The sequence below is a fragment of the Ictalurus furcatus genome, chromosome 16, assembly GCF_023375685.1.
Source record: "Ictalurus furcatus strain D&B chromosome 16, Billie_1.0, whole genome shotgun sequence".
In the NCBI taxonomy this organism is placed as follows: Eukaryota; Metazoa; Chordata; class Actinopteri; order Siluriformes; family Ictaluridae; genus Ictalurus; species Ictalurus furcatus.
This window is the reverse complement of record NC_071270.1, coordinates 8,652,457-8,724,545: the sequence shown is the minus strand read 5'-3', so window position 1 is coordinate 8,724,545 and position 72,089 is coordinate 8,652,457. Positions and strand designations below refer to the sequence as shown.

The 72,089-nt window shown below is 37.7% G+C and overlaps 2 long non-coding RNA genes across 3 annotated transcripts; both read right to left on the bottom strand.

Annotated features, from left to right (window-relative positions):
* Positions 1-15,738: 15,738 nt before the first annotated feature.
* LOC128620434 (uncharacterized) lies at positions 15,739-19,702 on the bottom strand. 2 transcript variants are annotated; one of them, XR_008388143.1, is made up of 2 exons: positions 18,547-19,702; positions 15,739-18,247 (listed from the first exon to the last, which is right to left on the bottom strand). It is a non-coding gene; the product is annotated as an uncharacterized LOC128620434 (long non-coding RNA). The 2 variants fall into 2 exon arrangements; XR_008388144.1 differs by having other exon boundaries at positions 19,034-19,702.
* A 1,852-nt stretch (positions 19,703-21,554) lies between these two features.
* Positions 21,555-65,813, bottom strand: LOC128620432 (uncharacterized). The gene is made up of 5 exons (XR_008388141.1): positions 65,685-65,813; positions 65,092-65,486; positions 44,477-44,608; positions 35,095-35,211; positions 21,555-22,281 (listed from the first exon to the last, which is right to left on the bottom strand). It is a non-coding gene; the product is annotated as an uncharacterized LOC128620432 (long non-coding RNA).
* Between the last annotated feature and the right edge of the window lie 6,276 nt (positions 65,814-72,089).

The window sequence follows — 72,089 nt, the reverse complement described above, 5'->3', positions numbered from 1 at the left end:
TGAGAATGTGAGTCCAGAAAGCTGTTTCTGGTGATTAGGCAAAAGCGATAGAGAGTACAGTTAATCGAATGTCTAGACCTCAGCCCCATATACTTTATTTTTCAGTTCCACATTTTGAGATCATTCGTTAGTACCACTAGGATTTAGGCAATTTAGATTAGTGTATGCCAGAAATCGCCTCAGAGTAGAGGAATTCTTTCCTTTCCCAACAAGGAAAGCAATTCAAGAAGGGGGAAACATCTATCTCTGCCACCTGAGGTTTTATGGACAGTTTTGTGGACATTAGGCTAGAAATCACTTTGGTGAATTGGGCATATAAGAGTATAAAAGAAGTGCATTCATAATGGAACATATTCCTTCAGCTATAGAAGCACATTAAACTGAGAACTGCAGTATTGCATGCATGCAGAATTAAATTGATTACTGCAAGAGACAAAGGGAATCAGCAACCATTTTTGGAAAGAAAGATTTTATGAGGATAGTTTGGGAAGAAATATGTATTTAGTGCAGTTAACGAGATATTAAATTTGAGAGAAGTAGAAGAAGTTTGGCTGTATGGTAATTGGCAGAGACTGATGGAGAGTAGCTGGATAGTTAGCATTTTGGAGAAAGTACTAGACAAGTTTTGTCACCCTGAGCCTTTACACTTTTGTGGAACTTCTATTGCTCTGCAGGTTGAGCCATATCTGAGAGTAGGGGAAGAAAGGGGTTTCAAAAGAGGAAAAGGAGAGACTGGAAATATTACAAATAACCCTGAAATAGGAAAAAGGCATCCTTTGGATGAGGCAAAGAAAAAATAAACTGCTTACGGCCTTATGTACATTGAGAAGGGATATCGGGAAGAAACTGGAAAGCATCCATCCTAGGTGACACTTACACACCTAGGTGAACTAGCAGAGTCAAATCATTTGCATTGGGTAGTAATACCAGTATGTCATGGCAAGGTTGACATACACTTCCCAGCAAACAGCACGGCCAACTGACATGGCCACCGAGAAGTACAACAACCAGACTCACATTCGCGCTTACCTGATTACTGATTACACACACCTGGACTCAATCACCTTCACAGCAACCTCACAATATATAAGGACATTCAGTTGTCTGTCTTGTACCAGTCTATACCAAGCTGTTGGTCCATTCTTTGTTTCTCTGGTTTTGACTTAATTTTGTTGTTCATGTTTTTGATCTCATCTGCCATTGTTTACTCTGTTTGCACATCACCTAACCATTGCCTGTTCACTGACCACATTTTTTGGGTTACATCTTTGTACTGTTTGCCTGGAATATTAAAGTCTTTTAGTACCTGAACTTGCATCTGCAGCTGCTTTGTGACACTGTGGGAGTATTGGCAGATATTTACCTAGATTTGAGAGTGCAACAAAGGTTTGAAAAAATGATAGAGGAGTAAAGGGAAAACAGTTAAATAATCCAGAGCTTGAAGTCTCAGTGGTATTATGAAGAGTTACCTGGTAACAGCCAAAAGAACTTGAACACTGCTTGAGCCAAATAGTGTAGAAGGACTAATGCTAGAAAGAATCTTAGTGACTTTTATTCCTGACTGTGTCAACTAACCATCCCCTAGAAGATTTGGAGTAGAAAGTCCTAGAATACAATACAAGGACCAATCATGGCATCCACACCTGTAGAACTGTTGGGGTCTAAATACCCACTATGCAAGGAGTATATAGTTAAGATCTCAAGGAAATGGCAAAAAAACCTAAATACATGAAAACAAAGTGGCCAAAAGAAGGGACATTTGATGTGCCATTGTGCGAAGAGATGAAAACACTGATAAAGAAAACAAGACTAAAGATAAAAGTAAACTGAGAAGGAATTAGCAGAATCAGCAAAATGTATGGCGGTACAGAAATCACTTGAAAAGTTAGAAACAGTGGAAAAACATATAGGGGAAGCAGAAAAATTCATTAAGGCATCAGAAAACAGTAAGTAGGAGACTGAAAGAAAGACAGCATTGGCCACAGGGGGTAGAGCACAAGAAAATTGTGCAAGGAGAGCTGTATCTTGAAAACCCTGAAGAAGAAGACAACTCCATCATGTGAACTACTCAGACCAAGTGACCCAACTCCATTACCAGCATGGTCAAGGGGAGAGGGAGGGAGACTCAGAACCAGAAAAAAAGCCTAAAAAGACCCAGATAAAGTGGCAAAAGTACTCCCTATTTCAGTCGAGGGTGCACAGGCCCAGTATGTGTCTTGGGCCACACAGGATCTCGATGGGCTGATCTCTCGCGTCCTGACTTCCTTGATTCCTCTCTAAACTCCATGATCCCAGCCCCCTCATGGATATGAGGGGGCTGGGATCATGGAGTTTAGAGAAGAATCAATGGGCAAACTACTTGTGGTGGGCCCTCCTGACCAAGGTTCTCGGAGGAGCTATGATGGCTGAGATCCTCACAGCAGCCTATATGGGAAGGGCTGCACATACTCCACAAGCACTAAGAAATGACTACCCATCCTGAGTGAGCCCCAGATCTCTCAAGGGAGAACAATTGGTGGAAACAGAGAACCCCACTGCTTATGTTCAAAGACAATTAAAAAGATGGAAACAGGAAACAGAAAAGGAGAAGGAGATCCACGAAGGAGATTCTGCAATGACCACATTGTTCAGAAAAGCAATAGTGGATGCTATGCAACAAGCTGTAAAGAACAAGGAGTTTTGTAAGCATGTGACTCACACTGTTGAACAGTACAGAAAAAATTACACCATGAAGTAGACATTGGAGCTGCTTATACATGTGTAATATATACATTTTGCCTCTCACCTCCCCATGTCTGGTAAGTTTGCGAAGACAGTAGGATTCTCAGGATAAACGCAGCTAGGGTTAGGGTTATGACTGCTCCAGTTTGTCGACAAACCAAAAACAAGTGTAAAAAATACCTAATTTATTATTAGAACAAACTCCTATCAACCTGTTAGGGACAGACACACTAAAATGCATCTTCAAATTTGGTGTTCTCTGGAGAGTATAGATATAGATCACAGAGGACTTAAAATGCAAATGATAATGTCAGAACCAAAAGCAAGTGTGTATTGGTTAGGAAAATTAGAAACTGATGCAGATAAAAGCATTAGCAAATGGGGAAAGTTCATTGAGGCACAGCTCCCTGTGGTGCAGAGAAAGCAGCACATTGCTTACTATAGCACCAGATTAGACAGTGTAGCACAGGGCTAGCCTCTGTGCTAGGAACAGGGACTTACTGTCCTACATTATGCATATGAAAATGCATCCACTCCGACTATGGGCTTCCCAATATTTATTTACACTCATCATAAGGTTGTGGAGCTATTAGACTAAGGAGGATTTGTCCTGACTCAGGCTAGGTGCCTAGCTTATTCTACTCTGTTGAATTACCCTGACATCACTATCAAGTGTTGTACTATGGTAAATCCGGCTGACACGATTCCACTGGAATGTAAAGGGCAAGCACATGACTGGGTAGCAGACTCATTAGCTTTCACTCGTCTTTGACCTGATTTGGAACCAAGTCCTCACCTATTTCAGAAGGAGATGTTGACTACTTTATGCAGGGTACACAGTAGTGACTAAACAATGTGCCCATGTATAATGTATATATGACACACACCATTGTGACCATCAATGCTCTGCCCAATTAGCTGAATTAAAAGCTCTCACTACAGCATGTCAGTTGGCTAACGGTCAGATTGCCAATGTATACACTGACTCTGCTTAGGCCCATGGTGTACGTCACCTATTTGGAGCCGCTTGGAAACAAAAAGGCTTTAGAAAGAGTGATGGGATGCCCATCCAACATGCTGAGCAAATAGTTAAATCTCAGATTAGTCCATGTCAGATTAGTTCTGATAATGGCTCGGTATTTGTACAATGATCAGTGAAAACAGTATTGCAACAACTGAGAATACAGAGAATGGGATGTGTTCATCACCCTGAAAAACAAGGAATGGTAGAAAGAGTGAATGGTACTCTTGAGGCTAAGCTTAACGGCGGATGTGGCTCAGGTGGTAGAACGGTGGTAGAGCAGGTTGTCCACTAATCGTAGGGTTGGCGGTTCGATTCCCGGCCCACATGGCTCCACATACCGAAGTGTCCTTGGGCAAGACACTGAACCCCAAGTTGCTCCCAATGGCAAGTTAGCGCCTTGCATGGCAGCTCTGCTACCATTGGTGTGTGAGTGTGAATGGGTGAATGAGACACAGTGTAGAGTGCTTTGGATAAAAGCGCTATACAAGTGCCCCATTTACCATTAAGAAGATTTGTGCTGATACCAAACTTAACTGGTAGATGCTGTACCACTTGCTCTAATTAAGTTATTGCATGCATGCTAACAGAATTACGCATGCATCACTGCATGAAATGCTTATGGGTCAACCCATGCCTATGCCATGCCCGAGAGGTCCTTATGAAAGGCCAGTTCTGGAGCAATTGCAAATGGAGCGAAGAGCATATGCGACAACTAACTAAAATACATGAAGCCATCTATCCACAGGAACAGTATAGGGGACTGAGATAAGAGGCAGAAGCTCCCTGTCCAGTGGTTCCTGGAGAAGAGGTGCGTAAGGGTGTTCAGGAGAAAGTGGAATAAACCTAGAAGAGAAGGGCTAATTAAAGTGGTAAGAGTTTCAGCAGTGCAGGTGGAAGGGGCCAGGGTCAGCTGTCTAGGGTCAGGGAGGCAGTAAGAAGGAAACTTAGGAGCAAAAAGAATTAATAAAAAAAAAAGCCCTTAAGGCAACCAAGACCTCTCCTCTCCTGTCCTGTCCCATCCCAGCAAAACAAAACAGAAACAAACAAAAAAAAAATCAAATCAGACTTTAACACTTAATATTTATTTGGTAAACTCAAATACAAAAAGGAAAGCTTCAAAAAGACTTCAAGAAGGGACTAGTCCAAAATAACAAGACACAAAAGTTCTGACTTTAAGGGAGAGTACTTTCTAAACTTTCAAGAAAATTAGATGAACAACAAAATTCTTCCCTTCCTCCCTCTCTAACCAAACACAAGAGAAAACATGGACAGGAACAAAAGTGGCATCCACCTCCCTACTGCTTCCAAAATAAAAATTAGATCATAAACAGTTTCCTAAAGTGTCAGTGAACTTAACTAATAAATCTACTTTAACCAACAATATGTTGTACACTAACAGCAAGAAACATACCAACAGCACACTTGCTAGCATCTGGAACCGGCACACACAGCCTGGAGACCCCAAAAAAAAAAAAAAAAAAAAAAAAAAAAAAAAAAAAGGCCCCTTCAAACTCACTTTCCTCTTCAGCTTTATCCACCAACTCTCCCTCCAGCAGCCAATCAGAACAAGCCAGCAGTTGATAGTAACTAGAGTCAGCTGGCCTCCATGAAGCTTTGCATTGAGGAGAGAGAGCAAAGCACAAAAACTGAACATAAGTAGTAAAAGAAAATAAAAATAATTACGCCCTGGGACATAACACCTCCATCACCAAATTTACAACCTGTGCCTTGTAAATACTTAGTTTCTTTCATACATACAGTAACACATCAATCACCATCAGTGTCACAGGTTCTAGAGCAGGGGTATCCAATCTTATCTGGAAAGGGTCAGTGTGGGTGCAGGTTTTCATTCCAACCAAGAAGAAGCCACACCTGAGTCTATTGAAAGAAAAGAGCAACTGATTAAACAGGTGGAATCAGGTGTGGCTTCTGCTTGGTTGGAATGAAAACCTGCACCCACACTGGCCCATCCCGGATAAGATTGGACACCCCTGCTCTAGAGAGTGTGTCTGCACCCATATTCTCAGAGCCTTTCTTATGTTGAATGTTCACATTATATTCTTGCAGACAACGTGACCAGCGCATCAAACACTGATTTAAATTGTACATGCGAGAGAGAAAAATGAGATGGTTATGGTCAGTATAAACTGAAAGAGGAATCCAACTACCTCCCACATAAACTTCAAAATGTTTGAGCGCCATCACTAGTGCCTCCTTCTCAATGGTACTGTAGTTTTGTTGGCTTTTAGAGAACTTCTTAGAGAAGTAACAGACTGGATGTTCAACTCCAGCACTGTCCTCCTGCAGCAGAACTCTACCAGCTCCCACAACACTTGCATTTACTTGTAATTTAAATGGAAAAGAAAAGTTAGGTGCTGACAGGACCGGAGCATTTGCAGAGAACTCCAAACTCATTTCTTCATAGTACTAAGCAGGTCAGTAAGGGGAGACACTAACATTGCAAAGTTTTTAAAAAGCCACAATAGTACCCTGCCATTCCCAAAAACTGGCGTAACTTACGCTTGGGACTAGGAGTAGGAAATTCAATAATAGCAGGTACCTTAGCTGTAACAGGCTTTACGCAAACATGACCCACATTTTTCCAAGGTAAGTTACCATAGCTTTAGCAACTCACACTTGGCTAAATTAAAGGCTAGCTGAGCATCACTCATCCTGGTAAACAGACTCCCCAAGATACGGATGTGGTCTTCCCAGTCACTTGAATACACCACAGTGTCATCCAAGTAAGCTTCACAATTATGTAATCTTGACAAAATTTTCTGCATGAGCTTTTGTAATGTTGCTGGAGCATTTCGCATCCAAAGGGCCATACAATTGTATTGCAGGAAGTTGTCTGGGGTTACGAATGCAGATCTCACATGCACATGATTTAACAGGAACTGCCAATACTCCTTTAATAGGTCTAATTTAGTGACAAACTTTTATAGCACCAATTCTATCCATGCAATCTTCCATACGCAGTAATTTTACAATATCCTCATGATGATTCTTTGGTAAATAGGACAAATGTGAATCTAGGTTACCCAATATAGCTGAATTTTTCAAACACACACCAGGGGTTTGAGGTTCAGCTAGCATCAACCCATCATCAGGAATGTAGGCAGGAACAAAGGGTTTAAACAGTGATGCAGAAGGAAGAGAGGGTTTAGTTACCTCACATGCAACATAGTGCTTTAACCTAATAATATGACATACTCTCTTCTTATATCTGCGATCGGGGGGTACCCACAACATCTGTGTCACTAAGCTTCCATTGAAGGACATAAGGCCCAGAAAACTTAGCCTGAAGAGCTGAGACAGGAACAGGAAGTAACACAAGAACAGACTCACCTGTCTGAAAACTGCGCTGTACTGCTCTTTTGTCAAGGTAAGTTTTCATTGTAGACTGTGCCGTGGCTAGGTGACTTCTTGCTAATTTTCAAGCTTTGTGCAGATGCTCGCGAAAAGAACTGACATAGTCTAGAACAGAGACAGATGCACTACCCTTACCTACTAACTGCTCCTTTAACATCTTCAAGGGGCCTCGAAAGGTGTGAGCAAACACAAGCTCAGCAGGACTAAATCCTAGTGACTCTTGAATAGACTACCTCACAGCAAACATGAGCAATGGTAAACCATCCACCCAGTCTTTTCCAGTCTATACAGAAGGTACGGAGCATAGACTTTAGGGTTTGATAAAAGCATTCTAATGCTCCCTGTGACTCGGGATGGTATGCACTAGACATGTGATGCATTATCCCCAACTATTTCAACATCTGCCCAAACACCTTTGAAATGAAGTTCGACCACTGATTGGTTTGAATTCCTATGGGCAAGCCAAATGTTGTGCAAAATCTTACAACTTCAGCACTACCTGTGCTTTCAACATAAGCAATGGTACAGCTTCGGGGTAACAGGTTGCAGTACACATTATTGTTAAAATATACTGGTGCCCATGTTTTGACTTACACAATCAATTATCAGCTTCTCAAATGGCTCTCCTATGATAGCAATTGGATGAAGAGGAGCTTTTGGATCGGTTTGATTTGGTTTACCTGCATGCTGGAAGGTATCACACGATCAGTAGAAACTAGACATTGTAGATTTTACTCCAGGCCAGTAGTAATGTTTAGTGATACGCTGAAAGGTTTTTGTAACACCAAGGTGTCCAGAAGGAACATTTTCATGTGCCAATTTTAAAACCTGGGAATGATAATTGGAAGGTAGAATGATCTGATATACTGCTTGCCAATCATCTCCTTCTGAAGATTTCGGTTCCCACTTGCACATCAGTACCCCATCATCCCAAAAGTATCCTACCCTTGCCCTTAAGAGATAGCAATGGTCAACTGCAGTGCTGATGCCATTCACGAGTGTAGGGTCTGACTTCTGCGCAGCAGCCAGATGTTCCTTACCCACCATCGAAGGAAGTTCAACTGTGAGCAGGGAGTCATGACCAGGCATTATTTCAGTCTCAATAGATAACTTACACTCTGGTTAAACTGGTAGGTCAGTCAGGAAAGAATCAGTGAGATCAACATCTTGAAACTTTGTTCACTGGGAACAAGTAACTGCACATGCTGGAAAAGCTGAGGGAAACTTCACAGAAAGATCAGATGATTTGCACTCAAGTGGCTTACTTACAATACAGCTTCATACTGGTTCACTAGGCCAGAGACAAGTGGTGAAAATGGAGCACACAATGACATTACAAAGAACAGGACATCCCTCCAGGTCAAGGCAAAAACTTACCATGGAGGCTGCCCTGATATCAATGGCAACATTAAAGGATCTGCAGGAATATCTGACAAGTACTGATTACTCTGTGCATGTGACAACAGTCTCTTGTATTCTTCACGTCTGAGCTATGAGGTAGGCTAGACGGAAGCCCTTTCTCACAAAAACAGCCAAGCCCAACTAAATCACCCCAAACCAGGGTTATTATGCAGTTTTAAAAATGTTTCTAGTTTTTATTATTATTTCATTTAGTATTTTGGTTTTCAATTTCAGTTTAGTTTCAGTTATTTTTAATGGTGCATAAATAGTTTTGACTTAGATTTTATCTTTCAGAAATCATTACTTTTACTTTTAGTATTGTTTTAGTTTTTAATATCATGGTAATCACACTAAAAAATATCTCAAATTGGGCTCTGTTTTTTCCACCTATTAACATTCCTACCTACCTATTTTTCCTACCTATTAACAAAAATGAACTTTGTTACAGGTGCAGTGCATTAAATCATTTCCCTCTGCTTATCTATCTTTCTATCTATCTATCCATCCATCGATTCATCTATTTGTCTAATCTATCTATCATCCACAAGCATTTATGATCAAATGATTGTTTCATTAAAACAAATTACACGTGGCATAATAACAGTCCAAATGAATGCAAACTGTAACTGATTAAAACTTATACACAACATTTATTATGACATTTTAACACAGTGTGAAAGTGATGCCAAGTGTGAACAACCTAGCTAACATAACAAGGTTGTTTCGCTAACTTGTTATATTGGCAGTTATGAATAAATTGCAATCAATTAGCTAACTAGCTACATGTCTGTAGTGTCATTAGCTAGATTACACCATATTATCTTACCTCCTCCTGAGTATGTTTTATTTCTTTTTACTGTCCCTCTCTGACCAGCAATGCAAAATAGTCTGCTGGGCAGTGCTTCTTGTCATATCACAGCAAACCAGCGACTACATTTCCCATCCTAGACTGCGGCCTACAAACATGGCCACCATGGACCGCAATTCCCAGAACACTCACCTTCATTCTAATCACGCACACCTGCATCCAATTCACAACACAATCACTACCACAGTTTAAAAGGACCTTCTTTGCATTCACTCTTTGCAAAGTATATGCTAAGTTACATTTTGTTTCTGTTGTGACAAGCCTACTGCATGTAACCGCAAGCCTACTGCATGTAACCGCAAGCCTACTGCATGTAACCGCAAGCCTACTGCATGTAACCGCAAGCCTACTGCATGTAACCGCAAGCCTACTGCATGTAACCGCAAGCCTACTAACACGTAACCGCAAGCCTACTAACACTGCAGACTAGTATTACTGCTTTCAATGTGGGGAGAATGGGCAATTCTCATCTAAATGTAAAAACCCTGAAAATTTGAGTAAAGTTATACAGGAGTTAAACCAATCCCTTAGAAAGGCAAAAGGTAGAGGTAGACCTCTGGGGACGTCAGTTCTGGTATAGCTGAATGTTCCGTGAAGAGGAGTGCTGTAGAACTGCAAGGAACCAGGCAGCTTCCCAAAGGACTTATAGGCCCAACTTCTGTGGTACAGTTAAGGCTTAATGGACATTCACGTGAAGCCCTGCTGGACCGAGGCTTACAGGTGACAGTAATTTTTTAAGATTGGTACAGATGGTATCTGTCTGATCTCTCAATCCATCCTGTTACTGGGTTAGCCATTTGGGGATTAAGTGAATCTAGTTACCCCTATTTAGGCTATGTGATGTTAGATCTGGAGTTTCCAGAAAAGGTCAACAGAACTCAAGATACAATTTCACTTTTAGCCCTAATCTGCCTGGGACAGTGCAGCCCAGAGCAGACCCCTGTTATCTTGGGCACTAATGCTAATCTGTTAAAATGGCTAGAGCAGCTGTGTATGGACTGGTCAGGGGTGGACACTGCCCAGACCTTGGGCATAACTGTTGAGGCTACCAAGGATCTGTTGCTAAATACCACCAAACTTACCTCTGAGTGCACAGAAGATGGTGTGGGTAGAGTGATATGTTGAGGCCCGGGTTCTTGGAGTTTACCTGCTGGAGGAGAATGTTGTGCCATCCGTAAGGTAAAATGAACTAAACCAGTTAAAAACGAGGTTCTGATGGTGGAGGGTTCGCCATCTGTGACTCTGCCAGTAAGGGTGTTACTGCAACCAGTGGTAGTTCCAAGTACTGGGGTTGAACCCCAATTCTGAAAAAGTTGGAAGAGTATGGAAAATGCAAAAAAACAAACAAACAAAAAGAGTCATTTGAACTTCAATTCACCCTGTACTGTATTGAAAACACATTATTTGATGTTTTACTTTGTGAATTTAATTTATTGTTGAAAATATACACTCATTTCAAATCTGATGACTGCAACACACTCCAAAAAAGGTGGGGACTGTTTACCACTGTGTAACATCGCCGTTTCTTTTAATAAAACTTAGTAAGTGTTTAAGCACTGAAGACACCAGTTGGTTAAGTTTAGCAAGCGGACTTTTCCCCCATTCATCCATTATGCATTTCTTCAGCTGTGCAACAGTACAGAGCCTTCATTGCCTTATATTGCGCTTCATAATGTGCCACACATTCTCAGTCGGAGACAGGTCAGGACTGCAGGCAGGTCTTGCTAGAACCCGCACTCTCTGTTTATGCAACCATGAACTTGTAATCCAGACAGAATGTGGTTTGGCGTTGTCCTGCTCTGTAAATGTGTACATATAATTCTGCATTAATGGTGCCCACAAAGATGTGCAAGTTACACATGCCATGGGCACTGACACGCCCACATACCATGACAGATGCTGGCTTTTGGACCTGACGCTGATAACAGCTCGGATAGTCCTTTTCCTTTTTGGCCCGGAGAACACGATGGCAGTTTTGTTCAAAAACTATTTGAAATGTTGACTCATCGGACCACAAAACACTAAACTGAGCTAACCACTAAACTAAACTGGTCTAATGTCCATCTCAGATGAGACCTAGCCCAGAGAAGTTGATGGCGCTTCTGGACAGTGTTGATGTATGGCTTCTGCTTTGCATTGTAAAGCCTTAACTTGCATCTGTGGATGCAGCAGTGAATGGTGTTGAATGACAAAGGTTTACCAAAGTATTCCCGAGCCCATGTTAGGAAATCCATTACAGATTCATGATGGGTTTTTAAGTCAGTGATGTCTGAGTGAATGGAGAGCACACACATTCAGTAGTGGTTTTTGGCCTTGCCCTTTCGCACCAAGATTTGACCGGATTCCTTGAATCTTTTAATTATATTGTGCATGGTAGAAGGTGAAGTGCCCAAAATCATATTGATTTGTCTTTGGGGAATGTTGTTCTGAAAGTGTTGGATTATTCACTGACTCATCTGTTGGCAGATTGGCGAACCTCAACCCATTCTTGCGCTTGAATCACTAGGCCTTTTTTGGAGGCTCCTTATATACTATGATTAGATGATTGCCTCACCTGTTTCACATTTCAACTTGTCACATCGCTACTAGTCCTAAATTGCCCCTGTCCCAACTTTTTTGGAATGTGTTGCATGCATCAATTTCAAAATAAACGTTTATCTTCAAAAAACTATGCAGTTGATTAGGTAAACGATAAAATACCTTGTCTTTATACGTTTTTTTGTTTAAATACAAGTCAGAGTACATTTACAAATCACTCCTCTGTGTTTTTATTTGCATTTACCATACTGTCCCAACTTTCTCAGAATTGAGGTTGTAAACCATTTCCCAGTGTTGTTACACAATGAATCTAAGAGAAGCAACAGTCCTGAGGGAACAGTTGTGGGACATTTATATCCCACAGATCCAGTAAGCCCAATAGTTAAAGCTGAGACTGTCACAAAGCAGTTTGACCCCAACCTCTTTAACTCTGGGGACTCTCCCATTCCAGAGAGTTGTAAGGACAGGCTTCGCCAGAAGTTGTTTCCATGAATGATCGAGAAGGTTAGTTCTGGCAGACGTTGATGATGTTCGGAGACATTTACAAGAGCTCCTGAAAGCTGAGATTATAAAAGAATCCAGAAGTCTGTATGCTTCTCCCATACTGATAGCTCCCGGGAAAAATGAGAGTTTTTGAATGTACATTGATTATTGCATGTTGAACAGTCATACAATTCCAATCAATACACTACCCCATGTATTGATGACGCCTTAGACTATTTATCTGGTAAGTTCTAGAACTTAGGAGCGGCTACTATCAAAATTGCAATGGCCCTGGAAGATAAGGAGAAAAACGATTTTATATGTCCCTTAGGATTCTATCAGTTTGAAAGGATGCCTCAGGGCATTACTGGAACTCTGGTAACGTTCCAAAGACTGATGGAAAAAGCCGTGGGGGATATGAACCTTCTTCAGGTCCTAGTTTACACTAATGATCTCATCGTCTTTGGAAAGTCATTGTAAGATCATGAAAACAGGCACATTAGGGTTTTAGACAGGTTGGAGGAAGTTGGTCTAAAAATTTCACTGAATAAATGCAAATTTTGTCAAGCTAAAGTGAAATATGTAGGGCATGTTGTGTCTGCTGAGGGTATTGCAACTGATTGATCCAAACAAGGTTAAGGCTTTTACCACCTGGTCTCAGCCTGTAGACCTTAAATCATTGAAATCCTTTCTAGGATTCTGCTCGTATTACTATAAATTGATTAATTGCTGATTATGCGAGAATTGTTAAACCCCTTACAGAGCTCACCAAGGGTTATGTCCCAATGCAGCGCTATAGGAAATTTGACCAAAAGAAATCCAATACTTACCTTGTCTTGCACTGAAGCGCTCCACCAGATAATTCAGTGTCTGACTACTGCGCCTGTGCTGGCCTTCACTGATCCAATTAAGCCATATGTTTCTGTATTCCACTGCATTCCAGCATAAGAACCATATCCCATCTGTGAAACATGCTGGTGGTAGTATCATGGTTTGGGCCTGTTTTGCTGCATCTGGCCCAGAACCACTTGCCATCATTGATGGAACAATGAATGAAGGAAAATGTCAGGACATCTGTCCATCTCAAGAGAAAATGGGGCATGCAGCAAGACAATGATCCTAAGCACACAAGTCGTTCTACCAAAGAATGGTTAAAGAAGAATAAAGTTTACTAAATGTTTTGGAATGGCCAAGTCAAAGTCCTGACCTTAATTCAATAAGAATGTTGTGGAAAGTCCTGAAGCAAGCAGTTAATTTGAGGAAACCTACCAACATCCCAGAGCCAAATCTGTTCTGTACTGAAAATTGGGCAAAAATTCCTCCAAGCCAATGTGCAGGACTGATAAACACAATGGGGTGCACAATGGGGTCACACCAGATACTGAAAGCAAAGGCTCACATATTGTTGCCACTCACAGATATGTAATATTCGATCATTTTCTGCAATAAATAAATGACCAAGTATAATATTTTTTGTCTCATTTGTTTAATTGGGTTCTCTTTATCTACTTTTAGGACTTGTTTGAAAATCTTAAGATTATATTTATACATAAATATAGAAAATTGTTAAGGGTTCACAAACTTTTAAGCACCACTGTAAGTTCTAAATCTAAGGAAAACAAATGTGCAAAATGTGCATGTACCTTGTAATGTGCTCTAGAGATCAGCTTTTGTTCCAAGGAACTTGGCCCGTCCTGAGCTGAAATGTTGAGGTTTCTGTGAACAGCTGTATAACCAAAATTTGTTGTTTGCCTTGACACAACACATCAAGATGGCCATCGTAGTTAAATGTAACTGAGGTAATCACTCAGTCGAGCAACCTGCATTGGACCACTTGAGATGGAATGACCCAAATCCAAATGTCTTCAATATATAGCAAAAACAAAAGAATTGACCTTGCCTTTCCAATACTTTCAGAGGTGACTGTATAATATTAAAGCCTTATTAAAATTTGAACAAGAGATTTGCATAATAGTTTCAGTGAAACTTTCAGACAGAATTCCTATTTTTATTCCTTGGCCGCACAGTGGCTTAGTGGTTAGCACGTTCGCCTCACGCCACCAGGGTCGGGGTTTGATTCCTGGGGTTTGATTCTGTGTGTGCGGAGTTTACATGTTCGCCCTGTGCTGCGGGGGTTTCCTCCCCCAGTCCAAAGACATGCATGGTAGGCTGACTGGCGTGTCTAAAGTGTCCATAGTGTATGAACGTGTGTGTGATTGTGTGCCCTGCAATGGACTGGCACCCTGTCCAGGGTGTACCCTGCCTCGTGCCCGATGCTGCCTGGGATAGGCTCCAGGTTCCCCGTGACCCTGAAAAGGAGTAAGCGGTTGAAGATGGATGGAAAATACCACCCCATATTAAATGTTGGTGGGGCCATTTGAAGGACCATCCAGTGTATGTATATGTGAGAGTATGTAAAATTCTTTTGCATTTTAAAAACAATGTTATGCTGTATTAAGGCAAGTTTGGGGGTGAGATTGAGAAATTAATAGTTTTGCCCATGATTAATGTACAACTGTTGCTATACTACATTTACATTTACATCTATTCATTTAGCAGACGCTTTTTCTCTTTTCTAACTTTTCTCAGTTTACCTTTAAAAATTTATTGTTTGCATAATTCTGATCATTAGAAAGTAGTATAGAATAGCCCACTGAAGGAGACAATTTAGTCATATAGCCATAAATAGAATACATTTCCCTTGTGAATTTGAAAAGGTAATATTAATCAATAACTGACAGTTTAAAACAGTCTGGCAGATACATCATTGCTTCAGAAACCAAACTACGTACGTAACAACTATGTACCAAACTACCAAACTGGAATAGTTTCCAGGATATAAGTTGCAAAGGATATGACATGCTCTGTTTATGAATGACTTATTGCATACACGTTACACCTCTCCAGCCCCATTTACTATATTGGACTCTGTAAGAAGCAAAGTCATTTTCACAAGTGCATACACATATGACAATAAAAACTCTATATAAATAAAAATAAAGGTGCACAAATGGCTCAAGAAAAAAACACACTAAGGTGAAATGAGTACAGACATGGGGTATGTGAGTAGAGGTACTATTCACTATATCTTGCATGAAGTCTTAACTGAATTAAATATAATAAGATGCGTTCAATAACTTTCTTATTGCAGTCTTTGACCATAAAGCTGTCTTTTCAACTATTTCTAGATGAAATAGATAAGTATGTCTGTGTAAAGGGGTCTTTTGAGAGAGATGACACACAGATATAATGATATATAGATATCTCAGACATTTGGTATAGGGTGATCAATCATGCCACAGCAAGAAACAAAGAGCCAGACTAAGCATTAATGCAACCTTGTTTATTTTTGTTAATATACACTTATATAATCATACAAATAGGCATACAAAAAACAAAATTTACCAAGAAATAAAAAATAGAATGTTCAGAACTAGGAAGCAATTCAAAAAAGTTCTCTTCATCACAAATCTGAGATTAAAAAGGAAAAAAGGTGCACTCTTAGGTTCTTCAGGCATTCTTTAAGGGATCTTAGACTCCTAAAAGGGTGTAAAGGGTTCCCTCAGAGGGACATACTATAAGCATTCCCTCAGAGGGACATCTATGCCAGTGTAGTCACTTTAAGCAAAAAAAGAATGAAGAAATTATTGCAGACCCAGAGACAAATTAACACTGATCCATAAAAGCAATAAACAGAGAGGGGAGGGATAAGCAGTCCAAACAGCAAAACTGTCATAACATTGTATGTTGCAATAAAGTGTGTTTTGGATTTGTAAAAAACATAGGTAGTTGAAGGAAAGCTCCAGACACACACAAGCACACACACACACACACACACACACACTCTCTCACTCTCTCTCTCTCTCTCTCTCTCTCTCTCTCTCTCACTTCAAAAGGGAAAAGTATAGTACATAAATGTATGAACAGAAATGTAGAGAATTACATGTACTGGTTATTTACAAACACATTTATAAAACTGTACTACCTCATCCGATAGTTTAAAGGGAAAAGTTTAGCTCAAATCACTGAACCATGGCAAACTATTTAAAAGCAAGACAAGAAATAACAATAAAACAAACTTGAAGATAACAAATGAGGTGTATTTTTGGATGAAAAAGCCCAAAATGTCAGACAGCCTACAGACTGTTGTCGCCATGCATTAAAACAGCCAACACCAGTCTGATAAGCTATCTGACACACTGGGAGAGATGGATGGAAATGCCTGATCCACACATGAAGAATAAAATGGAAAGGAAAGAAAAGAACGCTTACCATAGACAAAGAGGAATGGTAGGAGGTGGTTGTTGGAGGCCATATTCTGTTATTTTGTAACCAAATATGTCCTGTTATAGCAGTTCAAAATGTGCTTCCCATTCACTGACGAGCATGTCTGCTAGCTGAACATGCTTAGCCTCTTGCTTGTATCCCCCTTTCTCTCTCTTCTTCATATCCTTCCTGCCAGCAGTACAGTGCACTGAGTTCAGCCCAGGGTTCAGCTAAGGTAACAGCAAAGAAACCCCACACTGTTCCATTTTTTTTTTATATGCCTGAAGCTTCCAGGCTAGCATACCAGGGCAGTGTTACAAAAAAGCACAGATGAGGGAGAAAACATTTCACAAGCAGTTCTAAAAAAATTACAAAATGAAAAAAGAGGCAAAGAATCTTTTGTATAATCAAGGAACAAAAAATAAATTACATCATCATATTGCATTAATTAATATTGGGTCTTGGCACCCATAATACCTTATTATGAGTGCCAAGACCAGGCATAAAAGAACACAAAAATCTTTAACATTGTTTAGAAAATTCTGAATGAATTGCATTACCTAAAGAAAAACATAAAAAAGTAGTCAGAATATCAGATAAATTATTAGCCAGTCTCATTAACATAAGCAGTGAGAGCCCATCAATAATCAGTATTCTGCTTCCAATATAAGCACGGTTCTGATCAAGGAGTATTTTAGAGAAGATCTCCGTAAGATATACAACATACACTTAAATTTGAAACCCTCAATATCACAAAACAGTAGTCACAATGTCAGACATACTATCAGCCAGTCTCATTAATATAAAGAGTGACAGCCCAACAACAGTCAGTATTCTGCTGCCAATATAAGCACAGTTGTGATCTCAGTCAGATAAAACATACACAAAAACTCCTCAAGAATAGTGAACCTCCTTCCACTCATCCACAATCTCTGAAAAATTCATGTTCATATGATTGCACATATTACCAGGATTGTGAAGCCCTGGTCTGACTAATAAATTGTTTCTCAGTTTATGGAAATTAAACAGTAACTACTGGAAACTACAGTATGATTCACTGATATTTATTACAGTTTCAGTGTTCAGCACCAACACTATTTCATAACCCAAATGTAAATGATGACTTATTTATTGAGATATATGTATGATTTATTTTGAATAAAATATATCTAGATGTCATAATCTGAAGGCCTCAATGGTCAATAAGTTCCTGCACTTTTAAATAAAGCTGTTCTGCCAAAACACAATGCTGCAACCTTACATCTCTCCAGCCCCATTTACTATATTAAACTCTGTAAGAAGCCAATTACTTTTCACAGGTACAAAGGAGAACAAAGAGACTCAAAAATTCTTTTTTTTTTTTTAAATTTGAGAAATACAGACAGGCTCAGGTAGTATGTGAGTGAAACAGCCTGGTGAAAATTTCGTTCTCACTCTTTTGACACACAACTACACCCACACAAAGTTTTTAATTTTACCCCCTGAATATTTCTCTGCCACTCATTCACACACACACACACACACAAGATGGTCACCACCTTCTGAAACACCCAGGAGAGCGAATTTTCATCCTGCACAATGGAGAGAGAACACACACACACACACACACACACACACACACACACACACACACACACACACACACAAACAATCCTTAAGGAACAGACTAATTTAAAATCTCATTTAATGTTCAATATTTTCACCATCCCCTTTTCCTTCTAGATGCATCTGATGCAAGCTGGTATTTCTTATTACCAGTTAAATAGCTTTTTGCTCCAAAGCTTTTCAAACCAGGAGGATTAAGTTACAAGAAAGAAATCGATTCAGGTGAAGAAAAAAAAAAAACAGAAGTAGTCAAAAGCAGGCCAACCTAGATGAGCAGTGAGGTAAAAGGTGTAATGCCTTTGTTTCCACAGCTTCTACAGAGTTGTGAGAGATTGTTAGTGGCAGGAATTGGGAGTAGAATTCCCCCACCCTCTCAGCCCCTGGGGGCCCCTCCTGTCTCGATCAGCCTGCATCGAGTTCAACAGGGTTCGCTTGCTAAGGGGAAGGGGGATGGAGGGTGGGGGTTGTGAGTGACGTGGGGGAGTGTACACTTCAGTCATAGCAGCTCCACCTGCTGAGCATGACTCAGCATCCCTCAGGAGCCAGACCCTGAACAGGCCACAGTCACCACTCCATTTTAACCCTAGACACACAATGAACTCTGCCACACCACACTCTTCCACCATGAATGACAGCACCAACCCAACGCAACACTACAATTAGCTAATTAATTATGCATGTACAATGCATTAGCAAACAGTGATAGAAGAAGAAAGGTAGAACAGATAGAGAAAAAAAGTTGTGATACTCACTACCGGTGTTGCTCCAACACCTCAAGGTTCGTCTTCTGGAGAGAGGCAACAAACTGCGTAACAGAGCTTAAGAAGACAAGAAAGGGGGGAAGTAGGTCACCAATTTTACTCACCCACGCTAAAGGTTACCTTCTTCTATCTCTACTTCTCCCAGAAGGAGGGCTAAGCAATATAAAACCTTTACCCCAGATAGAACACTGTTACCAGATTTAAAAAAACAAAACAAACAAACAAAACAACAAAACAATGAAGAAAAATAATAACAAGAGAGAATCACAAAAATACATATAAATGATCTAAAAATTGAGGTCCTTAAGAAATGATAACACAAAGAAACATCCACACTGCCCTGGAGTGTCCCTTAGCTGTGAAGAAGGAAGAAATGAATGATTTCTGAGAACTCTCACATTTATCACCGACAGTTCCTGTAAGAACTGGTTTCAGCCAATTAATGGGGAAGTGAGTCGTAGCTGTGTCATCACTGGCTGAATAAGAGGATAGAGTCCTGCCCACTTATAGGGAAGAGGAGGAGTCTCAGGAGAGACAGCCCATATTAGGAAAACCATTTTACAAGATTTAGACACCAGCTACCACCCTTCTTTTCTCCCCTCACCCCCAAAGACACGTGCATTTAAATACATTCACACACAAGAGGAAAAAAAGGATGATTGCCATGGTATGACATGGCCCCTCACTAGTAAGTCAATAGTAAGCAATCAATCAAATCTCACAAATTCATATTAATGGTTACAATTATGTAAAATATTTACACTGGACTAACATGCATAAGTTTTATTCATTTGGGTCATTTGTTTTGTGGTTGTACAGATATTTTTTTTTATAAAGACAAAGAATCCTTTACACATTTTCCTGCATACATTAAGTATGTAAGTACCTTAAGTACATGCATAGACAATGAATGAGATCATGCTGGCTATTTTTTTTTTATTTTTTATCAATAACCTAACATGCGGTTTTAAACACTACTAATATGGTTAAACAGTGAAAGCCTGACAAGCTTTAAATGGACAGTGTGAGAAATGTGAATAAAATATCTTGTTTCATAATGATTAATAGCTGGAAGAACAATGATCAAAAACATTGACTTGGTTTCTTTGAAGAAAGTATATAAAGAAGTTAACATTTATACTCCACAAACTTGCTGTTACCCTGTTCAGGGTAAAAAATAAATAAATAAATAAAACAGGGAGAAAGACTCAGACGAAGAATTTGTATCTTTGGTTTGGAAAAATAGCGTATTTGATATGAGCAACAGTGAATCAGCGGCCAAATAATTGAGCCTTTACACTGGGAAAAACTCAGACCAACCATCAGATACATGCGTCCATCAACCGAAGTTTATTGTCATGTTTTGTCCATAAAACAAATACCATTTCAGTGCCCCCCTCCATTTTATGGAACTGGAAAAAATAGACATTTTGAAGAAGAAAAAGCAAGCTGTGTCTGTGATATATTTCATATTCATTCTCTGTCCACATATTTACATTAAGATAAGAGAGTAGAAATGTAGGTGTTGTAGGATGTCTTGGGAAAAGCCTTCATATCTTAACAGTTTGTATAGCGAGGGACAATAAAAGTGAGTATGTGAAAAATTTCCAAATATACTATGGAACCTGGTATCTTGTAAAAATGTAATATAAACATAGGCCTATATGCCTATGTTGAGACAATTATAGAATTAAAGCTTTACGGAATTAAACAAAAATTCTTTTATTTTTTTTACTCTGTGAATTCAATTTTTTTTTCCAAAATATTTTTATTGAGAAAGAAAACATACTTCCTGTCACATAGGAACAATACCATTCTCATTTTTCGTTATACTTACATACACACACACACACACACACACACACACACACATACATACATACATACAAACAATGTGTAGAAAAGAAAAGCAAAATCAAAGAGTACAATCAAACATTAAACAAAATTTTAACAACTTTGTAAAACTTTAAAGATTTACCAATGTGGCTTTAACAGTATAGAGGCATTGTTTTATTCTCACTATGCCAAAGAGTATTGATGTTATTGAATGCATAGTGATTTCTCTTTTTAACATGTTATAAAGAAGTGTGAGTGTCAAACACTAGTTTCAAGTAATTTCAAAACCTTAGTTTAACTTGAAAAAAATCATCCCCTCTGTATCATATTCATATTTTAACACATTCATGCTGACTTCAATTATTATAATTCATATGGGATAAATCAAATGCAAAAACTGGCTTAAAATATACAATTAGTGAATTAATGAAAATTAGTAGTCTCTGCAGATCTTAAATTTTCATTTATTAAATAATCAAATACATTTTACATCTCTCTGTGATAAACAAATAATTTAAAGTATTACTAAAATTGAATTAAAGAAAGAATAATACACACACACACACACACACACACACACACACACATACATACATACATACATACATACATACATACATACATACATACATACATATATATATATATATATATATATATATATATATATATATATATATATATATATATATATCTTTCTTTAATTCTTTCTTCTAGGCTGTTCTGCTTACATAGTCCATGGCTTCATTCACAGAAAAGTATACACTATGTGCCTTACACATTCTTTATCTTATACATCTCTCAATCAACCTATATACATGTCTTATAGATCTGTATTACCCACTGCACATCTTATTTGCTACATCCCCCACATAGAATGTGTGTGCCAATATGTCCTGAGGTATAACATAGTGTATAAGGCCATTATTGTGTGAGATGAATATAAACATCTCTGAGAAAAATCGTGTAAGGCCAATTTCTCTTATTTTCCTTTGTTGATGATCTCAGTGTTGGAGATGAACTCAGTAATGTGTGAGGTGATTCAAACTGATGATATAAGATGATAAATGCGGACAAATGCTCATCCTACTGACTGTCTGAAAATATGTGACAGGCGAAGCTATGCCATCCTATTGCCTGAGCTGACACAGCAACCCATGAAGTCTGAGCAAGGACCCTCTACAAGCTGAGCTTGGAAACAACAACAACAACATTAAAGTGGAACAACAATGTCAAAGGAGTACAATTGCAATTGCAAAATATCAAAACAAAAATACATTTCATGCTATCCATACATTTTACATAGACATGCAGTTTGAATAGGTATAAGACTGATTGACGCCATCAGGACCTGGCTGGCTAGAAGATAAAATGTTGTAGATCAACTATGCAGAACACATCACCTATCAGTCAAAACAAAATAATTGCTGTTATTTTTCAACACCACACCAACACATCAGCATTTCGACAAATTTTAAAAAAGAGTACTCTAGTCAAAGGTGATCTTAATGGTGTATAGTATGTAACTGATTAGCAGCTTTAGGTGTTCCTCTGCTTCCATTAAGCTCACCAAGCTCACCATTACATACGCACAGAGAGAGAGAGAGAGAGAGAGAGAGAGAGAGAGAGAGAGAGAGAGAGCGAGCAGGAACATAGCATGTGAAAAATGACCTGAGGAAAAAAACTAAACAAGGGAGGAAAGAACAACAAAGGAGAAAAATAAGTATGAGCTCATTCCTATGTTTGATAAGTCTGCCCCATCACACACAGGGAGAAATCTGCACTAATTATGGCAGACTGATGCTGCCTTTAGACGACATGGACAAGCAGAGACACGCACACGCACGCACACACACACACACACACACACACACACACAAAGTCAATGAAAAACTTTGCTTAGCCATTAATAAAAGCATACAGCCAAAGGTTCATATTTCAGAAACAGTGGGAAAAGAAGAAAGTAGCAAGAGGCAAAAATTTGGCTGTACAAACACCATGACTGCTACTAGGTTCTTTGGTTACTATATTCTGTTTTAAACTTGTTGTAAGTGTTGTATTTCCTGTAGTGATTAAAAGTAGGGTAGTCTGATGTTTCTTTTGTTCCTACTACTACTACTACTACTACTACTACCAACAACAACAACAATTGCATGTGGTAGCAAATTGAATGGTTTTATTGGTTACATTCATTTCAAGAGTAAATTTTGGTACCAAATGTTTTAAAATGAAAACATGAAACATAAAAAGAATTATTTCCAAATGCATCTTAGCATATACAACTGCATAAGCACCTGCTTTGCCCTTAGCATGTGACACTTTGCATTATATACTGACCTCAAAGAACACGAGACAAAAAAACAAAACAAAACAAAAAAAAACAGCATTAAGATCTAGTCTACCTTTACAAATCACATAAATATACTCTTTTTTCATAACATATTTAATAGCCAATTTCCTAAGGCCACAAATTGATATGTAACTGTGGAAAACATGATGGCTATATAGTAGCTTTGTTGTAGACTGATGCATCATAAGAATACATGCCTCTGTCTAAAATTTTGATAAGCCTCAGCCAAAGGCCATGGACAAAACATGGCAATAGTTCCCACTTTTCCCACCGAAAAAGGGCTCTGACAAATGCTTTCTATTAAAACAAGTCATCGGGATGTGTCTTTTCTGTCTTCTGGTTCTGTTACCCCCCACCCCCATCCTTTTTTTTTTTTTTTTTTTTCCAGAAAATGTCTTCTGTATGCTGACTTTGTCCTAGTATTGCTATAATACAGTGTATCCTTAAATGTCACCCTCTGGACAGTACAAGCCTGTATAATAGAAATGTGGGTGCATACATTTATTGTCTGCAGTTGCTGTGCCTTTCAGTTGCTACACTGTACTGTGCATGTCTTACTCACATATAAAGAAATGCTGTAAAGCAAAGATGCCTTCAAAAATAATGAAATTATACATTTTCTGCAATTAAAAAATGTATTATAAAAAGCAGTAAGCAGCACTAAAATAAACAAAGTCAATATTTGGTATGACACCCCAATATTTGGCATGATCAGCCAAATATTGGGATGCACTTCATGCATTTTTACAAGAATAATGTCTGGTAAGTTTTTCTAAACATCTTGAAGAACCTGCCGTAGTCCTTATGTAGATTTTGGATGTCACACTTGCTACTGTTTTTGCCGGTAATCCCTGACAACCAGCATTATTTTTTGGTCTGAAAAGTTGTCTTTTTACATAATATATTACTTTCTTTTAGTAATATTTACATTTCCCCCCTAAAATGTATATTGTTTTGTAAAGTAACGTTTGGAAATTAATTATTTTATGACTCAAATGATAAAATAAACATCTAAGACAAAATTTATACAAAAAATTAGGGTGTCTAAGACTTTTGCACTGTAGCTACTGTAGTACTATAGATTCAGACTGCCATCTCAGCCCATGCAATGAGACAATCAATTCAAGCTTGCCACATGATTGCAAATGAATAAATGGGAGTAAGAATGAAATTGACAGGTACCTAGAGTTCTGAGGTAAGTACCTGGGAATCTTTGTCAGTATGACCAGTGCTATACAAATACATGAACACATTCAAACATATACAAACTAGGGCCCTGATATATTGGATATTAAACTTTGATGAACGTCACACTGATTAAGCACTGATAATATCTTGTTTAATTTTCTATAGAAATTAAAAGTATAAAAGTATAAATAAATGTTGTTTTATTTAATTTCAAACATGTACACAGTTTACCTGTAAGGTGTTTTTGAATTCAGATTTGGACTCACAATCTATTTCTGATCAGAAAAAACCTTCAGTTGTTCCAGGCATCCAACTGTTGTTTCAATGCTATGAGAGTTCATGTTACTTATATTTGCATGTGGCTTGTTTTTATTTTAATATATATATATTTTTAAATTTACAATCCACTACTTCCTCTATTGTTCATTTGCACTTAAAGATTTTCATTTGTTTAATTTTTCACCAGCTTCATATATAATTAATAATTATTGTATTTATTTATATAATATCTATTATAATAATTATTGGCTATCATAACTGTTAGCTGCTTAAAACTGGTACACACACAAATAAATCAAATCAAAGCTGTAAAAATACTGTGTTTTTATTTTAGGTTATTATGAGAGGACATTTGGTTCTTTTTGGTCCTTACCAACAGCTATATAAATGCACACACACACACACACACACACACACACACATACATACATACATACATACACACACACACACACACACACACATACATACATACATACACATACATACATACATACATACATACATACATACATATATATATATATATATATATATATATATATATATATATATATATTTCTAGAAAATAGAAAAATAAAAGTAAAATGTTTTAAATTAAATAATTCAGGTTCACATTGTATGGATTTGACAATTGAACCTCCACCATTATTCAGTGCACATAACTTGTATTTTGTTATATTTTTATCTGACCAGGATCAAGAGGTTATTAAAGATGAACAAATGAATTAAGGAGAAAGAGAAATAATTTTATTGATATTAATCTTTATCCTGAAATATTATATTCTTTCTTTGTCCAATCCCTTTAATAAACTAGGGGTTCACTTGGATTTTACCGCCATTAATGTTTCTTTACTAGGCTATTGATGACTTTTTTCTTTTTTATTTCACATTTTATTTATAGGGTGCACGGTGTGCAGAGTTTGCATGTTCTCCCCATGCTGTGGGGGTTTCCTCTGGGTACTCCAGTTTCCTCCCCATTGTACCTCCCGAGCCTACCATACATGCATGACTGGCATGTCCAAACTGTCCGTAGTGTATGAATGGGTGTGTGAATGTGTATGTGAGTGTGCCCTGCGATATATTGGCACCCTGTGTACCCTGCCTTGTGCCCCATGCTCCCTGGGATAGGTTCCTCACAACCCAGTAGGATAAGCAGTATAGAAAACGGATGGATGGATTTTATTTAAGTTTCAAATGGATTCCTCTATTCTGACTTTCCTGGCACTGTAGGACCATACAAAATTAATTACAATATCAGAATATGTACCAGAACACTAGACAATTTATTGATTGATTAGACGCTGTAAACACCATTCAAAGCAAATTAATGCAACTAAAATGAATGCAATTTTTTTTTTTTTTGATCTTTCACAAAACGTTTTTCTAAAATATTTTAAAACAGTTTGTCTCAGTTTTACTTTTGTCAAATAAAGAGCAAATTTCTTTTTGAAGTACAAACTGCATATAGGCTTCGTTCATAGCTGAATGATAAATATAGAATTTTAAACTCCCAGTTTGTGCTCAAATGGCTGTATATAAACTCCAGTGTTTTTAATTATTGCACTACGTTTGTACCACAGAAATTAACAGTCCTTCTCTGAAGGTACATTGGCAGACCTCATTTAGAGCTTTAAATTTCTCTTAAAGGTCTCAATTAATTAACTAGTTTCAATTAATTAATTTATTAACTAATATACATTCACTGACCACTGATATGGTCTACACAAAATAGGTAAATAAATATATGAACATAAAATTTTATGTAATTATTATAAAAGTTATGTACAGTATTTCTACTTCTCATTTCATAATATGAAATCGATCACAAAAAGGAAAACAGACAATGAAAATAAGGCTTAGTAATGTCACAGGTGCAATGCTGAAATGAGACTCTAATCAGTGGTCTGGTCAATGGGAATGGGGATAGGTGTCTCATGACTGGTGATCATGCATGTCATTGGCTGGGAATCACAGGAATTGGAGTAAGTTTCTAATATAGGAGTGTATAATGTTGTATATAATTAATAACTTATAGAATAATTCTATCTTTTTGAATGAGGCACTAAAATGAGCTAATTGGTATTGGGCATCCCAATTACAATTGCATTCAACAGATCAGAGTTTGAATCAACAAATCTTCCAATTAATACTTTTTTATGACTTTTTTTATGTTTATGTATGTATTTTCTAAACACCAATAATTGTGTAACTTGCATTTTTAATTGCATGTATGACAAACCTGATTGGTGCTCCTTGGGTTATTGATTCATGTTGTTTATGACTGCGATTCACTCCTGTCTTGTTCAACACATCACGTGAGCCACTGAGTTACAGTGAGGCTCATTCTTGATCATTTGGCCAAATCGCTCTAGTGCCCTACTAATATTGGCACCCTAAGTAACTATGAGCAAAGAAGGCTCTCTTGTTTAATAAATAATAAAAAATTCACAAAAATACTCTGCACTCATGGATATCAAACAATTGCAAACAAAACACAGGTTTATAATTTTATTTAACAGGTTTACACTTATATTTAACAACTAACATTTCTATCTATCTATCTATATATCTCTATCTATCTATCTATCTATCTATCTATCTATCTATCTATCTATCTATCTATCTATATATATATATATATATATATATATATATATATATATATATATATATGTGTGTGTGTGTGTGTGTGTGTGTGTGTGTGTGTGTGTGTGTGTTAGTTGTTAAATATAAGTGTGCAATAATTATTGGCACCCTTTTAGTCAAAACTTTGCCAAGATAACAGCTCTGAATCTTCTCTTATAATGCCTTATAATGAATTTCATGTCAGGGGAATGGGATGGTTACTAATTATATATATATATATATATTTCTTTAATTCTTTCTTCTAGGCTGTTCTTCTTCTTACATAGTCCATGGCTTCATTCTATGTCTGTAGAGGCCAGTGTGTCAGAGGCCTCATTTGTTTTTGTTTTTTGACAATTTGATCTTACAAAGGTTTACTCCGTAGCGTTCAAAAAGATGAAATTAACTAGAAAAAAAAACTAAAAAAAGGGAAGACGTCAACATTTTGTAATAAGAATGAAAAGAATGAAACAAAATCCATTATAATTGATGAAAGAAAAGAAATTAAATGAAATAAATGTTTCAAAAAAGTTCTACTGTTTGGGTCCTTACTGACATTTGAATAAGCAATATATATTTTTAGGTTTGCACCTATATCATTAAACCTGTTTTTCAATCTGAGGATAAACATCTCTCATGTAGTGAGGTCTGAATAGTTTACCACGGAAGTGCATCATAGTTGCAAGATTCACAAAATGGAGGGCAATAAAACCCAAAATGGCTACCTCTAATAATGACAGACCAGTTAAGAATGAACAGTTTTGTTTTTCATGTTCTTTCTGCATGTTATATAAATATTATTCTTCAGATAAAGAACTTGTCTGAGTAAATATATAAATATATTATATATAAATAAGCAAATATAGTTCCAACAAATGCAATATATCTATGAAGACACATGTTGCATATTCATGTACATATTGTATGCTTACATGTAAAAAAAAACTATATATATATATAAATACATACACATATATGTATGTGTGTATACGTATACACACACACACACACACACACACACACACACACACACACATATATATATATATATATATATATATATATATATATATATATATATATATATGTATATGTGTGTGTGTGTGTGTGTGGATAGATGGATTTTAAATATCGGCTGTGGATCTCAAAAAATCAGAAAAGTGTAAAAAAAAAAAAAATGTCAACAGGTTATTCCTGCCAGGTCAAGTAATGGGTCTGGGATTTGAAATACAGCAAAGAACACTCACAAATATGGTAAAACAATTTTTATGTAATTATTTGATTTTATTATTATTATTTGAATTTGAGGTGTAATATATTGGTTACAAAATTGCTACATTATGGAAACTGTATTACATGGTTTCACTCAGAAAATTTGAAGCAAAACTTTAACCTGAAAAGAAAGAAAGTTGACTGCTTTAAATTAACTGATAAACTTCTAACTAACAGGTAAATACATTCTGTGACTTACAACTAACGGCATGAATTTAACAAGAAGGACTTACAGATAAGTAACAAGTTTTTTTGCTGTTTTTTTAAAATCCATTTTTGTGGACAAATTTTTGTTCAGCTGTGGTGGCAAAGTTCAAAAGTGGAAGAAAGAAAGAAAGAAAGAAAGAAATGCAAGAAAAAATATGGTTATTGCCATTATTATAATTTTTTAAATAACACAAAAAAAATTATTTACAATTTTTTTGCTTAATAACAATTTAGCAAAAAATGGATAATAACATAATATAGTCCAAATAAAATAAAAATCCATATTTTAAATAAAACCTTTTTGCAAAATATTTGCAATATTTAATAACAGTTGTACGTGTGTAAAAAAAATAACAAAATGCTTATCGTTTTTATTTACTATAAAATTTTATTTTTATAATCTGAATGCTGTTTATAATCAAGCACAGTTTTGAGAAGAAGCATTGTTTTTATTATTAGTGTACAATAAATTACAAATATAAATCCTCTTTATGCTCTGTTTTGTTATCAATTTCATCAACCATTTTTAAAAATAAGTATATAGTGTTACAAAGTCTTACAGCAAAAAGATTTCAGTTTTGTATTAATTTCAATGCTGCATATGAACACTGAACATTGAGGAAGGCTATGACATGCACACAATTGTATAAAATAACATTATTTTATAAGGTTTAGGTTTATTAAAAACAGATTATACAAAGAACAAAATCATTGAATGCTACATCAGCACATTGTCTCAAGTTTTACTTCTGTGATCAAACAACCAAATCATTATATATAAAATCATGATATGTATTTTTTACTATGATGAAAATCATTTTGGCTAATTTTTGCACAATTTTTATGTATAATTTATTATGCTGCATGGTTAGTTATCAAGCTCTTGTCTAATTTAATCAGAAAAAGAGAGTTAAAATGCTATCCCAATAAGAGAGGTTTTCATCATATCATAAAACACTAATTGTAAAAAATTATAAGAAAACTAAATCTTGATCTATTTTTAGGCACATGTATCATCCAACCCTGGCCTTTTGTAAATGTTTTAAAACAAAAAGGTTATTTTTCAAAACCAAGATAAATATGGAAGATGGAAGCCTGTCCTAAAAATGCTGAATATTAGCTGGAGCCCAAATTAATCAGCTAAAACAAAATGAGTTTTTGGTGTTTAGTGAGATCCAAATCATGCTGTGTCCCATGTTATCATTTATTCACTTTTAATTGCTCTCTGTTATAGAAGGGCTGGTTTTTCAAGATCTTTGTTTCGTTTTGTTTTTTGATGACTCTTTTTCTGTAAGTGTATTTTTTTCAAGCTTATTAAGCAGATTAAATTTTCTAAAAAACAACAACTGACTAATATACATTCGGAAAGCACTGAATAGCATAAATAAACTTAAACAATTAACTTTTACTTCAGAGGTGCATTAACATTTTTGCATTCCTTTGGCTGGTGGGTGAAATGCAAGACTAGGGAGGTAATTCCAGGAGGTAAGTCAGAAATGCTTTTGAAATAATATATTTTAATATACACACTATACATACTAAAAACCCTATCATTACTAAACTCACAATATACTCTTTCATTTTAATAAAAGTGGAGAGATCATGCCATTTTAATATGAGGGTAATTCAGGGACAACAAGATTTACATCTACACGTACAATATAATTTATATGTAAACAATATATTATTCTGCATGTTCTGCACTGTATATGCTTGTTTAGATGATATAGCCATAAAAAATTATATGCAATTTTTTTTATTATAATACAGTGTTTAATTATTTATAGATGATAAATCAAGAAAATGACAAAGAAAATTTCACACTATAAAACCCCATTGAAATAGGCTTTTTGTGCAGTAACTTCTTGAATACTGAATAATTATTAGAGATGCAACGATGTATTGGCCGATAAAAGCTATTTGTCACACTATCGGCCATCCGATGATCAGGGCCGATTATATCCTGTCAATAAAAAGAGGGTGGGAAAACACATCGATTTCGTGCTGTATGTAAAGATGATGTCTCTTGTGTGGAATGACGACAAAACTGCAGTTTGTAAGTTCTGTAATCTCGGCACTGCTAAAATTTTACACCGGAAGTGAGCAGTAGTGAAGCGGGAGTTTCGGCATCGCGTCTAATTACACCCCACCCCCCCACGCTGAATTAAAGGGCCAGTACACTGTTGAAAGATTGAAATGAAGCTGAGTTGACAAAAAAGTATATATTGCACAGAAAAATATTTTTGTAGAGTAGTATATTTCATATCCAGTTAATGTTAATATATAAAAAGGTTTATATTATATATTACCAGTTTGATGTTCAATGATGAAGTAGAAATGCTTTTGTTTGTGGTGAGTGAATATGAGCCTAACAGGAGGTTTTTTAGAATTCAGTCAAGGTTAATATGAATTAATAACATTCAATAAGTTAAGAAATCTTACTTTAATCTTCAGAATTTAGTTAATGTGTTAATGTTAATTAGAGTAATGTGTTTTCTGTTTATGAGACCAGTTACTGTGAAACAACTTGTTGAAATGGAGAGAAAAAGTTTTTATTTGCATTTCTTTTAGAATTCTTTTAAATTATTATTAATTTATAAGAAGGCATAAAAGGCAGAACTATCGGTATCGGCCAATATCACTCTGAATAATTGGTTACTGGTATCGGATGAGAAATTTAGTATTGGTACATCTCTAATATTTATGAAAACATAAAATACTAATACTAAAATAATAATTATTTTAAAATACTTTAATATTACTGTATAAATAACTTTCAAAAATCTTTTTCAAGTGCATCGTTATAAAAAATTGTTGATAGGTGGCTAAGCAAATTCCATGAGCTTCATCTTTAATTATATGCTTTGCTTTTGTGCTTTGAAGGACCTAAAAGTGCATTGAAATTTGAGTGGTCCCTTCTTTTGGTTGTGGGAGGGGATATGACCAAATCAAACCTAATATGGGCATTAAATTCAAGTGATGTTGGAAAGGTAGATGTAGGAGATATAGCGCTATTATGACTGGACACTTGAAAATTCAGAAGCAATTTTGTCCAATCACCAAGCCTGTGCTTACATATAGTAGCTGCATCCATTCTATTGTACTTTTATTCACCCTAGTTCTTGATCTAAAACACTGATAGACATCCCTAATAAGGCTTCAGTTACAAGAAATGTCTATTGTTTAAACCACTGATCAGGCAACAAACACACACAGTGCAAAAACCCTATAAAAGACCTACAGTAAGCACCCACTCTCATTGCAAATGAATTACGCCACATGAGTAAGCTGCCATAAGAAATTTCTGAGTAATGTCGAGACTAAATAACAACATTCAAGTCCAGTCACAAGTCTCACAGTCTCAACCTTTACAAACACTGCATGTATAATTTTTTTTTTATCTTACAGTAATGTTTTTTTTTCTTTTCTTTTTTTCCTTTACACGCATTCTTGGTATAATGTTTGGTATTTTGGTAATTAAATTGTAGGTGAATGCTTTTGTAATAATTATTTTATTTGGCATTTGTCAAAATAGGCATGAAAAATTATTGTTCCATTTTATGTCCACCATCACCCACCCCACCATCCCCTGGGGCAGCAATTATGTTTGGATATCTTGTCAAAAGCATAGCAATATTTAAAACGATCTGAATCAAACTTAGCCTTTGCTACAAGTTTGGAGCAAATAATTTTTCTTTCTTTTCATCTCATCTCTATATGTTTGTGCTGTTTATTATCTCAAGTATGGCATTTCTTAATGTTTACTGTTTAAACAACATATGCAATTGAGATATATTTTTATTCCTATTAAAAACTATCCCTTGCGCTATAAAAGTTGTCACCTCGAAGTATGTACTTACTTGAAAAAAAGCTGTTGTACTCAGCTCTGTAGAAGAGTGACTGTGCAACAGGCTGAGTATAGACTCAAACACTGTGTTTAACATATTTAATTCTGAATTAAACAGATGCATGCTCTAGTGCCCCCACAACACATACACACACACACACACACACACACACACACACATTTTTTTTTATTTCTCTCTTTACCCCTCCCCTCTCTCAGTGCTTCTCGCCTACCCTTTTTTACAGTGTGTCACAGGAAGTTAAGTGATTATGGGTACCTGACATAATCCAACCCAAAGACCGTTCCAAAGAAAGGAGCACAACATTAAAATCTATTGCAAGGAGGAAAGGGGAGGGGTCATGCGTGCCCTGGAGTCCACGTTGACAAATTCTTTAACAAGCTGTGGTTAAAGGGAAGCTGGTCTGACTCACCCCCTCCTTTCAAGCAATTTACTGGAAACATGGGGGAAGGCAGCAGGAGGGGGGCCTTTCAGAGAAGTCATGTGATGAACAGGGGCAGGGCTAACCACAGAATTGGGAGGAGGAGTGGAGCAGGGGCCAGGGGGAGGTGCACGTGCACACACACACACACACACACACACACACACACACACACATGCGCACACACACACACGCACACACACACACAACCCAGCACAGACGCCATTCAGTCCAGTTCCAGATTTACTTGCCTGGGAGTTGGCTACCGAAAATTCACAGAGCCACTAATCCTTTTTGTGTCGAGGTCATGGGCAGGTTAACCCTTTAATTGCTGGATTCACAATATTTAGCCTTTTTTGTTCTGATATTAAAAATCAGGGAAAAAACAATGCTTTAGGATAAAAATTTTGCTTTAGGAGCTATAGAATACCAAAATACAATAAAATGTCTCCATTTGAAACAGGAAAAAACAGAGTTAAACGGAGTGGTTATGTATGTAACAATTGTTCTACAACTGAGTGGAACTAGTGGATTACTCCACTTAGTTAATAATACTGCTGAGGACCCGTAGCAAAGTCACTTGTGTGCCACTTGTGGCCTAAGACCATGAACCCAAGTGGGTGTGAACAGCGCTGTTTCCTAAAAACTAGTGAAGGAAACTAGTGAAATGTTAAAACTTCCTTATATTGACAATGACAATCACAATGTCCTGTCTGGCATCCACTCAAAGTACATAAGCATATCATATAATTGTATATAATTGTACAGATCATGCAGTGATTGTATTTAGCATGTTTCCTCACACCACCTTGAAATGAATTCCTGGCTACTCCACTTCCCTGGAGGTAGCCCTAGAGTTGGTTGAATGGAATTTAATGGAAGATGGCATCACTTCAGCTGTGTTCAAAAATACTTATGGAATTACTTCATTTTCCCAATGTGCTAACTGGTCTTTAGACAATGGAGGCCCTTCATGGTGCTACCTAAATGAGTCAAACAGCTTTTTTAGTCACCTATTAGTCACCTTTGAAGCAGTCACTTCCACATAAAACTTGAGAGTCCTCAACACACACAAGGTCCCCAAAGGAGATACTGTGTGATGACTGATTGTGCATGTAATTCTCATCTGACCATCCTGATGGCCAGCAAACAAAAGCTGATTTAGTGAATGCCACTTTATAGCTGTATTTTCATTTGTTTCATGGGGCAAGTTGCACAAACTTCGCATCAAGTTCACTGTGAACAAAGAGGTAGCAGACCACTTCCTCATTTCATTTTAAATGCATCTTAGTCCTAATATACAGTCCCCTACTAAAGTATGGGAATGGCAAGGCCAGTTCTTTTGTTTTTCCTATACACTGAAGACATTTCGTTTTTTAGGTCAAAAGGTGAATATGAGACTGACAGATCAGAATTTCAGCTTTCATTTCCTGAAATTTACAACTACATAACTTATTTATTTGTTAACTTATTTTTAAAGTTATCAAAAATATTGGAACATATTGGATAAGTGTTTCTTGTTGCCCAGGTGTGCCCTGTTTAAGATTGTTTGTTTAAAAAATGAATATCTCCAAATGTATACTATTTGTTTGAACCCTGGGTTTCACCTGCAAATATTGCATTTTTTGTTAAAAAGGATAAACCAACATTAAGACCAGAGAGAATTGGTCAATGTAACCACAGTTCAGAAGGAATTATTCTATGTGAACACAAACCTGCTATTATGAGCCCAGAATTATTCCTGAATACGGACTTAAGTATTCAGAAGTGTGAAAATGCCCAAAGTCTGCCTGAAGAAGACTTTCTGCTTATTTGTGTGTGTAAACTATTGTGCTCTCTTTGTAGTAATAAATATGTATATGATATGTAAAATGAGAGGTATTGCGAGATGGCTGAACAAATAAGAAAGAACATGAAATACAAAAGAAGATAGGAATATAGCACTAACCTGGTGAGGAAAAGTGAAGGATATCAGAAAGAAAAAAATATATATACCTTTACACACCTGTTCCAGCATCTGCTCAAATTCCTCATAACCTTTATCGTCCTCCTCCTCCTCATCATCCAAACGGCCCAGGCTACAAAGTTTGGGGAGAGCTCTCCCTACAGTGCTGGCTGCCCCCTGCAAACACACACACACACACACACACACACACACACACACACACACACACACACACCGGGAAAAACACAGTTTGGTTGTAATACAGCACTCAGTCTTTTTGAGTAAGAGACTGCCAACATCTTGATTTGGCTATCATATTCCACTTTTCCTTGCAAAAATGCTCCAGATCTATCAAATTGTAAAGGGCTGTCCTGTGAACAACCCTTTTCAAGTCATTCCACAGGTTTTTGATGGGATTTAGATCTGGGCCATTCTAAAACTTTGATTTTCTTCTTCTGAAGCCATTCCTTTGTTGACTTGGATTTGTTCTTTGAAAATAGACTGGTATCTAGAACTATCCATGATTCCATCTATCTTGACTACAGACCCAATCACAGCTGAAGGGAAGCAGCCCCACCGCGTGATGCTAGCCACCACCATTTCCATTGTGGGTATGGTGTTCTTTAAATAATTATAAACTGTCTTATTTTTGCCCCAAACATACAGTCATAGGAAAAAAAAATACACCTTCTTTCAATTCTATGTTTTTATTTATTAGGGCTTAAATAACAATAGTGTGGTGCTCACCAATTGTGTGTAACTTCCATAAACAAACAAATAACCTCAGGTGACATAAAAAATACAACAGAGTTCAATATGTAGTCATTTTCCCCCCAAAAGTAAACTAACATTCAGAAACCAAGTGGGAAAATATAAGTACATCTAATTCAGTGTCATGTAGAACTACCTTTAGCACCAATAACTTGAAGTAAACATTTTCTGTAGGAGTTTTTTTAGTCTTCAGTCATCTTAGAGAAATTTTGCCACTCAATATTGCTTCAGTTTGTTGATGTTTGAGGGCATTTGCTTATGTAAAGCACTCTTAAGATCCCACCACAACATATCAATGGGGTTGAGGTGTGGACTTTGAATTAGCCATTCCAACACCTTGATTTTTACTTCTTTAGCCATAGATGGAATGTCAATTGTGGTGTGCTTGTTTTTTGCATTGTCCTGTTGCATGACCCAATTTCGACTCAGCTTAAAATGCAGGACAGATGGCCTCACATTTGTCCCAAGAATATTTTGGTATAAAGTGGAGCTCATCATTGTCTCAATGACTGCAAGTGCAGAACAAACCTAAATAATCACCCCTCTACCATCATGCATGACTGTTGCCCCCCCCCCCGGTTTTAAATTTTTTTGTAGAAGTTGGTGAGGACCACTTAATTATACAGGTCCTGGTAATAAACACATAGAATTGAAGGAGGGTGTACTTTATTTTTCCTATGACTGTATCTTGCCCAATAGGTTTTATCTCATCAGACCATAGCACATTTTGCCACATGGTTTAGGGTGATTCAGGTGGCTTAAATGTTTTTTTCTGTGAGAAAGGGCTTCTGTATAGTCACCCTTCCCCATAGCCCATACATGTGAAGAGATTGTGGTCACATGCAGGGAGTGACCACTCTAGTTAAGACAGGGAATCATGGAAAGTTCTAAATACCTGTTTTGGCACAAAACCTGCAAGCCTCTGTTACATGGCTGAAAATTAAGAATAATGTCACCTTCCAGCACAATAACAACCAAAAACACAAATCCAGGTTAAGTGGACAAAAGGGGCACCACAATGACAATACTAAGAACAGGATATTCCACCAAAATTGGCAAAAAGACAAGAAGAAAACTTATCAGGGAGGCTGCCAAGGGACCTACGACATCATTAAAGTAGCTGAAGGAATATCTGGCAAGTTGCAGATTTCTTGTCCCTTTGTGAATTTTGGAGGGATGTTCTGTTCTTGGTAATGTCACTGTGGTACCCCATTTTCTCCACTTGTTGATGATGGCCTTCACAGTGTTTCACAGTACATCTAAAATTTTGGAAATTCTTATACCCTTCTTCTGATCAATAACTTTTGACAATGAGGTTCCATACATGCTTTGTAAGTTCTTTGAGGACCATGGATTCAGCAGCCAGAAGAAACCAAGATGATGTCAAGAAAATCCAACAGATACAGCTGATCTTTATTTGGGGTAATCACAATCACTTAATTGATGACAGGTATATGATCATTACTTTTGAACATGAGTTTGAATAGGATTGGTTAATTATGAGCATAGTCATGTGCCCCATAATAAAAAGATGTGCACACTTGTGCAACAATTGTAAGTTTTTTTTAAATAAGCAATTTCTATGTTTTGCACTTTAATTTTGTAAAGGTGGAAAACTATCAAGGCATGATTTATCCTGGTTTCATTTTTAAATTTACATCCATAAAAAAGGAGTTTAAAAAAATGTTGAACCACAATTCTGGAATGAAGTGTGTCTGTGAATGAGTTTGAGGGGAAATTCTGCAACACTTAAAGGTTATTTCCCCACAACCTGTGGTTATCATTCAGAAAAGCAAAACACCAATGAATTTGCAGAAGGATTTTGGGCGACTTCTGAAGGTGATTTAAATACCAATGAGCTTATAAAACTGAGTAAAAGAAAGATTAGGAGTCTTGGTACCAGGGCTCCAATCTGGTTCGTTGAATGAAAATGAGAACTGGAAATGAATAGTATTTTGCTAGGAACAAACATGCAAAAGAAAATGTCATCATCCATGTAATAACTGTTCCAGAATAGAAATGTTAATTTTCAATCCTTGTTGTATGTCAATGGCATTATATAATTTTGGTAACATTTTCTTTGAAGCCATGCTTATAATGAATTATAGCCCCATTTATAATTATTAAAAGCAAGTATCACTGCTTTATAAACACATTTATAACGACACATAAAGCCCTATACATCATTATAATAACAATTATAACTACATTTATATTATTGTTATAATTACTTATAAGTGATTACACTTGCTTTTTCATGCTCATAATGCATTATACACCAATTTATAAGTATTAATTAGTTAGTCTTGTGGTTTTATATTGTTGTTGATAGTTGTGTTGTGCTGCCTTATAAATACTTATTTTGAGTTATAATACAATTACTAACCTTTTTAAATGCATAATTGATAGCTTTAAGTAAAGTGAAAGCGTCGGATGCAGTTTCCATTATGCAAATGTTAAGAAATCATGAAGATGTGTTTATTATGCATTATAAATGCCTTTAAAATTGTTTATTTGTAAATGTAACTACTGACCAATAATGGTTTTAATAAAGTAATGGGGGAAAAAAACAGAAATCGTATTAATGCAAACAGTTGCAAAGTTTTACATTTTTTTTTTTACATACCATCAAAACATTGTAACATTAATTTTTGAAGTATAATGTCAAATCGGAATAAGAATTTCCATGCATATGTCTGAGGAGCTAGAGCTTTTAACAAGTCAAACTTTCATGTCAAACAAATACTTTACAAAAAAATTCCTGACATCAAGAAATGCCTGAACTTAACAAGTGCATTAAGAACAAGTGGCTGACACAATGTGTCTCAGAAGGTGCTGGCTATTGGCAAAAGTTCTCCATCAATTTTCATCTGGGAGATTGTCTCTTTGATGTCACTGCTGATTGCAGCAGGGCATTTATCAGTAAATGAGGAGTGCTTCTCCACACACTCACTCCATGGTGTCAAACATCTCAGGAGCAGCTCATTTCAGTTAATTACTATGATTTGTTGCATTAATATGTTTTTTCATTATCTTAATAAAACCATTATTGTTCAATAGTAACATTTACAAATAAATAATTTCAACCCTATCACTATAAATCTATATTCAATGACTATAAACAAAGAAATACTTTTATCGCCGCAAGTCTTTTATAAGATTGGCTTTCTGTGTGCAGTGTCATGACGACCGCTCACACTAAGTTAAGCATGCATATTTTTGTGAGCCGCCGCTGCGAATATAAGTGGGAACAGGATATGACATCATCCGTCAAATCCAGGCAGACTTTATTTTTAAGTTGTTTTTATAATATTTCAAAGCTCTGTTGTAAAGTACAGGATAGCTCGATGCCACTAAAATTAGCGCTTCCATTTATTTATTTATAACTAAAAAGGTCATGCAGTGACGTCGTGATCATGTATTGGTCACACGTCTTCACGTGATACGATTTTACAGGTCAGGGTTCACCAAATTTGAACTTTCATTATGCAGCAAGCTTGCGTTTCCGGTCTACCGTTTTTGGATGCGTTTGCACGCTAAATCCTATTGTGACCGCCCCATGACTCTGGTGAGGAATTGGAGGTTGTTTTTTTTTGGAGGAAGACAGCTTGGATTGAGCCGCGGAGCATTCCAGCATGGAGTGGACACGGTCCTTGAAAAGTACATAAATTATGTTGCTTTCTATTTAAAATTTTTGCTTGTAGTGTGGAAATGTCTTTATTTGCAGGTAGTACAGAACTATATTTTTCTACATGTAGCATGGCACTGCATTTTTAATAATAATAAACAACAGCAAATGCGCCAGCACGGGTTCTTTGATAGCTAAATAGAAATATAGAATTATCATTGTTATTATATAAATGTCAAAGCCAATTTAGTATTTACTATGGGTGATTTTGGGTATTTTTTGTATTTTGTATTCATGATTATTTATTGTTACAGAGAAGAAGAAAATGCTCCTGATCCTCCTCACACTTCTTCTGAGGCCTTCTCCCCCAACACCCACATGGAGGTTTCCACTGCAAAACTGACAGCAACATCTACTCCCCAGAGAAGTCAGAGAAGAGGGGTCACTCGTGTGTCACTCATTTGAGCCATTAGGAGAGCCAGTGCTCCTGTACCTAAATCCTAAACAGGACAGGTGACACAATATTAACGAGGATGATGTGCATACAATATCACATCTCTCCTGCCCACACTTGATAGCCACCAGCAGCACACTTCTCTAGAGCTGTTCATTATTTTTTGGTAAAGCCACAGTCTCTGAAACAACACAAACCTGTATGCAGAGTAAAAACAGAAGGTTATGTATACACCATGGAGTCCTGTAACTAGCCTGAAGATATGCAAATTCCTGGGCCTAGTCATTTACTGTGGCCTAATAAAGCCATCAAGTGTTTGAGATTTGTGGAGAAATAATACGCTACATAATTTTCCGTTCCCAACCTCTGTCCTGGCATTCTGCAGATTTGAGGCAATATTCTGCATCGTGTACAAGCAACATCAAAGATGACGAGCAGAGTGACTGGCTAAAAGGCACCACTCGCTATGATTGGCTCTTTTATGTGAAGCTCACCAGGAAGCAGCTCTTATTGAAATGCAGAGTATACTACCAGCCTCACCAGAACGTGGTCATCGATGAAAGAATGGTAGGTCTACAATTGAGGATTTTGGGAGTTAAGAAACCATAAGTTCAGCGTGTCTGAGTCAGTGTAGGCTGCAGCTGTCAGTGACGTGTCACAGGTGGCACAGAAGAGGCCATGCAGTTGTAAAGAGAAGACGGCCATACAATTGTAAACACCTCAACCTCTGCCAAGAGAGACAGCTGGGAGAAAACACTGTGTACTGCCTTCAATGGAAGAAGTACAGCAAGACTATTTACAAATGCAGGTCTTGTGATGTGTTCCTGTGAACTATATTGGACCATCTTTGTTTCACTGAGTGGGGATGATGTCAAGGTCAGCCAAGCTCAATGATGTGCACTAGACTCTGACTCTTATTTTTTTTATTCAGATTTTTTGCACTTTTGTTCATGTTTTGCATGTACTAGTTTATATTTTGCACTTTCATATTTGTTGTAAATATTTTTTTTTTGCCTCCTAAAATCCAATCCCACAGCATAAGAGGTGGAAACAGCAGCTTCTGCATGTCTGTATTACATATGTGACAGTGCTAACAGGGCTCTGGTGCTGATTTCAGTAAAAGCTAAATGAGATGAGTAAGTTCAATATTTATATTTGTGAAATTGCACATTTTGTATCTAAGAGTTTTGTGCTATTCCCAATCGTTATTTCATTTTGTCCCATTTATATATATATATTGTGTATTTTATTGGTTTGTACCATCTGGACATTTCTACTTGTGTAATAAGCACATCATCATGTTTTCTTAACATTTGCATTATGGAAGCTACATTCTACGCTTTCACTTTACTTAAAGCCATCAATGATGCATTTATAAAAGTAAGTGTATTATAGCATTAGTATATTGTATAAAGTATATAGCAGTAGTATTAATAAGGCAGCACAACACAACTATCGACAACAGTATAAAAATAATTCACTTATTGGACATAGAAATAGAGCTGTATTACTAATAAGTCATTATTACTACAATATAACAACATTATAAAAATGCAGGCTGCATTTTTATGAATACATTAATGGAACCATAAGACTGACTGATTAATACTTATAAATTGTTCTATAATGCATTATGAACATGGGAACTGAAAAAGCAAGTGTATCACTTATAAGTAATTATAACAATAATATAAATGTAGTTATAATAACGAAGTATAGGTCTTTATGTGTCGTTATAAATGTGTTTATAGAGCAGTGATACTTGCTTATAAATAATTATAAATGGGGCCATAAATAATTATAAATAACTTATTATATATGTCTTATCTCTAATCTCACAAATGTTTTTGGATCAACCATGATTTGGATCAATCATATCTCACAAGATTAATTCTAAAAATTATTCTAAATGTTTTCTCAGTATAAAACCTTGTTATGTTAAAGTTCACATTAGACAGATAGCGAAGCCTGTTTGATGTTGCACTACACTTGTGGGCATGAGAGAATAACAGATTAGCTAGCTTTACCAGAATAGGGGAGGCATGTCTGCTTTTTGCCAACTTATAGACATGCAATTTATTTTGATAATATGTAATATTTCTAGAGCTGCAACAACTAATCCATAAAATCAATAATAATCGAATATGAAAATCATTGTCAATGAATCTCATTATCGATTAGTTGGTCTGCATGCAGCACAGGGGAGATTTACTCATTACGTTACTTCTGTTCAGAAAACACGCTTCGGAGAGTAAATACTAAAGTTGTGTCCCAAATGAAGTACTATACACTTACACTATGCACTATGTACTCTACCGTCTAGTGTGTGGATTTTAGAAAGGTAACATCATCTCAAATATATCACTAGCGTTTTTTTTACTAACCGGAAGTATATGCCGCTTCCTGGTCGATGGCGCATGAAGTCATATGCACGCTAGCATTAGCAGACACCCAGAGTCACTGACAATGACTTTCTTCAGTTTACTGTTTCTGTCAGCATTAACTTTTGTTCCCAACATGACCTCACTCACCATCAGATGGAGCCGAAATCATCACGTGACTGAGGAAGAAAGTCCTCTAAGGCAAGGGAACATTTTATATTAAACACTGCACAGATCAAACAGTGATGCAGGAGCACAAAGTTATGTTTATATCCAAAATGCTCCACTGTGTGCAAGGGGTTGGGGAAACTGGTGCGAGTTGTTTAAAAGTTTCGTTTAATTTAAGTTTATTGTTATATGCTGTATTTGCGCAGTTGCACTGTAAATTCTGTCGTTTATTATAACAGAAGTGTTCTATTAGTAATGTGGCCGAGTTGCTGATCACGCACGGTGTAGACGCGCTGGTACACAGTGGGAGCGCGAGTAAGATCTGTAATGTCTATTTAAAACACTACGATCAAAAGTAAAAAGACTTAAAGTAATATTCCTAAAGGCAGTGAGTAACAGAAACCACAAGGTGTAGTGAAAGGGAATTTTTATTATTAATTTAGGACTGTAGTTTAATTCGGTGCTATTTGTGCATCCATAAAAAATAATGCATAAATACTATAAAATAAATAAATAAATAAATATATATATATATATATATATATATATATATATATATATATTGTATTGTATATACATATGTTTGCATAATTTTTTTATGGATGCACAAAAAGCACCAAATTAAACTACAGTCCTAAATTAATAATATATATTCTGGTGTGTGTGTATTGGGTTCTTTTCTGTTTTGGACAAACAGTTGTGTAAAGTTTTAGTCTGAAGTTTATATTTGTAACATTTGTGGATTGTATTTTAAACAAACAAAAAAAAAAGGGCACTGAAACTTTGCCCCGCCCCAACCGATTAATCAATTAAGCGAAATAATAATAATAATAATAATAATAATAATAATAATAATAATAATAATAATAATAATGATGATGATGATGATGATAATAATCGGCCAACTAGTCTATTATGAAAATTATCGTTAATTGCAGCCCTAAAGATTTCATAGCAATACTGTATGTTGGGCAGAAACAGTAAAATTCCATAGCTTGTGTGTATATGACCTTATTATTACAAACACAGTTGTCCAGTCTAATATTTCAAATCTAAATCTATTATTTTATTATTATCAATAGAAACACAGCTACCAGGTCTAACAGCTTTAATCTTAGAAGGAAAGACAGCATATATAAATGGGAAAAAGTATTTATGATTTTTGTTTTGTAATGATTTTGTTCTGTTTTAGAAACATTGTTTGGGGTTCTAACTCAAGAACAAAATTTTAAAATATGGGTTCTGCTCAAAACAAACTGATGTTTTTTTTTTTTTTGTATTCCTTGGTACACATAACTACTAGTGCTGCACTACATATCTAATAATCATTATTTTATGATTGTTTTGCAGGAACATGTTATGTGTGGTACTCGAACAAACCATTTTTATATAGTGTTTCATAGCCATTTTGACAGAATTTATTTCCTGTAGGTGTTGAAAAATTATAGCATTGACTTGATCTAGAAAACAGGTCACTATTTAAAAATTAATTACATTTACAATTTAATATATTGCAATATATTTAAAATTATTATGGCAATTAGGTATGTAACAGAATACAAATACATTATGCACAGTATTAATTTTTTAAAAGAAAGCTTGCCAGAAAAGTTCATCTGAAAAGATCCTGCAGGTCCTAACAAAAAAGTCACGTGAACTGGAGGTGTGGGTGAGCAGTCAGATATTGAAACTTTAGGGACAAGAAAGAACACATTCATTAACTTGACTGTGAATGATGCATTTACAGCAATGTAAATGTGGTGTGTTTAAGTTAGTCTACTAGTTTTTTTTGTATCTTTGGAAATAGAAGAAAGAAATGCTGTGAGCAGTTAGGGTTAGGGGTTAGCTGGATTTAAAAAACACACACATCTCTTTAAAGAAAAAGAAAAGAAAAGAAAATGGTTTAGGCCACATCCACTTCTGATTAAATCCAGATACAGATATGAATATTTGGAGTACTAAACAGATACAGATAAAAAATATTGCCATTGCATTACAGCCCATGTAGCAATATAAAAGTAGTATGATATTTTTACTCACCCTCATACATGCCTTCAGACATGGTTGTTTCACTGCTCGTTCCTTCCCTCTTGCCCTTGCCTGGGGGCACTTGCCAGAGTGTCACAGGATGTCTATAGATTCAGAGGCAGCAAGTGAGACTATGTGGTTGCCCTGCAAGTGGAAAATAGATTGAGAATATCAACTGGAACATTTAATTTAAAATTGCAAATGAAATTATTTTATTATATTTATATATCCTTATTTTTTAATATAAAATGAGTGAATCGCCAATGTGGTATCAATAAATTCGAGGTCAAATTATTAATTACAATCATATCTTAACAGGTGCACTATATGGAATGCCATAATGACATGCAAATATCAAATGAATATTATGCCTCCTCATGTCAAGTGTCCGCCTTATTTGTTTGTGCTGTTCAACCTATGGGGCCATTCCTGCAAGAGTATCATAAGTCAAATAATAATAATAAAAAGATTTCCATTTCATTTATTTATTTATTTATTTATTTATTTGTCAAGTGTTGGGAGACTTTTATGCAAGTGTAGGGAGAACCCTTTTATGCAAGCAAAAAACTGTGGAGTTTAGTTTTACTGTCAGCTTACATATGCTATTAATACACCTTACCTCATATTTATACCCCTGTGAAACAGGAAGTCATGGTTGAATAATTTCCTGTTCCTAGTCACCCAGGTGTACTAAAAAAATTAAGATATCAGTGGAAATATATTTCAAATATATTTTTCTCATATGAATTCATAGGGATTCCAATAATTGTTGCACACCTATATTTAACAAATATACATTTTTTGATATGTTTTATTTGCAATGGGAGCAGAGTATTTTTGTGATTTTTTTTTTTAAACAAAAGATCAAAAGGTTACAATAAATAAAAAATTTCACAGTCTTCTTTGCCCATATTGGACCAAGGGTGCCAATATTAGTGGAGGGCACTGTGGGCAGGTATGTAAGCACATATTTTGTAAAAATCTTAACAAAAAAGATGCACTGTGGATATAAAAACTCTGCACACCACTGTTAAAATTTCAGCATTTTGTGATATATATATATCACAAAATGTGCCCCTCCCCCAATATATTGGAGGAGACCAGGTATAATGATTATCTATTCTATATAAAATCTTTCAATATATAACCTATTCTATAATCTTTTTTGATAGATAGATAGCTTTTGTGTTTTTGTACTTTTCTTTAATTACTTTTCATAATTGTTATGAATTGTTAAATAACTTTTGACTTTTATATAACTATATAATGGACAGGTATGGAACCTGAATTATCAAAAATAATCTGACAGTATAACTACTTTGAACGAGAGAACTAGGTTGTAATAATGTGTACTACTTTACATGTAAAACATGTTGCATTCCATTCGTCTTGCAATCTAAAAACATTCGCATGCGAATTATGTAAAGTGGGATGAAGGGCAGGTCTCGTTAGCCATGACATTGTTAAATCTCTGGCTCTCAGCTGCCACTCACTGAACAGAGCAGACAAAGAGAGAGGTGTGAGTGCAGTAGGAAAGCAAAACCTTGCACTTGAAAGACAGTACTGGCGACATTTGGAAAGTTACTAAGGTCTAAAACGTCACTAGATTTGTCGTTAGGCACTTTTTTTTTTTTTTTGCAGTAAAATACACAGAATACCCAAATCATGCCCTGTCTGTGTTTTTTTTCTTGAAAACAATTTGCGCCCATCCTTCTGATCTCTCCAACCCCCCCCCCCGAGGGGTGCGCCCCCTGTGTTGAGAACCACTGTGATAAAGCAATCAAAAATTTTTTTATTTTCAACCAAGATAAATTGTGTCAGATCTTTTTCCATCTTTAATGTGATAAAGTAACCAACAGATCTCAAGTGAAAAACTAAGGGTAGGAGAGAGAACTTGTAGATCTCCTACTCGCTTGCCAGGGCCAGCAGAAGCGCTACCTTTAGAGTCAGACGTTTCTCTGAGGCTGACTCTAACGGCTCAAATGGGGCACCTGACAGACCTTTCAGGACAACAGAAAGGTCCCAGGAAGGTATGCGTGGTCTGTGGCTGGGCCTCAGCCACCTGACACCACACATAAACCTCGAAATTAGAGGATGTTGCACCACAGAGGCTTCATCAATATTGGCATGGCTGACCAAAATGGCGGCTACGTAGACCCTGATTGTAGAAGGAGCCAACCCTGCTGAGAAACATCCTCGTAAGAACTTCAGGACTGTAGCTATTGTGCAGTTCACTTGGTCTATCTGACGTTCCTCACACCACGAGACAAAAAGTTGCCATTTGAGTGCATACAATTTCCTCGTGGACAGTGCTCTAGCATTCAACATGGTCTACAACCTCACTTGCATGACCAGAATCTATGAGCTGGTGCCCCTCAGGAGCCAGACCCATAGTTTCCATAGTTCTGGCTGAGGGTGATAAATCAGCCCTTGAGACAATAGATCCCTGCGGATGGGAATCTCCTAAGGAGTGCCATCCAGCAGGGACATTATCTCTGAGAACCATATTCGAGCTAGCCAATAAGGTACTACTAGCAGCCGACATAGACAGTCTTGGTGAACTCTCGCTAGAACTTGTGGGAGCAGAGCGATCAAGGGAAAAACGTACAGATGTGACCTCTTTGTTTGGCACTTTGTTGTCTCCTTGGAGGTGAACACATCCTCTTCCGTTTAGCCGAACCTCCACTATATGGATTCCACCACTTGTGGATGGAGCCACCAATCCCTGGCCCTCAGCCCCTGTCTCAACAGGATGTCTGCCCCCACATTCCAGTTGCCTAGAATGTACATTGCACTCATTGACAAAAACTTCCTCTCTGCCCAGAGAAGAATTAGTTGTGCCTGCCTGAACAGGGGGTGTGAACATAATCCACAATGGTGGTTGATATATGAGACCACCACTGTGTTGTCTGTCACAACTAACACATGGTGACCTCTCAATTGAGGAAGAAAGAATTTCGGCCCACATTTCTAGATGATTTATGTGCCACTCCAGATGAGGGCTGCTCCAGAGACTGTGAGCTGGACAGCTGTCTAAGACCGCCCCACAGCCCATGAGGGAGGTGTCAGTCAATGCTGTCTTGTGATAAGGAGATGCCCCTAGAGTGTGACCCGAGGCTAGAAACCGGGGACACCTCCAAATTCTCAGAACACATAGCCATCACCGCATGACACTCTCAGAGGTTCTCAGTAATCACTCTCACATGATTACTCTCAGACGTTTTGTCCTTGGACGAAACTCCAGATTTTTCAGCCACCACTGAAACGGTCTCCTGTGCAATAGGCCCAACGGTATGATGTTGGCTGCTGCTCCCATTAGCCCCAACAGTCTCGTAGAGACTGGAGGGGATGCCCAGATACCGCTTTACCTTGCTCAGTGTTGAAAGGATTAACCCTATGCATGTTGGGGAGAGAAACATCCTCATAGTAGTACAATCCTTATAACCTCTAGAAAAGTTGTCTTCTGCACTGGAGAAAGCATACTTTTCTTAAGGATAGATAGATAGATAGATAGATAGATAGATAGATAGATAGTAGGTAGGTAGATAGATAGATAGATAGTTAGATAGATAGATAGATAGATAGATAATCTATTTGTCCTCAAAGAGGAAATTTGCTTCCACTGTGGGTGCATAGAAAACAAACACAACAACACCATACATGTTAATCATCAAAACAATCACAGACATAGAGGGGAGAAGGGAAAAAAAAGAACCATCAGGATCATACTACAAATGCCAGAGCATAAGATGGCATCACAATGGTTAATTACTGTTTAATGCTCGTATAGCCATAGGAACAAAACTATTAACATAGCTGGCCTTTCTGCACATGAAAGTCTATACCTTAGACTATACCTGCGGCCAGAAGGAAGGGGGTTGAAATACTGATAAAGTGGGTGGTCTGGATCATTTAGAATTTTATGTGCCTTCTGGAGCGAATATGAAATGACACAGTCCGATAAATTAGGGGTAGGAATACCAATAATTTTTCTCACTAAATTAGTTATCTTTAAGAGTTTGTTCTTGTTGGTAACTGTTAGCATATAAGAACCGACTCAATTATACTTCAATACAGAAGAATAAGAAGACTAGGATGAACAGACAGATGTTTAAGTTTATGAATAACTGTAAGGCTCTGTTGACAGCAATTGTAAATACCTAGAGTGTGCTGATTGAAGTTAAGATGTTTATCCAGTGTAATGCCAAGATATCTGGAATGCTCTACTCTTTCAACCATCTCTCTGTTAATGATACTACTGGAAGGATGGATCAGTGTTTTGGAAGAGCTAAAAAACAGTTCCTTAATCTTTGTAATATTAAGGTGAAGAAAGTTATCAAGCAAGACACAGAACTAAATAAGACCTTCACATTTTTACATAAAGTACAGTAACTACTAAAACAGGACAATAGTAACAGTAGCACAGTAAGTGACAGTGCAACACCAACTAGTACACAGTTCTAGTATGGAACTGTCAGATATAACAGGTAGTGCAAAAGAATAACAATATAATAAAAAACTGTTGTGAATCTAAACATAACATACATAGTAATCGGCAGATAAGCTTATACCATATATGGACATAGCAGTTATTGTGGTAGCAGCCAGTTAAAGTGTATAATAGTGACAATAAATTAAATACGATATTTTTATAAATAAAGTAGCAGCAAAAAATGACTTGTATTCTCCACCAAAATATGTAGGAGAGACTAGCAGTTCAGTTTGGAAGGGGAAATTTTGCTAACTTAAAATTTCTGATCAACTATTCGTCCAGTGACAAGTTAGATTATTTATTAATTATGCATTAGATATGACCACCGTGGCCATTGGCAATAATATCCAAAGAGCATAGTTACAAGACTGGCAACTCCATACAGTAAACTGTAAATATGAACACAAGACACATATCTTTAAAAACAGACAAGATTTTATTAAATGTTTCTGTGTATTCTAATACACAGAAACTAATCTTACACATAAACACACACACATGAACACACACACACAAACATGGGTGAAAATGGCTTTGAACAGAGTGAATGAATTTCTAGCACTTTATACAGAATTTCTAGCACTGTATACAGACCATGACCTGAAAAAACCATCAACTTATTAATTTAACCTTTGCTTCATTTAGAAGGGCTTTAAACTTAGTATTATATATCCCAGTTCAGAGAGAATCTGGTGGTACTGTACTTGCATTTGAAATGTCATTCTAGTTACATGGGGATTCTCCATGTTGTCATCTAGAGAAAAGTCCCAGTGATGTGGACTCGTCAGCGGTCTGGTCGGCTTCTTGCCATCTTGGGAGACCAATCAGGATGATGAACAAAATGATGTCTCGGAGGCTGGTTGGTGGATGAGGATTCCCCAAAGATGTTGATTGGGGAGAACTCTCTGAAGGTGTAGGTCAAAGTCAAACTTAGACGACTCATAAAAAGATAACCTGTTCTGACTAGTCTACATGAATTTCCTTACTCTCATCTGTCATGAAATCACTCAATGAACACACACATACTAAACAAGACATATATTATCTGTCGTTAAATACACTTCTAATAATCAGCCACAATTATCACACTAACAATCAGCCATAATAATACATGCTAAATAACCAAACAAATAGTAGCAACCTTGTGGTGATAAGCATGATACAAATAAGGCATGACATTAAAAGACATTCACAGACATGAACAGATTTCGAATATAGGTGTCCTTTTTGTCCAGGTGGGTGAGGGCCAGATGTAGGGTGGTTGTCTGGTCCAGCAGCTTTCGGTGGGTTCACTCTGTGTAGAGTTTCTCACATTACCCGTAGTTAGACACAGCACCTGGTCATTGGGAGGAGGGGTGGTCTTCCTAAATACCATGTCATTCTGCACCTCAAACTGAGCATAGAAGTTGTTCAGCTTATCTGGAAGGGAGGCATCACTGTCATAGGCAGGTGATGTTTTCCTTTAGTTGCTGATGGCATGAATGCCCTGCCACATGGGCCACGTGTCACCACTATCCATGAAGTGGTTGTGGATTTCCTGGGTGTGTGCATGCTTTGCCTCTCTGATGGCCCAGGACAGTTTGACCCCCACTGTTCTTAGGGCCACCTTTGAAGGAGGAGTCTCGGGTCTTCAGCATAACACACACCTCTGCAGTCATCTGTGGCTTCTGATTTGAATGTGTAGTGAAGGTCTTGGAGACAGTGACGTCATCAATGCACTTGCTGATGTAGCTGGTCACTGTATTCCTCCAAGTTGGTGGAGTCACTGACTACGTTTACATGGACAGCAATAATCTAATTATTGACCTTATTCTGAATAATACAATATTGTAATTAAGGTGTTTACATGAGTTGCTTTTAGAATATTCCTTTCATGTTCCCATTTTACATGTTATAGAACATAGATTGATTAATGGCACACGCCATTACTTCCCCATGCCATGCCGTCTGATGTTCCCTCCAGAATTTCACATATCAACATACATTTCGTCTTCGTTATGGTAACATATACAGTTCTGGGTGTTTCATTTTTAATTTTACAAAAGCTTCAAGTGCAGTTAATTATTTGTCATGCTATACATGCAAATAGACGACTGCTTGAAGCCATGGTCTGCGTCCGAAACTACATACTTACCTACTATATAGTAACCGAAATACCTGTATTTTGCCTACTATATAGTAGGTAAGTACGCAGTTTCGGATACAGCCATGCTCTGTTGTTTGCCGTCAAACGGTTGACCACTGCCGTGTGTATGTGTCCTATCGCAAAATGCACCGAAATCGCCCACGCAACGTTAATCATGAGATTGAGGTGTTTACATGTCTGTAATGCACGTCGATAATGCGACTAAAATAGGAATACTCCACATGTATTAATTAGATTTGTGTTTACTTCGAGTATGACTTTAGCCAGATTAAAAATAATTGCTGTTTACATGGTAGTTTCTTAATCAGAGTATTGTCTTAATCGGGTTAATATTGGAATATTGTTGTCCATGTAAACGTACTGACTATCGGTTGCAGCTTCCATATCTCATAACAGTGATATGGTCTGAGTAGCCAAGGTGGTGTGGGGCTCCACCCGATACGAGCCAGAGATGTTTGTTTAAACAAAATCCAGCATGTTCACCCCTCTCGTTCCAAAGTCCACATGATGATGAAATTTATATGTGAGGCCTATCTCTTATATTCATCATATTACAGTTGTGAAGGTTAAACAACTATCCCCTCCATTTAAGATTTACAAATTTGTCCTTCAGAAAGCAGGAAGTTGCAGCTCTAACCAATTATAATGGTAAAAAGAAGTGTTAATGTTTTCGGTTATCCCTGCCTCCATCAGCTTGAAATGTTGAATGTCAATTTTAAATAATAAAAAAGGCAACTTTAAATAAAAAAGCCAACTGTAAACAATGATAAAATATAAACAATCCATGAAAAAAGTACAATTTAAATAGGACAAGTCAACTGAAAAAAGTCAAATTTAAATAAAAAGAAGCAACTTAACAGAGAGGAGCAAAAAAAAGAATGTGAGAATCTCATTCTTCACACATGTCTGGGCTGTGGGGTAGGGTGGTTAGATGGAAGCCTCTTCTCAGAAAAAAAAAGTAATCCAAGCGTGCTTCAGCTTCGTAGTTAGAAGTTTTTTGGGCATAATTCTAAAAAATACACCAATCAGCCGTAACATTAAAGCCACCCGCCTAATATTGTGTAGGTCCCTGTTGTGCCACCAAAACAGCTCGGACCCATCGAGGCATTGATTCCATAAAACTTCTGGCACCAAGACATTAGCAGCAGATCCTTTAAGTCCTGTAAGTTGTGAGGTAGGGCCTCCATGGATTGGACTGATATGTCCAGCACATCCCACATGTTCGGTTTGGGTAATTTGGAGGGGAAGTGAACACCTTGAACTCTTTGTCAAGTTCCTCAAACCGTTCCTGTAGAATTTCTGCAGTGTGACAGTGTGCAGTATCCTGCTGAAAAGAGGCCACTGCCATTAGGGAATACTGTTGCCATGAAGGTGTACTAGGTCTGCAATAATGTTTACATAGGTGGTACGTGTCAAAGTAACATCTACATGAATGCCAGGACCCAAGGTTTCCCAGCAGAACATTGTCCAAAACATCAAACTACCTCTGCCAGCTTGCCTTCTTCCTATAGTGTATCCTGGTGCCATCTCTTCCCCACATAAACGACACACACACCCGGCTGTCCACATGGTGTAAAAGGCTGTCCACCTTTCTATCATAGCCAGCATTAACATTTTCAGCAATTTGTGCTACAGCTCTTCTGTGAGACTGGACCAGACGGGCTAGCCTTCGCCCCACTTTCAGTAATGAGCCTTTGATGTGCATGACCCTGTCACTGGTTCACTAGTTGTCCTTCCTTTGTCCACTTTGTGTAGGTACTAACTGCCATATACTGAGAACAGTTATCTAGCCATCACAATTTGGCTCTTGGAAAGTCACTTGGATCCTTACACTTGCCCATGTTTCCTGCTTCCAACACATCAACTTCGAGAACTGACTGTTCACTGACTGCCTAATATATCCCACTCCTTGACAGGTGCCATTGTAACGAGATTATCAATGCTACTCACTTCCTCTCTCAATGATTTTAATGTTATGGCTGATCAGTGTATGTTTGGCACAAAAATAAGACAGCCTGTCACTCAACGAACACCATACCCATGATTAAGCATGGTGGTAACAGCATCATGCTATGGATGCTGCTTCTTTTCAGCTGGGACTGGGGCTCTAGTCGAGATAGAGAAAATGGCACAAAACCTGCAGGCCTCTGTTAGACAGCTTTAGGTGAAGAGCATTTGAACTTCTAGCATAATAACAACCCAAACCACAAATCCAAGTCAACAAAATAATGACTATAGAAGAACATGATCAAGTCAATGCTCTGATCTAAAGTTTTTTTTTACGATTATTTTTCCCCCAAAAAGGTTTCTATTAGTTTTCACTTGAATTTTACCACTTGCTGTATCACATTAAATGTGGAAAATAATCTGACATGATTTATTTTGGTTTATTTTTTTACATCATATAATTGCAATTTTATCTGGGTGTGTAGACTTTTATTTTATTTTATCTCCACCGTAGGTCAAAACATGCAAAATAGGATGATCTGCACTGTACGGTATAGTTAATTGAGAGGGCATAAGGGTTTAAAAAAATAAAAGCAATTTTAAACATTGGGACCAAAATGAAGTAGGGGTAGAGCATGAGATTAAGAATGTTTTTAAAAATGTCTTGGGGAAGGAATGACCGGTACTGGATATGTAAATTACAACTGTGTAAAACTCTCTGTGACACAATAATGACACACCCGGGTGCTCTCTCACATACAAACATGCTCTCTCTATCTCCCTAGCGCATTCATATCACAAGTACAGAAATTATGTGTCATCTGTCAGCTGGGGCTCTACAAAGAGCTGCTCAGAAAGCAGTATTTAGGTGAATGAGGCCTTCTGAATGGGGTCATGTCAAAGCAAAAGAAGGAAGTGACTCTTCAAAGTAAAAAAGTACATGAATAAAGACATCATCAAAACATGCATTTAGCATTATTTTAATAAATGCCTATTTATTTAATTTAATAACTTTTTAATATAAGTAGAGATTGAGCATTAAATTGTACCCATAATACAATACAAAGTGCAGTTTACAAAATACAAAATCTAGTAGTGGTTTAAATAGATTTTTGCAGTTTGCTACTGGTCTATTTTGACAAATACAAATACCTTTACTTACAAATGCAAATAACAATTGAAGTGATTTGTATGTGTATTGAAATTGGTGATTTAATTACCTTACATCAAGTTCCATAAATAAAATATTTAAGTGAAGCAAAATTAAGGTGAGAGGAAGGTGCAAACTAGCATATCCCACAGTGCATGTGCCACACACACACAAACACTTGCGCATACACAATGACCTAATTGTAAATACACCCACAAAACATATTGAAATCTCCTCACATATCAAACTTTTCACAGTATAAAATAAGCCATCCAGTTGAAGTGAAGTAAGTTTAAAAGTGACTGGGTGTGTAATGAGTGCTCAGTGATGCATATTCTATACACGAGACAGCAAAGTATTAAGCAATTCTGTATAGAAGAAAAACCCTTTTGCAATAGGGTGGTGTCCCAAATTCCACTTTAACTGGGACATAAGAAAACATAGTGGAAGCCTGCGTCTTTATGATCATCAACTATGTGAACACAAACACATGTTTTAAATCCTAGACTCAACACCACCAGGAATGAATAAAAAGCTGAATCATCTAGCTCACAATACACACTGATCATCATTTTTTTTTTTTTTTTTTTTAGCACTAACATGGTTGATTACTGCTCCTAAGCAATTCAGCTGCAGTTTCCTCCATATTACAGTTGTGAAGGTCCACCATATATTGCACCATTTAGATTTACAAATTTGTCCATCAGAAAGCAGGAAGACGCATCTGAAACCAATTATACTGGTAAAAGGAGTGTTAATGTTGTTGGTTATCCCTGCCTGCACCAGCTTGAAACTTTGGAACTTTTCCTCCATAAGCTTGGAATCTTCAGAATAAAGCATACAGAGTCAAGAGACAGACAGCAATACACAGAACAAGACAGCGAGATACAAACAGGCAACACACATATACAATGGCTCTGAAGGGGAAGGCACCTAAAAAAGTACATTTTAAATAAAAAAGACAAGTTTAAATAAAAAGAAGAATAAAAAGAACTTTAAATAATGAGTCAAATTTAAGCAAGAGGCAACATTATATAAAAAAGGCCAATTTAAACAAGAATAAGTCTGTTAAAAAAAAGACCAACTTTAAATAAAAAGAGGCAAATTTATGTAAAAAGAAGCAACTTAAAAAAGAGTCAACTAAGTAAAAGAGAGCAAAAAAAGAAGAGTAACTTTAAATAAAAGCTGACAAGAAAAAAGAGAGCGTTTTTTTCTCTGGGAAAATGTACAAGTTAAAATCAAAAGCTGGCCCATAAGATATTATGAGAGTCTCTAAAGCAGCAATACCATGATTGCCATTATTCATGAGCCTGTAATCTATAGTGAATCATGTTATTTCAATATTATTATAATTTTAAATATGTAACTGGATGCAGTTTTCAGATGAATATTATTTCACTATGGTAAAAGCGCAATGTTTAAATCGGGTATTAAAGTCTCACATTCAAAATTTAAATGATACATTTTAGTGATGCTAATGCTACAGGAGTGTATGAGGAAAGTGTATTTTTAAAAGCAATAGTAATCTCATATAGCCTAACAGACATTCAGATGTAAACAGTAAGATCCATGGTATTTTAACATGGTGTCTAAACTAGATAGATCGGATAAGTTAACCAAAACTACTGAGTGTTGACTGGTTAGATTTTAGCCCTGTGCTAATGGTGATCATGCTACTGTTATTTTTATATCTAAAGATAGCATACATAATTTGTTAAGGATTTACCTATTGCAATATGGGGTATTAAGGATATGTACATGAATGGTCTTAATCACTGGAAGATGTTTAATAACTTTAAGCCACATATTTCTTTAGGAGAACACCACTGAGCAGATCTAATATAAGTGCCAGTAACACTGATATGATAATATGTGCGTGCCTCGTGATGGTCATGATGGAGCATGTTCAATGATTTATGCAGTAGAAGGGGCAAATTGTGCATACCTACAAATGTCAGTAATTGTATACCACATTATTAAAATCTTCAGGATTTGCAATTTTATATATATATATATATATATATATATATATATATACAGTGAGGGAAAAAAGTATTTGATCCCCTGCTGATTTTGTACGTTTGCCCACTGACAAAGAAATGATCAGTCTATAATTTTAATGGTAGTTGTATTTGAACAGTGAGAGACAGAATAACAACAAAAAAATCCAGAAAAACGCATGTCAAAAATTTTATAAATTAATTTGCATTTTAATGAGGGAAAAAAGTATTTGACCCCCTCTCAATCAGAAAGATTTCTGGCTCCCAGGTGTCTTTTATACAGGTAACGAGCTGAGATTAGGAGCACACTCTTAAAGGGAGTGCTCCTAATATCAGTTTGTTACCTGTATAAAAGACACCTGTCCACAGAAGCAATCAATCAGTCATATTCCAAACTCTCCACCATGGCCAAGACCAAAGAGCTCTCCAAGGATGTCAGGGACAAGACTGTAGACCTACACAAGTCTGGAATGGGCTACAAGACCATTGCAAAGCAGCTTGGTGAGAAGGGGACAACAGTTGGTGCGATTATTCGCAAATGGAAGAAGCACAAAAGAACTGTCAATCTCCCTCGGCCTGGGGTTCCATGCAAGATCTCACCTCGTGGAGTTGCATTGATCATGAGAACAGTGAGGAATCAGCCCAGAACTATACGGGACGATCTTGTCAATGATCTCAAGGCAGCTGGGACCATAGTCACCAAGAAAACAATTGGTAACACACTACGCCGTGAAGGACTGAAATCCTGCAGCGCGCGCAAGGTCCGCTGCTCAAGAAAACACATATACATGCCCGTCTGAAGTTTGCCAATGAACATCTGAATGATTCTGAGGACAACTGGGTGAAAGCGTTGAGGTCAGATGAGACCAAAATGGAGCTCTTTGGCATCAACTCAACTCGCCGTGTTTGGAGGAGGAGGAATGCTGCCTATGACCCCTGGAACACCATCCCCACCGTCAAACATGGAGGTGGAAACATTATGCTTTGGGGTTTTTTTTCTGCTAAGGGGACAGGACAACTTCACCGCATCAAAGGGACGATGGACGGGGCCATGTACCGTCAAATCTTGGGTGAAAACCTCCTTCCCTCAGACAGGGCATTGAAAATGGGTCGTGGATGGATATTCCAGCATGACAATGACCCAAAACACATGGCCAAGGCAACAAAGGAGTGGCTCAAGAAGAAGCACATTAAGGTCCTGGAGTGACCTAGGCAGTCTCCAGACCTTAATCCCATAGAAAATCTGTGGAGAGAGCTGAAGGTTCGAGTTGCCAAACGTCAGCCTCGAAACCTTAATGATTTGGAGAAGATCTGCAAAGAGGAGTGGGACAAAATCCCTCCTGAGATGTGTGCAAACCTGGTGGCCAACTACAAGAAACGTCTGACCTCTGTGATTGCCAACAAGGGTTTTTAAACCAAGTACTAAGTCATGTTTTGCAGAGGGGTCAAATACTTATTTCCCTCATTAAAATGCAAATCAATTTATAACATTTTTGATGTGCGTTTTTCTGGATTTTTTTGTTGTTATTCTGTCTCTCACTGTTCAAATAAATCTACCATTAAAGTTATAGACTGATCATTTCTTTGTCAGTGGGTAAACATACAAAATCAGCAGGGGATCAAATACTTTTTTCCCTCACTGTATATATATATATATACACACACACACACACACACACACACACACACAGTATCTCACAAAAGTGAGTACACCCCTCACATTTTTGTAAATATTTGATAATAACTTTTCATGTGACAACACTGAAGAAATGACACTTTGCACAATATAAGTGTACAGCTTATATAACAGTGTAAATTTGCTGTCCCCTCAAAAAAAATCAACACACAGCCATTAATGTCTAAACTGCTGGCAACAAAAGTGAGTACACTCCTAAGTGTAAATGTCCAAATTGGGCCTAATTAGCCATTTTCCCTCCCCGGTGTCATGTGACTTGTTAGTGTTACAAGGTCTCAGGTGTGAATGGGGAGCAGTTGTGTTAAATTTGGTGTCATCGCTCTCACACTCCCTCATACTTGTCACTGGAAGTTCAACATGGCACCTCATGGCAAAGAACTCTCTGAGGATCTGAAAAAAAGAATTGTTGCTCTACATAAAGATGGCCTAGGCTATAAGAAGATTGCCAAGACCCTGACACTGAGCTGCAGCATGGTGGCCAAGACCATACAGCGGTTTAACAGGACAGGTCCCACTCAGAACAGGCCTCGCCATGGTCGACCAAAGAAGTTGAGTGCACGTGCTCAGCGTCATATACAGAGGTTGTCTTTGGGAAATAGACGTATGAGTCTATGCTGCTGAGTTTGAAGGGGTGGGGGGTCAGCCTGTCAGTGATCAGACCATTTGTCGCACACTGCATCAAATTGGTCTGCATGGCTGTCGTCCCAGAAGGAAGCCTCTTCTAAAGAAGATGCACAAGAAAGCCCGCAAACAGTTTGCTGAAGGCAAGCAGACTAAGGACATGTGTAGCATATATTAAATATGTACTATATATATATATGATGTGTAGACCAGATTTCAGAAGACTAAAGGGTACGTAGGAGGTAGTGGACTGAACAATAACAGTGTCAGCATAACTGATAAGGTAAATATAGAATGATTTATATACAATTTAGAGTGAGTGAAATTAAATATGTACAATACATATAATACCCTAGGGTGCACCCTCTAAGTTAAGCCTAAGATCAAATATATACATACATGGAATATAACTTAAATAAAATAAAATCACATCCAGAATTAAAATGTCTTTTACAATGTCTCTGCAATTTCTTTTAATCTGAATGAAGGGACTCCTCTAGAGTATTTTCATTTGTAGTCCTTTGCAGAAAAACCAAAATAATATAAAATAAAAATACCATCCTTCAAGACACAGTGGTTCTGGTTGGGTGGCTCGCCATCAAACTGTTGAAAAATTGTTGTAAACTTCTTCCCGTGGAATCAAAAAAACCTGACCTGTATAAACAGTGTCAGAATAAACAAAATGAAATCTATGTGCAAAACATATAATATTAAACACCACGGTTTATGTATTTTAAATTACAGCCTTTTTATACAATTAAAATAAAATACATTTTGTATTTAACATCTGTCTGATTTTCACACAACTCAAACAAAATGGAGCAAAAACTACGTGCATTGAAACATGTTAACACTTGACATAACTGAATATAGCTCACATTTATACAATGCAATTTAACAATTTAATAACTCAGAAGTAATGTGACCCAAAACACTTTTGAAACTTTTTTTTTCACGTTGGATAAAACTGCACACTGAAGTTCCTCAGCACTCCAACTGGCAGTAGTACTGTTTTGACCTTTGTTTTTACTCTTTCAAACAGTTAATTATAATATATAATTATAATTTAGCCTTTTTTCCCCAATTTTGTCTGACTCCTTTTCTCTCCTTGCTTTGGCTGTGTGTGCCATCTGCACAGTAAAAAAAACTCTCCCACTGTCACCTGTCAATCAAGGCAGGAGCTACGTGTAGAATAGTGTTAATTGGTCGAAATTATCTACATGAAACATTTTAACTGGTTCAAATAACGTATTTGAAAGTATAGTGGTTTACATTCTGCTTTATTTTTAATTAATATATATTGTTTTAAATTCGGTTTAAAATATTTATTTATATACATTTTCTAGTGGGCTACACATGGATTACTGGAACCATGTCCTGTGGTCTGATGAGAGCAAGATAAAGTTATTTGGTTCAGATGGTGTCAAGCGTGTGTGGCGGCAACCAGGTGAGGAGTACAAAGACAAGTGTGTCTTGCCTACAGTCAAGCATGGTGGTGGGAGTGGCATGGTCTGGGGCTGCATGAGTGCTGCCGGCACTAGGGAGCTACAGTTCATTGAGGGAACCATGAATGCCAACATGTACTGTGACATACTGAAGCAGAGCATGATCCCCTCCCTTCGGAGACTTGGCCGCAGGGCAGTATTCCAGCATGATAACGACCCCAAACACCTCCAAGACGACCACTGCCTTGCTAAAGAAGCTGAGGGTGAAGGTAACCCTATTGAGCATCTGTGGGGCATCCTCAAATGGAAGGTGGAGGAGCACAAGGTCTCTAACATCCAACAGCTCTGTGATGTCATCATGGAGGAGTGGAAGAGGACTCCAGTGGCAACCTGTGAAGCTCTGGTGAACTTCATGCCCAAGATGGTTAAGGCAGTGCTGGAAAATAATGGTGGCCACACAAAATATTGACACTTTGGGCCCAATTTGGACATTTTCACTTAGGGGTGTACTCACTTTTGTTGTCAGCGGTTTAGACATTAATGGCTGTGTGTTGAGTTATTTTGAGGGGACAGCAAATTTACACTGTTACACAAGCTGTACACTCACTACTTTACATTTTAGCAAAGTGTCATTTCTTCAGTGATGTCACATGAAAAGTTATAATCAAATATTTACAAAAATGTGAGGGGTGTACTCACTTTTGTGAGACACTGTATATATATATATATATATATATATATATATATATATATATATATATATATGTGTATATATATGTATATGTGCGCACACACACAGTAGCATACAGTCAGGTCCATAAGTCTTTGGACAGCAACACAATTTTTCATATTTGTGCCTTTGTACACCACCACAATGGATTTAAAATGAAGCAATCAAGACGTGACTGAAGATGTGAGTTTCATTCAAGGGGTTTAACAAAAATATTGCATTAACCATATAGGAATTATAGCTATTTTGTTTCATGGAGAAACTAGAGGAGGATGAGGATGCCCAAAAATTAGCTTAAGTGACACTGAAGAGGGAGTTCAATATTTGGTGGCAAATAGGAGAGAGTAAGCAAAGAGACTGACTGTTTTACTAGGGTCTGATCTAACAAATAGAGGTGGAAATGGAAAGGGGCCACTCAGAGATTTAAGTAATTGCTGTAGTGATCAGAGCAGTGACTCCAGGTCTGCCCTTGAGGAATATTTTGGAGATTAAGTGTGGGCTCACACTCCCAGCTTTGTACAAAATTCTTAAGGGTCACTACAACGTCAATAGTACAACTGACCTCTACCATCAGCTTATAAATATTTCTCAAGAACCCAGAGAGTCAGTTTGGGCAGTTGGATTGAATGAGAAATTACTGTGTAATGCTGGTGATGGTGACAATGATGACCACTATAATAGAACTACCATTCAGTGTAAATTTCTTCGTTCAATTGAAACTGGACTGTTGAGTGACTCTCTGAAACTTTAGATTAATCCTTACACCTTAATGACTTCAGGACAACAGATAAGGAGCTCATTGAAGTTGTGAATAAAACCTCCAAGCTGGAAGGTGAAAAGCAGAAAAAAATTAAAAGAATCAATGCAAGTAAAAGAATCCCACATCCATGAGTTCCACAGCACAACACTGTGTCAATCCGAGCACTCCCCTGCCTCCACAATCAACTAATGAACAGAGTACAGCTGTCGTCATCAGAACGGTTAATGGAAAGGAGGCTAAAGAAGTGAACACTGTTAAGAGTGAGATCCCACACACGAAAAAGATTATGGAAGAACTCAGATCAGAAATTAAAGAGATGATTACAGCAGCCATGGAGGTGAGTTGTAGAACAGTGCATGCAAGATGTTTGGAAATGAGGCGAAAAGGCTGCAAGAAATGCCAAGAGGAGCACGTAGGTGACAGCTCCCAACACTGTTTTAAATGTGGACTTTCTGGCCACTTATCGCGTAGATGCAGACTACAAAGTCCACAATCGGGAAGTGAACAGGGACTGTTGGGAAGAGACCATCAGTAGTCCTCCCTAAAGTGTTATATACATGCACCAAAGATGAGAGTGTCATGCTACATAATCTATGCTACAGTCACTCAAAATACCGCTGCACTTAATATGCAGTTCATAACATGGAGGATCAGTATGCTGGCCATGGTATAACGCAAAACTGTGAGTCAAAATCTGAAGAGACACTTCCTGTTGACATGAAAGGCCAATGGCAGCCCATAGAATGGGATCCTCTTGTGAAGTTGGACCACTTCACCGATGCCCAGCAAAAAGTAGTTAGAAAATTGCTGAGAGAGGACTGTCAATTCTTTGCATATGATGACGATGACATAGGATGTATCCTGTCTTTAAAGATGCACATACCACTTCATGACATGGAATCAGTGCAGAAAACTTATCTTTCAGTCCCAAAGCCTTTGCATGCTGAAGTCAAGGATTATTTGCAGGACTTGTTGAATAAAGGGTCGGTGGTACCATCTAGAGCTTCATAATCCCCCCCAGTAGTCTGCATAAAAAAAAAAGATGGCAGCCTACGGCTATGCTGTGACTACCATGAGTTAAAATAAAAAGTCCATGCCTGATCACCATCCCATTCCTAGAATACAAGGTATGATAATTTCACTGAGCGGTAGCACATGGTTTTCTGTTTCGGAACGAAATCAAGGCGTACCACCAGGGCTCCCTGGCTGAGGAAATCCAGCCACTGACAGCATTTATAACTCTGTGGGGGCTGTACCACTGGGTATGTATTTCATTTGAGCTCAGCACGGCACCTGCTGAGTTCCAAAGAAGCATGGAAAGGTGTCTGCTAGGCCTTAGGGATACCATCTTATGATACTATCTTATCCACACTGCACTGGCTCCCAGTAAATTTTCACATTGAGTATAAAATACTACTATTGACCTAGAGCACTGAATAGTCTCGCACCACAGTACCTGAGCAAAGATTTGGTGTTTTATGATCTGCCATGCCTACGTAGATCAAAAGATGCAGGCTATTCTTTGGTACCTCTAATAATGAAGGCTACAGTAGGGGGAAGAGCTTTCTCTTACAAAGCCCCACAATTATGGAACAGCCTTCCAATTAGTGTTCAAGACTCAGACACAGTCTCAGTGTTTAAGTCCAGGCTGAAAACATATACCTGTTTAGTCAAGCTTTTTGTGAATAGTTTTATTTCTTAGGTAAAGGACCTGCCTTATCCATCCTGATGCCCTACTTCTTGTTGGAGTTCTCAGCAATTGGAGACTTCTAATTCTTTAGGCTGTAGATCTTTAGGCTGTACCATGTGGGGCCATCCTCAGCAGCAACATGTAATCACATGTTGTTGCTGAGGATGGCCCCACATGGTACAGCCTAAAGATCTACAGCCTAAAGAATTAGAAGTGAGATTGAGAGATTGAGATTGATCATTGAGATTACTGAGGATGGTACCACTTAAAAACCATAATGATGGCTTTGGACATTAATTCATATGATCAGTTATGCTATGACGGCTGGGACTACAATTGCCACAAACAGTTTTGCACTCAAGTCTCCATCAGTGAACAGTGAATAAGTTCAACAAAACAGACTTCATGTAAAAACTGTAATGAATTTTCCTGGTTACACAATTGCACTGTTTGATCATGTAGTATTAGCACATTTATAGAAGGGATTTATTATTTACTATCAGTTGTTACCCATATGAGGATGGGTTCCCTTTTGAGTCTGGTTCCTCTCAAGGTTTCTTCCTCACATCATCTCAGAGTTTTTCCTTGCCACAGTCGGTTCTGGATTGCTCATTAGAGATAAATTCATACATTTAAAATCTAGATCCTGAATTTATATATTTTATATATTTATCTATTTTATATATATGATACAGAAATATATCTATATATTTCTGTAAAGCTGCTTTGGAACAATGTTCATTGTTAAAAGTGCTATACAAATAAAACTGAATTGAATAGAATCTGCCAACCATACTTAGACAACAATTTGGTACACAGCTGTAGTTTTGAAGATCACCTAGCTCATATCTGGCTAGTTCTGCAGAGATACCAAGAGCATGGAATAAAGCTTACTCCAAGAAAGTGTGAGATTTTTAAACAAAAAGTGAGGTTTTTGGGAAAGTTTGTGTCTGGTGAATGCTATACAATGGATGCAGCAGAGATTGCACCCGTACAGGCCCTAAAACAGAAGATGCCATACACAGTTGGTGACCTGAGAAAGATGTCAGATGCTTCTGTCATACTACCACTCCTACATTCCCAATTTCACCCACATCACACAGTTGTTGCATCGGCTACTGACGATGAAACAAGAGGACCCAACCAAACTGCAATCAGGGTTGCCCACATATAAGAGACTGATGCCCACATATAAGAGACAAGGAGGACCCACCATTATGGGTAGGTCCAATTACAATCTTATTGACCACTACTGAATCTAAAATGGACACAACCGCTGTTCTCAGAGGGGCTTCCAGGTTATCAAAATGAATATTAAAATCACCAACGATTAATGCTTTATCTAGAGAAACAGCCAGGTGTGAGATAAAATCCGCAAATTCACTAAGGAATTCAATATATGGCACTGGGGGCCTGTAAATAATAATAGAGGAATTGACTTTTTTTTTGTGGCTACATATGTTATACTGGTATAAAGAACTTCAAAAGAGTTCAATTTATGACTAGATTTTTGTGTGACACCTAGATTTTGACTATGGATGATTGCAACACCTCCTCCTCAACCAGTTAAACGAGGTTGATGTATATAACTGTATCCAGGAGGACTGGCTTCATTTAATGCTATGTACTCGTTTGGTTTAATCCAAGTTTCCGTTAAACACATGTTAAATTCCTGATTAGTAATGATTTCATTAATAATAAGTGCCTTAGATGTAAGAGATGTAATATTTAATAGTCATATCTTCAGATCAAAGGTGCTGGATGTACATTCGGTATGAACTAATTTTATGTTAGTTAGATTACTAAAACAAACTTTCTGAAATTTTCTATGTATTTTTTTTTTTTTGCTCAGGGAACAGACACAGTCTCTATAGAATGTACTACAAGTGATGAACTATTATTTGAACATTAATTATAATAAATGTTGTTATTGTTGGATGTTGTACTTACGGTAGGTAGTCACATTGTGTGTAGCGTCTTGGAGATGTTGTCTGACAGTAGTTCTACTCCGAGGCTGCTGGGGTGCAGGCCATCAGCACGGAACAACCTAGGATGCTCCCAGAACAGATTCCAATTATTGACAAAGAGCAGATTCTGTTCTTTACACAAAGATATTAACCAGTCATTTAAAGCGAGAAGTCTACTGAACCTTTCAGTTCCACGTCTGTATGTGGGAAGAGGTCCAGAGACGCTGATCTTCATAGTGGGTGATCTGCTGGTACCGTCTCGATCAGGCTGCCGAAGTCCCTCTTCAGAACTTCCATCTGCCGCAGCCGGATATTGTTTGCCCCCGCGTGCAGCACGACCGCTCCAATGCTCTCGTCCTTCTTCAGGATCCCGGGTACCTGGGCAGCATCATCAAGGACATGAGCACCAGAGAAACAGTGTGTGCACACCTTATCTTTAGATGAAGCGACGCAGACGTCCCACACAATGGAGTCCCCAACGATCACAGCGTTTGGTTTTGTCTCACGGAGAGGTTCGAAACGGTTCCTGGTTGGGATCTCGAAGACTGAAGGTGGCGGACTGGGAGAGGTCCTCACCTGGAGTATGGCCCGTGGGGTGTTGGCGCTGGCGTGACGGAAACCTCGGCTGGATATGTCTTGGGAGCATGGTCCCTGCACAGAGGAACATGGCGTAGAGGGGCTGGAAGTGGTAATAGCACACTGTGTGTTTACCTTGGATGTGTAGGCGGGAGCACAAGATGTTTCCAGCGTGGTTCTTCGCTCCTGCAGCTGGGCCTGCTTATCGAGTAGGCCGCAGAGCTGTTTCTCCATGGCGTCCAATTCCAACAGCTCCATGTGCAGCTTGAACAAGTCCTCATCTGCAATCAAATGTGAAGAATCAACCGACATATTCACCTTTAAAACAGTGGAAAATGAGATAAATGTGAAATGTAAACAAGGCTAGTGGTAAGGTGATGCTAGCGGGCTACAAGCTAGTGGTGGATGTTTGTAGGATCCGATGAAAACTTAGCAAGATTGTTTTTATCTAAAATAGTATCGTAATATCTGTAAATGTTATAAAAGTAAAAAAAATATATTTTTAGAGTATAGAGATTTAAACAAGATAGCGTCAGCTCGAGGGACACTGCTTTCTGTGACAATGCTTCCTGCGACTCTGCTTCCTGCAACACTCTGAAAGAGCCTTGTATCTTGACCTGATATTAACATATGGATTAAATATAGAAAATATTGTAATATTTCCTCAGTCTGAAGTTGTCTCAGACCATTATCTTATCTCGTTCAAAATACATATTGATAATAATATTTGCACCTCTTCTTGCCTCTGCGTAAAACATACATTTGCATCAGCTACTGCACCGAGGTTCATCAATAACCTCCCAGAGACATCAATTAGATTTGGATCGTCTGATCCCAGGGAACTTGATCAGGCTACTGAATGCTTAGAGTCAACGCTCCGCTACACACTAGGCTCCACTCAAAAGAAAAATAATTAGAGAGAAAAAGCTAGCATCCTTGTATAATGATGAAAACATGTACCTTAAAACAGACCACTTGACAATTAGACGTAAATGGCAAAAAACAAATTAGTAATATTTCAAACAGCATGGAAGGAGAGCCTACTGAACTATAGAAAATCTCTTAGTGATGCTAGAAAAGTCTATCTCTCCACCTTAATAGAAGATAACAAAAACCATTTGAAATTTCTATTTAACACGGTAGCAAAATTAACTAGGAATAAAACCACCACAGAAATAGGCACACAATCATTACATAGCAGCGAAGATTTCATGAATTCTTTCATGGGTAAAGTTGAAAACATTAGTTGTGAAATTCAGGCTATTAAATTAAAACCAGACAGTTTTATAAACAATTATAGCAATATTTGATCAATGATTAGAATGTTTTACTCCACTTAGAGAGACTGAACTAGCTTCATTAATTTCTTCAGTGAAATCATGAACTTGTATACTAGATCCTTTACCTACATGTTTCTTGAAACAGATTTGTCCTGGAGTAATTGAACCCCTTCTAAATATAATCATTTAAATCATAATTTAAATTAGCAGTTATTAAACCCCTGATTAAAAAACCTGAACTCGACCCCTCTCAACTGTCCAGCTGTAGGCCAATATCAAATCTCTGCTTTTTCTCCAAGATATTAGAAAAAGTTGTAGCATAGCAGCTATGCTCATACCTACATAGGAACAACATTCATGAAATGTATCAGTCAGGATGTAGACCTCATCATAGCACAGAGACAGTGCTGGTTAAAGTGATAAATGACCTACTACTGGCCTCTGATCAGGGTTGTGTCTCCTTGCTTGTATTACTTGACCTTAGCGCAACTTTTGATATTATAGACCATACTATTCTCCTTGATAGACTAGAAAATGTTGTTGGCATTCAAGGAACAGCCCTCTCCTGGCTCAGGTCTTATTTGACCGATCGATATCAATTCGTAGATGTAAATGCCGACTTCTCCATGCGTACTGAGGTTAAATTTGATGTTCCACAAGGTTCTGTTTTAGGCCCACTGCTTTTTACTTTATTTATGCTACCTCTAGGTCAAATTATTCATAAACATGGAATTAGCTTCCACTGTTATGCTGATGATACACAGTTGTATGTTTCAGCAAAGCCAGAGGAGAGACAGTAGATTAATAAAGTTGAGGAATGTGTAAAAGACATTAGACAGTGGATGCTTATTAACTTCCTCTTACTTAATTCTGATAAGACAGAAGTACTTGTACTAGGACCACGTGTAGCCAGAAGTAAGCTTTCTGTGCAGCAGTAAAAGACCTTGGTGTGATTTTCGACTCCAGTCTTTCACTTGATGCTCATGTAGATAATATTATTAGGATAGCCTTCTTCTCAGAAATGTTGCTAAGATAAGAAATATAATGTCAGTACATGATGCAGAAATATTAGTTCATGCCTTCATCACCTCTAGTCTAGATTATTGTAATGCCTGTCTGGATGTTCCAGTAGAAGCATAAACAAACTCCAGTTAGTCCAGAATTCAGCTGCTAGGGTCCTAACTAGAACCAGACCATACGACCACATCACCCCAATCTTATCCACACTGCATTGGCTCCCAATGAAATCACGCATTAATTATAAAATACTATTATTGACCTATAAAGCACTAAACAGTCTCATGCACTAAACAGTCTCAGTATCTGAGCAAAATTAATCCTCCAAGCCTACGTAGATCAAAAGGGGCAGGCTATTTGTCGGTACCTCACATAGCGAAGGCTACAGCAGGGGGAAGAGCTTTCTCTTATAAAGCCCCACAGTTATGGAACAGCCTTCCAATTAGTGTTTGGAACTCAGATACAGTCTCAGTGTTTAAGTCTAGGCTTAAAACGTATTTGTTTACTAAAGCTTACCATGAGTATTGTATTTCATCTCTGTTACACAAACCACAGTCTTAACAATCTCTCCCTCTCTCCTTCTGCCGAGCCACACATGATTTTATGGAGATGCTAGTGATCATGATCCTTTCTGCTCTTCAGAACAGCCTGATCCGTTCAGACGCCCTTTCTCTGGATGGAGCGCTCACTACTACAATTCCACATGGACATTCTCGCTGTGATTGCTGGGGCTACGGTTGCTTCTAAAGGCCCTGGGACTGCAATTACAACATGCAGTTTTGCATTCGGGTCCCCTTTGAACAGTGGACTAGGTCAACAAACAGACTTCATATAAAACCATTATGTACTTTCCTTTAGTTTTACACTATCTGTTGTTACCCAGATGAGGATGGGTTCCCTTCTGAGTCTGGTTCCCCTCATGGTTTCTTCCTCTTAATATCCAAGGGAGTTTTTCCTGCCACCGTCGCCACCGGCTTGCTCAATTGGGATAAACTCACACATTTAAAATCTGTATCCCGTTTTTTTTTTTATATATATGTTTCTGTAAAGCTATTTTGAGACAATGACCATTGTAAAAAGCGTTATACAAATAAAATTGAATTGAATTGAATTGAATTTGCCACCATGCACTCCCATTCAGTGGACTCAAGTGCACCAAGACACACTCAACTATCTGGTGGACTGTTTCTCAAATATAATACTTGGTTACCCAGACTTCACAAAACCATTTGTATTGCACTGTGATGCATCTCAGGATGGACTTGGTGCAGTATTGTACCAGGTGGTGACAGCCGACAGCAAACATTAAGCCCCCCAGAAAGAAACTATCACATGCATTCAGGCAAGCTTGAAGAGGAACAATATAATTTGAGGTTATGTGTTAATGATGACTAGCAATTGCACACAGTATGTATGGTTATAGGATAAGTTGGAGAGTTATACTGTGTGACTGTAGAGTGTGTCTATTACTGCAGGTGAAGCAATAATGAGCAGGTGGTAGAGAAAGAGGCACTACTAATGATTCTTCTCATTATCTTTTCTTAAAAGAAAAATTCTTCAATAAATGTGTTGCATCGGAATAGATTGTGATCATTCCTACACCTGTAATACCTCCAGAGGTGGTTTGGAAGTATGCAGTGAGTGATGGATACAACAGAGGTTAGGTGATTTTTATGCACAACATGCTTCAGAACTCGATGGGGCCAGCTTCGTGGCTGAACTGTTGTTGCCCATAGATGTCTATTTCACAATACAATAAAAGCACTTAAAGTTGACCAGTACAGTTCTAGCAGGGCAGAAATTTCCTGAATAGACTTGTGGCAAAGTGGCATCCTATGACAATGACACATTTAAAGTCACGTTCCACATCCTCAAGGTTTATACATTATAGGCTTAGTCATCACTACAAATATTGTGCCAGGATATAGGCTTATAAGATTATAGATTTTTCTTTTTATGAAGGTGCCTGTAATTAACAGACCAAAGCTCTTCAATGCTCACTAAATTCAGCATTCCATTTGGGCACTACAGATTTCTCAGGATGTCATTTGACATAAATTCAGCAAGTGAGGTGTTCCAGCAACCGATGGAACAGTTATTTGCAGTATAGAATTGTGCAATCATTGTTGATGACATCATCAGAGGCTGTGGAAATGCTGAACATGATGAAAAAGTTGATCCAAGGTGGCTACATGGCAGTAGCACGCAACAGCCTCTCTGGAATCAATTTTTTTTTGGTTCTTAGCCCGATTTTTTACAGCACATGGACACCAGAGCAAACAGGGTTCTTGTCTACCATCACCAGACACTGCTAAAGTACAGAAATCATGCAACACCCCAACTGCATGATGATCTCCGGTCCATTTCTGGACAATAAATTGGACTACATCTGACTCCAGCAGACTATGCAGTGTGAGTTTATAGGGCTTATAGTGGTGGATTGTGTGTTTACATCAACATTGAATGGTGCAAGAACTCATTGCTAGTGTCTAGTTACTACTCATCGCTGGTGTTGTTTGTGACTGTTAGATGCAGACCATTTTATTTACCACAGGAATTCACCCTTGTCTTTATAATTGGAGTGTGCATTCCCCCCAGCACTAATGCTAAGGTAGCACTCTGTGAACACACACCCTGATGGACTGTTTATCATCACGGGAGATTTCAACCATGCGAATCCGAAGCCAATGATCCCTAAATTCCATCAACATGTGGACTTTGCAACAAGACGGGCAAACATGCTGGATCTTGTTTACAAAAACATCCCTGGTGTGTACCAGGCAGAGCCCCACCCCCACCTCAGCTACTCAGACCAGTTATGCTAATCCCAGCACACAGACCGCTCATCAGATGCTCAAAACTGGTTTTGAAGCATGTGAAAACCTGGCCAGCTGGAGCCATCTCTGCCCTTCAGGACTGTTTTGACTGGTACACATTCAGGGAGGCTGCAACTGATGGCAACTCCACCAACTTGGAGGAATACACAGCATCAGTGACCTGCTACATAAGCAAATGTCTCCAAGACCATCACCACATGCCCCAACCAGAAGCCATAGATGACTGCGAAGGTGCGTGCACTGTTGAGGACCCTAGACTCCACCTTCAGAGCAGGAGACAAGGCAGCCCTAAGAAAAGTGAAAGCCAAAATGTCCCGGGCCGTCAGAGAAGCAAAGCACGTACACACCCAGAAAATCCATAGTCACTTCATGGAGAGTGGTGACACATGGCACATGTTTAAGGGCATTCAGGACATCAGCAACTACAGAACATCGCCACCCACCTGTGACAGTGATGCCTCCCTTCCAGATGCGCTGAACAACTTCTATGCTTGGTTTGAGGTGCAGATTGACATGGCAGCCAGGAGGACCACCCATTCTCCCAACGACCAGGTGCTGATTCTGAGCCTGACACCTCTCTCTGCAACTGGATCCTGGAATTCCTGACTGGGAGACCTCAGGAATCTGAGGTCTCCCTCATCCCACATCTCTAACACCACCACACATAGCATGGGGGCCCCCAGAGCTGTGTGCTCAGGCTACTGCTTTTAACTCTGCTGTTGACTGTTAGCTTGAATCACATCATCAAGATGAGTTAGCATACAGAGAGGTGGTGCAGTGGCTAACGGACTGGTGCAGAGCCAACAATCTGTCTTGGAACATGTACAAAACATAAGAGATTGCTGTTGACTTTGGAGTGACCACTCTCTTTGATGGATAACCACTATCTGCTGAACATCAACAACTCCTCTGTGGAGATCGTCAAGAGCACCAAATTTAGCATTAACTTGGCAGAGAACCTCACCTGATCCCTCAACACCAGCTCAACAACCAAGAAAGCCTAGCAGCACTTCTACTTTCTGAGCAGGCTGAGAAAAGCCTATCCCCCACCCCACCCACCACCTTCTACAGAGGAACTATTGAGAGCATCCTGAGCAGTTGCATACTGCCTAGTTTGGAAAATGCACCATCTTGGAACCTAAGACCCTTCAGTGGATAATGAGGATATCTGAGAAAATGATCAAGCTCTCACTTCCCTCCACTGTAGACATTTACACCACACGCTGCATCCACAAAGCCACCAGCACTTTGGGTGACCCCACACACAAACT